The sequence below is a fragment of the Meriones unguiculatus genome, chromosome 4 (genome assembly GCF_030254825.1).
Source record: "Meriones unguiculatus strain TT.TT164.6M chromosome 4, Bangor_MerUng_6.1, whole genome shotgun sequence".
NCBI classification, from domain to species: Eukaryota; Metazoa; Chordata; class Mammalia; order Rodentia; family Muridae; genus Meriones; species Meriones unguiculatus.
The window spans coordinates 89,382,401-89,444,084 of record NC_083352.1 but is presented as its reverse complement, the minus strand read 5'-3'; the positions used below and the strand labels follow the sequence as shown (position 1 = coordinate 89,444,084).

At 53.3% G+C, this 61,684-nt stretch overlaps 2 protein-coding genes and 2 long non-coding RNA genes across 4 annotated transcripts; 1 reads left to right on the top strand and 3 right to left on the bottom strand.

Moving 5' to 3' along the window:
• The first annotated feature begins 19,218 nt into the window (after positions 1–19,218).
• Myl2 (myosin light chain 2) lies at positions 19,219–25,715 on the top strand. Its single transcript, XM_021631385.2, has 7 exons — positions 19,219–19,448; positions 20,178–20,267; positions 21,499–21,574; positions 23,172–23,276; positions 24,126–24,204; positions 24,287–24,335; positions 25,518–25,715. Exons 1-7 carry the CDS (start codon positions 19,446–19,448, stop codon positions 25,614–25,616), a joined length of 501 nt encoding a protein of 166 aa, XP_021487060.1. The 5' UTR covers positions 19,219–19,445; the 3' UTR covers positions 25,617–25,715.
• A 1,328-nt stretch (positions 25,716–27,043) lies between these two features.
• Ccdc63 (coiled-coil domain containing 63) lies at positions 27,044–47,184 on the bottom strand. The gene is made up of 10 exons (XM_021631389.2): positions 47,111–47,184; positions 42,445–42,634; positions 40,489–40,608; positions 38,691–38,872; positions 37,330–37,511; positions 35,427–35,647; positions 31,542–31,616; positions 29,340–29,532; positions 27,927–28,133; positions 27,044–27,183 (listed from the first exon to the last, which is right to left on the bottom strand). Exons 1-10 carry the CDS (start codon positions 47,167–47,169, stop codon positions 27,044–27,046), a joined length of 1,569 nt encoding a protein of 522 aa, XP_021487064.1. The 5' UTR covers positions 47,170–47,184.
• Positions 47,185–50,799: 3,615 nt separating this feature from the next.
• On the bottom strand, positions 50,800–52,576 carry LOC132653503 (uncharacterized). The gene is made up of 3 exons (XR_009591233.1): positions 52,438–52,576; positions 51,869–52,032; positions 50,800–51,283 (listed from the first exon to the last, which is right to left on the bottom strand). It is a non-coding gene; the product is annotated as an uncharacterized LOC132653503 (long non-coding RNA).
• A 6,274-nt stretch (positions 52,577–58,850) lies between these two features.
• Positions 58,851–60,774, bottom strand: LOC132653502 (uncharacterized). Its single transcript, XR_009591232.1, has 2 exons — positions 60,203–60,774; positions 58,851–59,136 (listed from the first exon to the last, which is right to left on the bottom strand). It is a non-coding gene; the product is annotated as an uncharacterized LOC132653502 (long non-coding RNA).
• Between the last annotated feature and the right edge of the window lie 910 nt (positions 60,775–61,684).

Sequence of the window (61,684 nt, the reverse complement as noted above, 5' to 3'; positions counted from 1 at the left end):
GAGGTGGGGGTGAGAGGACTAGGGTGAGAGGCAGCCACCGCAGCAGTTTAGATGCCTGACACACGCGGCCCTCCCAGGAAGGCAGACTGACAAAGGCTCCCACCCTCCTGACACGAAATCTTGTCTCCAGCCTGAACTGGAGGCAAAAGGGTCTGGCTGAGCAGGGATTGAAGGGCTACAGAGGGCCTGTCATAGTCGTCGGTTAATAAGTGTGGTGGCCTGGTGTCTGCTGGCCGTCTCTGCTGACGTGTGTGCTTGTGGTGGCCCGCGCTCAAACTTGGGCGGTGTTCCTCAAAAGCCATCTATAGTGTGTTTTGTTTTGTTTTTCTCTCAAAACAGGTTTCTCTGTGTAGCCTTGGCTGTCCTGGACTCACGTTGTAGACCAGGCTGGCCTTGAACTCACAGAAGTGCGCCGTCGGGCTTCTGGCGAGTTCCCTGGGTTCCCACAGCTCGCTGCAGAGATCCCGGGGCTGGACCCAGGGCTGCCTCTGGCTCTTCCGCGGGCTCCGGGGCTGGCCTCGGGTCGTCATTGTTTAGGGGACGCTGCGTTGGGGCACGAGAAGGGAGCCGTGTGAGGAGAAGTCTGGGTGCTGGTGCGACTTCAGCGCCCCGGAAACAGTGCGCGAGTGTGTTTCCGTGCTCCTCCCAGGCGCAGCGGGCAGCAGTGAGTTTCCTTCCGAGCACTTACTCGTTCCTGCCGTTCCTGGCCGATGCTCAATCAAATGTTTCAACTCCCCTTTACATGCCTCTGGGGAAAACCGTGCTTTTGCCACGTGTGGTTTGTCCTTGTGGCGGTCTGCAGCCTGGACTCGTGAGAACAGTACTCGGGTGACCTTCTTAAGCCCCGGGAAGACACTGTCTGAGGCTCCTTAGGAAGCTGGCCGTCACTTGGGACGCTAGTCCGCATCCTGTCAGCTCCACCTCCCAGGTCCCACCTAGAGCTGTGACATCGCCGAAACAGCGACGAGAAGCTCCCAGCGCCCTGCACTGACCCTTCAACCATGGGACCAAAGCCCCCAGCACAGACAGATCAGAGCCCAGCCCCTGAGAGCTGGGGACGCGGCCTAGGGCAGAGTCCTCACTGAGCATGCGCTAAGCTCTGGGTTCGGTGGCCAGCAGCATTGAAGCTGGACGCGATGGGGCACGCCAGTAATCCCAGCCCTCGGGGGGGTGGGGAAGAGGCGGGCGGGAGGATCAGAAGTTCAAGGACACCCTTGACTAGGTAGCAGTGACAGCAAGAACAGAAAATTTGCAAGAAGGGAGGGCCTTGGTGCCCTAGATTATTTGGCATAATTGTTTACACAGTGGCTTCATTTTTTAATGCTTTTTTTTTTAATGTGTGTGTTTGCCTGCATGTACATCTGTGTACCGTGTTCGTTCAGTGCCCACCTTGGCCAGAAGAGGGCATTGGATCCCCTGGAACTGGAATTCCAGATGGTTGTGAGCTGCCCTGTGGGTGCTGAGAACCAAACCCAGGTGCCGGAAGAGCTAGGAGTACCCTTACCACTCGGCCCTCTCTGGGGCCAGCTGGCTTTCTCTCGCTTTGCGGAGAGTAGGGCTCCAGGTCTTCCTGCACGCTGGGCACGCGCTCCGCCCCTGAGCTCCACCCCCAGCCCACCGGCCACTCTTCGGCTTTCTTTCGGCTAGGAGCTAAGCCGCTGAGGTTGACTGGCCACTGCTGCCGGGGCCTGTCTTACACCTGGGTGGCCACGCCTCACAGCAGGGCTATGCCCACACACAGGCCCCGGCCTGGCAGACAACGCCATCCCAGCCGTGGCCAGCCGTGCCATCGCTCCCTCACCAAGTACGCAGGGGCGACAGAAAACTCCAGAAGGAAGGGCTGAAAATTTCCACCTCTTTGCGCGTTCCCGCAGGTGCGCGTGGGAGAGGGGGGCTGCGCATGTGCGGAGGGCGGGGATCCAACCTCAGCCATCCGCCCGGATTTTGAGACAGGGCCTCTCACGGCAACCTGAGACTCCCTGATTAGATGAGGCTGGCTCAGCAGAGAGCCAAAGGCACCCGTCCTCCGGTCTCTACCTCCCCAGCTCGTGTCACCACGCCCAGCTTTGGTTTTCTTTTTTGTAAAATTCTTCAGCTTTCTAAAATTTAGCCCCTGTCTCTCTGTGGGGGAGGGGAGGGGGATGCAAGTGACTACACGGGCTGGGGAGGCCAGACGAGAGCATTTAGACCTGCTGGGGCTGGAGTCACAGGTGGTTGCGCATGGTCCAAAGTGGGACTCAAACTCAGGTCCTCTGCAAGAGCCGCGAGCCCCCTTCACCACTGAGGCTTCTCGCCAGGCTGTGCCCGTCGTCGTCGTCATGTTGGTGTTGTGGGAGGACTCAGGTCTCCATACCTGTGGACCAACACTTTTCCAGCTAAGCCGTTTCCTAGCCCCGGTTCTTACCTCCTCCTCCACCATGCGGGCAAGCGTGGCCATCTCCAAGGAGGGTGACCCGTGGTGTGAATGACAGCGACCTGGAGGCTCAGCGCAGGCTCATCTGGGTGCCGCCAGATGCCCAAGAAAGCCTGAGAGTGGAGCTCCAAACACGGACCTTCCCGAGGCTTCCGGAGGAGCCGGTTGGGCCTGGACTTTCCTGCCGCGCCCCCCTGGTTCTCCAGGACCCTGTGTGGCCTCGCAGGCAGCACCGTAAGCTCGGGGGGCTGGGACTGTCAGTCTGCGAGCTGAAGGCTGAGCATCGGAGCAGACACGGCATCACAGACGCGTGAATTATACATGGCCATCTGGGGAGGGTGGCCGGGAGCCAGCCCAGCCCGGGGACATATGGAGTCATATGTAGCAGAGCCCAATGCTGGCACCTGGCCACCTCTCCACCACCGTGCCAGGCAACTCCCGTCCCTGTGACGGTGGCCAGGGCTCGGAGCTGGGCCACCTGGCCCTGAGGGATGGGATTCTTGGGGTCAGTGGCTGGGTTGTTTCTCCAAGTTTTTATGTCCATCAAGAACCCTGTTCCTTTACAGGTGTGGTGGTTCCACGCGTGTAATCTTGCTGAAGCTGAGGCAGGAGGATGGCCATGAGTTTCTAGATCAGCCTAGGTTATATAGCTGCTATGCAGCTATCCTGGGCTGCATAGCAAAACTGGCCTTTTAAAAAAACGTTATGTTTCCCCACAGGCAGGGTGTGGGGATCTGAGGGGGAGAAGGCAGCCTGGGTCCAGCCATTTGCAGCCTCATGGTGCTGGGTGACCTTCCAGGCAGGCAGAGGGCCACAGCTCTTCTCTTAATCCCTGTACTTTCACCTGGCGGATGACTGTCTGCTCTCGGCCAGCTTCCCACCAACAGCAGTGATCTCCAATTCCTCTCAAAGTCAAGGTGTGGAAACAGAGAAGCCATCTTTTGATTTTGGTTTTTGGTTTTTTGAGACAGGGTCTCTCTGTGTAGCCCTGGCTGTCCTAGACTCGATTTGTAGACCAGGCTGGCCTTGAACTCACAGATATCTTCCTGCCTCTGCCTCCCTGAGTGCTGGGATTACAAGTGTGTGCCACTGTGCCTGGCTTTTCTCAACCTCCTAGGTGCCATCACGCTCAGCAAGATTTTTGGAAAAGGGATTTAAATGCCTGTTTTGAATGTCACAAAGCTCCTGCCACAGAGCTTCTGGTAGGCAACGGGACAGCACCCCCGGCTGCACATCAAACGGAAGAATGAATGTGCTTGGACGTATTAAAACATCACACTCTTTTAAAAAGGCAGTTACTAACTTCGGGTGGCCGGGGGGGGGGGGGGGGGGGCAAAAGGCAGCGGTCACAGCACACACAGTGGCTCCGCCGTCAAGAATCTAAAAACCACAGTGGAAACAGGAATGGTAACTCGGCATTCCAACAGACATTTCTCAGAACAGCCTGAGACTTGCAGAAAAGTCGGCGCAGGCACGTTTTTAGGGTGTTCCGTGGGCTGCATGGCCCTCCCCCGCTTCTAACATCTTACACTAGGGTATCGGGCGCCCTGCAGTCAATGGCCGGATATTGGCGTGTCATTACCAGTGGCAGCCCAGAACTGACCAGATTTCCTTAGTTTTTCCTAATTTCCCCTTTCTGTTTCGGGGCCCAATCCCAGAAGTGTGCCTGACGGTTTATCGTCTCCTCGGCCTCCTCTTTTCTCCAACTTTGTTCTGGGAAACCTTGGGAACAAAGAAGTTCCTGTTTGCTTTGTATTTTGAGACCAAGTCACCCCCGTAGCTCAAGTTGGTCTCAAACTACAATCCTCCTGCCTCTACCTCCTGAGTGCTGGGATAACAGGCATGTGCCACCATGCCCAGCCTTAATTAAAATTTGTAAATGGGCTAATGTTTGGCAGTGGCCCAGGGGCCATCTGGCTTTAGAGGGGTCCCTCAAATGGTGCCTATGGTTGGGGTTCCTTTCAGGCCTCACGGGATTCCAGCCCTTAGTGTTTTGACATCTGTAAGTTCAGATACTTATGCAGTGACTCATCGTGGGGGGAGGGAAGGCGATGCTGGAACTGGAGCTGAGGACCTGTGGCTGCCGGGCCCTTCCTCTGTGATGAGGGCCGCAGAAGCCTCAGGAAGCCTTGCTGGCATTCCCTGGTCGCAGTGCATGCACAGCTGCTAGGACTCCTTCTGTTATTGGCGCAGCCTATTTTAGCCCAGACAAGGATGCGGCTGCCATGTGTGAGTCAGGAAGAGAGGGTCTCAGGTGAGCTCTACTGGGCCGTATTCCCACCCAGCTCTCAGTCCCACAAGCCAGTCCTGGGCAAAGGTCATAAGCAAGAAGTGGAGGGTTCCGAAGTCCCTGGGGAGACGGCCCCAAGGGCAAAGCGCCTGCCTGTGGACGTGAGAATCTGAGTCTGGGTCTCCAGTGCGCACGTAGGAAAGCTAGGTGTGGCCCTGGTGTGTAGCCCCAGTGGTGGAAGGGAGCAGTGGAGACAGGAGCACACTCAGGAACCTCCCACGCACCCACGCTCATTCATGTGCGTGCGAACACACACACACACACACACACACACACACACACACTGAGCTTTAGTGGGACATGACGGTGCAATTCTATTGTCCCATTACTCAGGCAGCAGAGGCAGGAGAATCACAAGTTCAAAGCCAGCTTTGGCTACGCAGTAAAAACTTTGTCTAAAAAAGAAAAAGGAAAAAACAAATAGTTTTGCCTTATCTACCACCTGTGTTTAATTTAATCTATTCAAGTTTGAGATTGCATGATTTCAGGGGCTGGGGAGATGGCTCAGTGGTTAGGCATACCGGCTGCTCTTCCAGAGGTCCCAAGTTCAGTCCCCAGCACCTATACAGCAGCTGTCTATAGGATCCGTCTATGGCAGCTGTCCCACAGGGTGATGCCCTTTCTGCTGTGCCGACACACATGCTGAGCGAACACCCATGTCCATAAAATACGAAAAGAAATAAGCCTTTAAGCGAGAGATTGTATGATCTAAAGAAATAGCCCTGCGTGTTGGGTTGAAAGAGGATGGCCCTTATTTCTGAATGCCAGGCCTGCCCCGCCCCTCCCTCCCTGCTATTTGCAGATCTGCCGTGAGCTCTCGGCTACCCACAGCGCCATGCCTGCCTGCCTGCCTGCCTGCCACATCTCTCGCCATGATGCTCGAGGCTTCGCCCCCACGAAGCCGCAAGGGAGCCTCCAATTAAACGCTTTTCTTTCATAAGTTGTGTTGGTCACGGGTGTCTCCTTACGGAGATAGAATAACTAAGTCGCCTTCCTTAGCTGCCAGCTTGCAAAATAATAATAATAATAATTAATAATAGTGAAAAGAAGAAGACCCAGAATTTAATAACCAGCTTTCAGGAGCCTGGGTGAACCACCCTTCATGAATCACCAGTTTCGATCCCTAAAGTTCCCCAGAGAAACTTCTGGAAAGACAAAAGAAGGAAACGCATTCAGTGATGGAACACAAGGGGCTTTCCTAGTCAAGCCAGGAGGGATTTTTTCTTTTCCCATGCAGGAGAAGTTTCTGAGGTGCTTTTCAAAACTCTGCCATGCTCCCGTAGCCCGGGGTTTAGGGCCTCTGGGACACCTAAGAGGACAGATCTCACGTTAGCACGGTTTGAAGGATGGCTCCCGGAGAACAGTGTGCAGTATGATACCGCCACCCAGTGGGCAAGCTCTGACGGCTGCGGAGCCCTCGGTCTCCGCGAGAGACGCCTGCAGCCTGCAGCGCCCCCTGCTGGTCACGCCTGAGACCAGCAGCCCGTGGCACCCTGTGTTGGTCCGGGGTGTGGTAGCCGGCCCCTGCCCCTGAGCTCAGCAGGGCCTGAAGGCCTTGGGGAGGTCATTCGTGGAAGCTTAAGGACCGCTGTCGTAGAAGGGAGCCGGTCCCCTGCAGTAACATGGGCAGCAGTCAATGTCCCCATGAGCTCAACGACAAGGATGTTGGAAAGTGACATCCGCCTTCCCTTTCTTTTTCCCCTCCCCCCCTACTTTTGTAGTATGAGTGTTCTGTCTGCATGTATGCCTGCAGGCCAGAAAAGGGCACCAGATCTCATTATAGATGGTTGTGAGCCACCATGTGGTTGCTGGGAATTGAACTCAGGACCTCTGGGAGAGCAGACCGTGCTCTTAACCACTGAGCCATCTCTCCAGCCCTACGTCAGTAGTTTTCAACCTTCCAAATGCTGTGAGCCTTTAATATAGTTCCTCAAGCGGTGACCTCCAGCTATAAAATTGTCTTTGTTGCTCCTTTATAACTGCAATCTTGCTGCTGTCCTCAACTGTCGTATAAATATCTGCTATTTGGGATATTTGATTTGCGACCCCTGTGAAAGGGTCCTCACCACCCACAGATTGAGACTTACTGGTCTACACAGTGAGTCCCAGGACAACCAGCGCTACATAATGAAGAGAGCGTGCCTCAACAGAAACAAAACATAAATTTAAAAATAAATAAAATACAGGGCTGGGCAGATGGCCCAGCAGGTTCTGAGCCCTGGCCATTCTTACAGAGGACCTGGGTTCAGTTTCCCAGCACCCACACAGCAGCTCACAACCACCTGTAACCCCAGTTCAAGATCCAACACCTCCTCTAGCTTCCGTGGGCACAGATACGCATGCAGGCAAAACGCTCAAACACACGAAAGTCAGAATAAATACATCTTTAAGATAAATTAATAACATTGGACTGGAGAGATGGTTCCGTGGGTAAAGGCACTTCCCAGCAAGCCTGGTGATCTGTGTTCAGCCCCTGGGACCTGCAGGGGTGAGAAACACATGTGTGTGCACATGAGGAAGAGGTGTGTGTGCACATATACACACATGAATAAATGTAATTTATCTTTTTGTTGGTTTTTGTTTTGTTTTTCAAGGCAAGGTTTCTCTATGTGGCCCTGGCCTGTCCTGGAACTCTGTAGATCAGGCTGGCCTCAAACTCAGTTATCTACCTGCCCCTGCCTCCTGAGTGCTGGGATTAAACGTATGTGCCATCACTGCCCAGCATAAATGTAATTTTTAAAGGGTTAAAAATTAGTCTAAATGAAAACTTCATCGTCCTATATAGAGAAGCCAGAACCTGTTGGCCTGGAAAACAAAATTATGTCTTTCCCTTGGCCTCTCTAGATGACAATTTAAAGTTCCTAAGTGGAGGAAAAAAAAAAAAAAAGACTTCTCAGGCTGGAGAGATGGCTCAGAGGTTAAGAGCACCGTCTGCTCTTCCAAAGGACCTGAGTTCAATTCCTAGCAACCACATGGTGGCTCACAACCATCTATAGTGAGATCTGGTGCTCTCTTCTGATACACAGGCACACGTGCAGGCAGAATGCTGTATAAATAGTAAGTAAATATTTTTTCAAAGAGACTTCTCATTTTATTACCTGATTTCTGTTTTCAGTTAATTTCATTTTATGTATGAGTGTTTTGCCTGTGTATAGAAATGTGCCTTACGTGTATGACTGGTGTCCAAGGAAGTCAGAACTGAGCATCAGATCCCCTGGGTCTGGAGTTATGATGGATGATTGTGAGCTGCCATGTAGGTATTAGGAATGATTCTGGGTCCTTCTCAAGAGAAACAAGTGTTCTTTTGGGGACAGGAAGGGGGGTAGATGTTTCAAGACAGGGTTTCTCTGTGTAGCCCCGGCTGTCCTGAAACTCACTCTGTAGACCAGGCTGTCCACGAACTCACAGAGATCCACCTGCCTCTGCCTTCCAGGTGCGGGGATGAAAGGCGTGTGATATCACAGCCTGACACAAGTGTTCTTAACTGCTTAGCCATCTCTCTGGCGCCTTGATTCAAGGCTTACCACAGAGCTGTGTGGTATGGTTAGAAGGAGAGGCAGGTAGAAAAATGAGGACCCCCTCCCCATAGGCAACGGCTTTTCACTTCGTAGAGAAATAGTTGCCTTCAAAACACTGTTGACGGGACCAGCCATAGGTAATTCGGGACACGGGAGAGAGTGGGGATTGAGAAATTACAGGTCAAGAGAAAGAGATAGAAAACTCAGGATAGCTTCGAGAGGGCTCTCAGCCAGTACTGAAAGCACCAAGCTTATTTTCCAATTCCTTTTTTTTTTTAGATTTATTTATTATATATACAATGTTCTGTCTGCATGTACACCTGCACACCAGATCTCATTATAGATGGTTGTGAGCCACCATGTGGTTGCTGGGAATTGAACTCAGGACCTCTAGAAGAGCAGACAGTGCTCTTAACCTCTGAGCCATCTCTCCAGATCCTCCAATTCCTTTTTAAAGACAAAGCAAACACAGCGCACATTGGTGCAAGGACCGGGTCCATGAAACAGTTAAGCTTGTTTTCAAAGATCACATTCCTGTATGGCAGACATGGTCCGAGGTCTCACAGACAAGTTAAAGAAACTTGGCAAAACCTCCTGCTTATCTCTTTCTCAAGGCTACAGCATATTTTTTCACTGAATACCCTATGACAAAGCAGCCTCCCAGGCAAGCTTGAGAAAGAACTTCTGCCTCCCACACACTGCACTCAAAGCATTGGGCTTTCCTATGTAAAAAGTAAACAAGGAAAATGACACTGTTCACTCACACTTAGCTGTCCCTACAAAATTAACTTGAAATGGATGATAGACAAAGGCAGACCCTGAAACGATAAAACACCTCAGAAGCCACAGCAGAGACTAGCTTCACAGCTCAAGTGTGGTAATGATTTGTGGCAGAGAACACAGAATCCCAACTTGAAAAAAAAAAAAGAATCCTGGAGCCAGGGTGTAGCATATACCTTTCATCCCAGCACTCAGGAGGCAGGGGCAGGCCTATCTCTGAGTTTGAGGCCAGCCTGGTCTACAGTGTGTTCCAAGATAGCCAGGGCTACACAAAGAAATCCTGTCTCAAAAAAAAAAAAAAAAAAAAGAAGAAGAAGAAGAAGAAAAAGAAGAAAAGACTGACCTCCCAGGAGGGTTGTGAGTTCAAGGCCAGCATGGGTGACACAGGCAGGTTATATATCAAAAAAATGAAAATAAAAACAAACAAACCACATCCTGGGTTCCCTGAAGCCCCAAAAGCCTACTGTAGTTGTAACACTAGGAGGCGTTGCCAGTGACGGGCCCGGCCTGCTAGAGTTAAGGTCCCGAATCAGGAGAGCACAAGAGCGTGTATAGCGTCTGCTCAGCCCGGGTTCCAGCCCCAGGACCCAAAACAACAACGGAAACAGAAGGGAGCAACAGACAGCGCATGAAGAGGGAAGCAGGACACTCCCTCCCACCGGAACTGTGTGACAGCTGAAGGCCACACAGTGGGCTGTCCTTCACCTCCCCAGGACAGGCAGCTCAGCCTTGAGTGACACGGAATGGCTGACCTGTCAGGTTACTGAGGGAAGAAATGGTCACAGAGTGTCACACTCGGTTTCATAAAAAGGAAGAGAGGAAAGGAAGGAAGGAGGGAGGGAAGGAAGGAGAGAGAGAAGGGAGGGAGGATGGATGAATGGTGGATGGAGGGGAGGATGGATGGGTGGACAGGATGAATGGGTAGGAAAGATGGCTGGGTGGGGGGAGGAAGGAGGAAGCGTGGCTGGAAGGGAGGATCAAGGGAAGGGAAGATGGGAGGATGGATGGATGGAAAAGAGAATGGACATCAACAAGCAGACAGTTTTCCTGGCAGAGACTAAGATCCATTCTCTAATCCCTAGCTACCAGAAGCCTCGGCTCCCAATGAGCCAGCTGCCATGGCCGAGCCTGTGGGGACAGAAGACAGCGCACCCCACTCACCTCACCCCCGACCAGCGCAGAGCCTGGTGCAGTGCCTCCCCCACAGTGGGCTGCCCGCTGCCCCACACCAATCAGCAACCAAGGAAACACCCCACAGATGTGCTCACAGGCCACTCCAGCCCGGGCAGTTCTCCAAGTGACCAAGATTAGCCAGGTGTCCTCCACAAACCTCCCAGTAAAATCAGTTTCAAACCTAGTTTTTACGCCTTTTTCTTTAACGGTGGAAACAAAAGTACAGCTAAAACTGAGGCTTCTGGAAAAACCACTTGCTTCTGACTGTCCTGTATCACACCCCCAACTTGACATTGCCCCCACTCTCCCAACCCCCCAAGTCCCCCAACCCTCATCCCAACACCTTGTGTTCAGAGCTGGGGCTCTAAGGTCATCCCTCTTGACAGCAGTTTTGTGTAAGGGGATGTTTACCGAGTGCCCTGTGGGCACAAGGCGATCGCAGTCATACACATTCACAAAGGACGCGACCTCTGACCTCTTGGCGACTTTCTTCTTGCCCACTGCTGCTGTCACTTTTCGGGGATGGTGACTGATACCAGCTACCAGAGCACGGCTGCGAGGGCAGTCTGAGGTGCTGTCGTCAATGTTCTTCATGTCAGCTTTGCGTCCCAAGTGGACTCCGGCCAGGACCAGCACCACTTGCCCGGGTCTCATGAAGTTGCCCATGTGGATAGCAAGCAGCAGGCACCTCACAGAAGGAAGAAGGAAGGAAGGAGGAAGGGAGGGAGGGAGGGAGGGAAGGAGGAAGGAAGGAGGAAGGGAGGGAGGGAGGGAAGGAGGAAGGGAGGGAGGGAGGGAGGGAGGGAGGGAGGGAAGGAGGAAGGGAGGGAGGGAGGGAAGGAGGAAGGGAGGGAGGGAGGGAGGGAGGGAAGGAGGAAGGGAGGGAGGGAGGGAGGGAGGGAGGGAGAGAGGGAAGGAGGAGGAAAGGAGGAAGGGAGGGAGGGAGGGAGGGAGGGAGGGAGGGAGGGAAGGAGGAAGGAAGGAGGAAGGGAGGGAGGGAGGGAAGGAGGAAGGGAGGGAGGGAGGGAGGGAGGGAAGGAGGAAGGGAGGGAGGGAGGGAAGGAGGAAGGGAGGGAGGGAGGGAGGGAGGGAAGGAGGAAGGGAGGGAGGGAGGGAGGGAGGGAGAGAGGGAGGGAAGGAGGAAGGGAGGGAGGGAGGGAGGGAGGGAAGGAGGAAGGGAGGGAGGGAGGGAGGGAGAGAGGGAAGGAGGAGGAAAGGAGGAAGGGAGGGAGGGAGGGAGGGAGGGAGAGAGGGAAGGAGGAGGGAAGGAGGAAGGGAGGGAGGGAGGGAGGGAGGGAAGGAGGAAGGAAGGAGGAAGGGAGGGAGGGAGGGAGGGAGGGAAGGAGGAAGGAAGGAGGAAGGGAGGGAGGGAGGGAAGAAGGAAGGAAGGAGGAAGGGAGGGAGGGAGGGAAGGAGGAAGGAAGGAGGAAGGGAGGGAGGGAGGGAAGAAGGAAGGAAGGAGGAAGGGAGGGAAGGAGGAAGGAAGGAGGAAGGGAGGGAGGGAGGGAGGGAAGGAGGAAGGAAGGAGGAAGGGAGGGAGGGAGGGAGGGAAGGAGGAAGGGAGGGAGGGAGGGAGGGAAGAAGGAAGGAAGGAAGGAAGGAAGGAAGGAAGGAAGGAAGGAAGGAAGGAAAGAAGGAAGGAAAGAAGGACACTTCCCCTCTTATCCAGACTTAAGCAAGCCTGCCTTCAAAGCTCCCGGTTCTAGTCCTCCCCCCCCCCCCCCCCCCGCCAAGTTCTAGGTGCTGGAGGTGGGGATGGAGCCCACCAGCTAAAGCATACAGAACTCTCAACCCTTGTGAGGTCCTGATGGGAGACAAATGCTCGAAGAAATAAAGTGAAATCCAGAACCGCAGGCATGGCTGGGAGGAAGAACAAGAGTCCTGCAGCAGGCAGAAAGTGGTGGCGGCGGCGCACGCCTGTGATCCCAGCACTCGGGGAGGCAGAGGCAGGCGGATCTCTGAGTTCAAGGCCAGCCTGGTCTACAGAGTGAGTCCAGGACAGCCGGGGCTACACAGAGAAACCCTGGCTCAGGGACTCAGCTGTCACCCAACACCTCGGAGCCACCCCCAGGACTAGGCTTGTGACATCGGCTAGTGACATGACACTCACAGAGCCATGTGCTTGCCACCACCCCAGCCACTCATTCCTTTCTCCCTGAAGATGGCTGGCGGCATCTGGGGACATTTCATTTGTGGCCATTTGTCAAAGGGAAGTGGCTGGGTGGGGATCACAAAGATGGCTCCTCTTCCTGCCGCCCTGGAGTGGCTCCCACCAGAGCCAGGTGGCGCTGTCCCTGGGTGTCCACGGAGCTGAGGCCACCAGCCTGTGTCCCCGAGCTCAGAGGCCCACAGAGTGTTGGCTGAAGACATGCTGAAAGGCCCTTCACCCCGTGACCCCAGGTCGCATGACTGAGGAGCTGAGCGCGGCCTTTATATAGATCAGAGGGCTCAGAAACCCTCCTGGCTGTCCCGGTGCCAAGTTCCTCAGTGAAGGGGCTGCAGGCGCGTCAGGCCACAGCTGTCGCTGGCATCCCGGACTCACACGGAGGACAATGCCCTGGAATGCCAGGCACTTCATGACAGCTGCCCGAGGGCATCTGAAGGGCACTGGTTCAGGAGGACCTCCTGAGAGTCTGTCCCCGGCCAGCCAGCCAGCCAGCCCAGCTGAAAACACAGCAGGAGAAAAGGCCACCGACAGTGCCTGGCTCCCAGTGGGATTTCTCTGCTCCAGAGTAGGGGGACAGTGGGGACAGCTGGATCCCAGGCCAAAAGGGGAGCGCATAGAGAGAAATCTCAGCAACCTGGGCCAAATCCAGTGTTGCACCAACCCTCAGTTTTTTTCATCTGGGAAATGGACCCTCTATGAACATCTGCCTTATGGTGTGGTTTGGAAGGAAGTAGGCAGGGAGGAGTCTGGGTAGTGGCGGGGCGGCAGGGGAGGCAGCCAAGCCGGGCACAAGTGCTTGGTGTCACTGGGGCCTCAGTACAGGAAGAGCACTGTGGCGGCTGGAGACACTGCACTGGACACCCCATCCACTCCGGGACCCGGACGAGCCATACATCTCTTCTAGGCCCTGGGGCACTCCCGTTTAAACTCAGCCGGCTCAGAGCATCTGCCCTTAAGAGTATCTGTGGCCCGGAGTGGGAAGTGGGGCCAGGAAGGCTGAAGACAGTAAGCTCAGCCTCTCTCTACCCCAAAACCCCGAGGTGTGCTTGTGTCTGTCTGTCTGACTGACTGACTGACTGACCATCCTCCCACACCTGGATCTGCACAGGCCACCTGTAGCCACAGCACGAGGTAAGTCCCTGTTAGCTGCTGGCCACCGTGAGTTAATAGCGACAGTGTCCTAAGACTCGAACTATGTACTCGCTCGTGGGGTCCCCCCAGGAAAGCTGACCTGGAACCCCACGTTCAATGACTGTAGCACTCTTAGTAGGTCAAGGTCAACCCTAAGTGATCTTTTAGCTGTCAGGCTAAGGAGGGGAGAGCGGTCATCAGAGGGGCACACAGAAGAAAGAACTAAAGTAGGTGTGTGTGAGGTGTGGGGTAGAGTGGCAAGAGAGGGGAGACCCCAAGGTCCCTGGGAGCTACTGCCTTAAGCAGGACGTGGGGCAGGATTAAAGGGAACTGTAATCGCAAGACATCACAGGGATGAAGAGGAAGACATTTCGCCAAGGGCTGAATCAAGATGGTGGGGGCTTTGGGTCCAGGGATCTTCGGGAGTGGATGCTTACAAGACAAACAGAGTTGGGGGACGAAGAGGCGCAGGAAGGAATTCACCCTACATGCTTCTGTGTCTGCCCAGCGCAGGTGTAGGTGCTGTGTGCAGGAGCTCTCTCCGGTGTTAAGGTCCATCTTCTAGGGGAAACTGAAGTGCAGAACCACAGTGCCAGCCAGAGCAGCTCTCAGCACCCAGAGGCACCCAGCAGGGGCTGTTCAACTCCCCTGATTGCCTCTAGCTAACTGGAGCGGCTGCCACCCCCAGGAGCAGCTGTCACCAACACCTTTGGCATCTTGACGGAAGGAGATAGGTTATCCTTGGTGACAGGAGCCATCAGCCACGCTCTAGGATGGCAGGGCCCTCCTTCTACAGAGACACCCACTCCATCACCCTCCTTAAAGGGCCCAGCAGCCAAGGCAGGTTGGCCGTGGTGAGGCCACCACCAGAGGAGACCAGACAGCCTCTCCTCACCGGACTCGGCCTTCCAGAGGAAACAGATCAGCCCCCACTCTCCTGCCGCTCATTCGTGATTCCTGGGTTCTGCTGAGGAGTTTCAAAATGAGCCATGTAGGCAATCGACAAGTGGCCTCCATTCTGATAGCCAAGCACGCAGTCGTTCTGGCAGGGGCATGGGAAAGTCACCTGCAGAAAAGATGAGTTCAAATCCTCCCCAAGCTGTGCACAGTGGTTCAGGCCTGTGATCCCAGCACTCAACTGGGGAGGCTGAGACAAAGGATCACAAGTTCAGGGCCAGCCTGGACTACATAGCGAGAATCTGTCTCAAACAGATGGATAAAAGGCTTACAACAAGCCAGGCAGTAGTAGCACACACCCTTAATCCCACACTTGGGAGACAGAGGCAGGTGGATCTCTGAGTTTGAGGCTAGCCTGGTCTACAGAATGAGTTCTAGGACAGCCAGGGCTACACGGGGGGGGGGGGGGGGGGGGCATAAAACATCTCTGTGCCCCTAGGTCTCCAAGTTGCTCACAATTTATTCCAAATTCTGCTTTAACAGAAATCTTGGTTTAGCCTTTGTTTTCTTTTTTAAGATTTATTTTAGTCTTTTTAATTATGTGAGTGTATGTCTGTGTGGGAATATGCCCATGAGGGTGTATGTACCCTGGGAGGCCAGAAGAGGGCGACAAATACCCATAGCTACAATTACAGATAGTTTTGAGCCTCCTTGCCTGGGTGCTGGGTATTAACCTTGGTTCCTCTGGAAGAGCAGTGAGTCTTCTGAACATCCAAGCCCTTCTCTCTAGCCATCATCATCATAGTCATCATCATCACCATCGACAAAGCTAGGATTTCCAGCTCCAATCTTTCCTTACTGGTCCTACCTGCTGTCCTGGCTTCTGACATCACTGACTCCAGTGCTCACTCACTCTTATCTTCAGAAATGCAACTGTTATTTTAACAGGACCCTAGCAGTGGCGAGCTGCCATCCAGGCCTGAGGCCTGTGGAACACGTCCTCCTGCCATGGCCATTTTCAGAAAGTACTGTGAGCCCACTTGAAGGTACGAGGTCCAAGTTCAGATAGAGGCCTTGATCTTGGGTCTCCACAGTGCACACAGCCTGTGCAAAAACAACCTTCCACTTCCAAGTTAGTCCCACCTGATCAGACCAGGCTCTGGGCCTGGAGTAAAAGTTAGCAGGCTCTTCACCCCAACAGGAGTCCCCAGGTCAACACCCACACAATTACCACAAATGTTGCCAGTGCCAGAGCACACATGATACACCCTCTGATTCTGTCCTCATGACAGACCTAAGAAGGAAACGTTATTATCATGCCCATTCTACAGATTAGAACACTGAGGCTGAGAGAGGGGAAAAAACAAAAACAAAACACGAAAACCCTATCTGATGTCACATGGATGCCTAATGCCCAAGCAAGGAGAACCAAAAGAGAATATTCCCTCCAGCTCCAGTCTAGCAGATGACAAACAGTCATCCTTGGGACTGTGGGCCAAAGTCCTCTGTCTTAATCTCCCTAGAAGCTCAGATATTCCCAAGTGGGCTGAGTCACTTAACCTGGCAAGCGCTTTCTGCCAGCGACTAGGTCAGACATGTTGGTGATTCCTCAAACTGCAGAAGCTGCTGTGTTTTCCCTGAGTGTGAGAATCTCTCCAGGGCCAGCAGCTGTCTCCTCTGTGTGGACAGTCCCCGTGTGGCACACGCTCACTTCCCCGTGACCAGAGCCATCGTGAGTCACAGCTGTCGGGTTTTTGTTTTGTTCCGTTTGCTTTGCTTTGAGCCCAGTCCTGGGACGGAAGCTGGAACCGACGGGTCCTGTAATCTACTTCACCTTTAGTGCAGAGCGGGGGCCTTGCTGCGTCATCTGCTCAGTGCTGGATTCCACTCGAGTTTCCCTGAGGTCTGGCATTTGAGGTTTTTGTTTGGTTTCTTTGCTTGCTTGAAGGAAAAAAAAAAAAATCAATACTTGCTTTTAAAAGCAAAGGCATTTCATGGGTCAACCCAGCACTCAGGAGGCCGAGACAGGAAGATCAGAAGTTCAAGGTCATCCTCTGCTACACAATCAGGACCAGCCTGGGCTACATGAGATTCAATACAATACAAAACAAAACAAAACAAAACAAACAAACAAACAAAAAAAAACAGGACAAAACCCCAGAAAATAAGTGATATTCCTTCTCTGTCTATTGCACTGTAGACAGACACACCCCCGAGGCTCTCAGAGTGCATCTCCCCCGAGTTAATCATCAGGGTTACCATAACACAGCCCCAGAGGCTGGGACGTTTACAAACACAAGAGAGTTATTTCTCTGTGGCTGGAGGCTACTGGGGGCCACTAATCCCATCTCCAGGACCTCATCCAACCTCATTCACCTTTCACAGACCCCACCCTCAGGCACTACCAAATGTGGGGATTAAATTTGCAACCCAGGAGCTTCGGGGAGACATAGAAGCCCCAAATTCCCTTGACCCCGGGGGGGGGGACACTGGATCCTGCACACAGTAGGGCTCTAATAAATGGTAAGTCCTTAGAACAGGGGCAAAATCATTTTTCTGTTTATAAATCGGACCCACATTTTCTCTCTCCTCATCTCTTAACGTCAAAGAGTAATTTGTGTGTGTGTGCACGTATGTGTGTGTGAGTATGTGCGTGTGTGCCCGTGTGGCGTACACCTGTCATGTGCACCCGTGTGTATGTGTAGAGGCTAGAAGCCAACCTTGGATGTCATTTTTCAGAGGCCGTTCATCGTATTTTTTTTTAGACAGGGTCTCTCCGAGGCCAGGGATTCACTCTTTTTAAGCCCCCCTTGCTGGCCAGCAAGCCGGAGCCCTTCCATCTCCTCCCCGGTGGACTTTCAGGGCCACACCACCCATGCCCACCTTTTATGTGGGTTTGGGTTTGGGGGGGGGATAGAATTCAGGACTTGATGCTGGCCACCTCCCCCACCCCTGATGGAATCTGTATATAGTCTGGCCTTTGTTCGTTCGTTGGGGCAGGGTGTGGTTTTGATTTGCTCTTTGGTGTATATTTTTCTGCGCGTTTGAACACGTTTACGTCTTATTGTTGTGAGGGACACTGAACCGCCAGGAAGGCCAGGCAGAGGCTGCACTGACTGGGGATGCGAGCCCAGGAATGCGGGCAGCTGCCAGGAGCTGGAAGGGGCAAAGGAAAGGACCGCACCCGCATCCACATCCTCAGCGGGACGCGGCCCTCTGCCTGAGTTCTATTTCTGACCGCCAGCCCTGCCAGGTAGCGAGCCCGGCTGCTCTGGGCACCGGCTTCACCGCTGTATTTTTGTAACGGCAACGGGAAAGTGATACGCTTGCTTTGTTCTCGAGTGTTCTGGAAGCTCTGACCGGTCCACTCGGGGCGCCTGATTCTCTGTGCTCAGTGGCACTTGGGGCCGGTTCTCAGAAACTTCCAGGCTGCAGCAAGAGCTTGGAGTCATAGGATGGGCGTTGGCCAAGAGCCTGGTGTCAGAGCACTATCAGGCCCCGTGGCGCCCCCATGAGAAGGGAGCTGAGTCCCTGCCCCCCCCCCCCGGGCCTGCACGGACCCACGCTAGGTCTTCCCAGCATCCTCCCTGCAGAACCCAGCTCCGACTGCGTGTACAGACACCCTGAGTCTCCAGCCCATCTGGCTCTGTGCTCTAGCTGGGCCAACATATTCCCACAACCCTCTGATCTCCTTCACTGAGCTCAACGGCCCAATTCTTACGGGGTGGAGCAGGGTTTCACAGAGGCTGTGGCAGGGTTTCACAGAGGCTGTGAAGGTCTGGGGCAGCTCAGGCCCTCAGGCCTGGGTTCTTTCACCAAATAAACAGAATGTTTCCCCAGCCGCTCAGGGGCCCAGTGGCCCACAGGAACAGGTTACCTCTGTGGTGGCTCAGACTCACAGAAACCTCTAATCCCAGGCTCTACCCTTCTGCATCCATTGTGGGTCTCCTCCTTTCTGAGCCACCACGGCACTTGGCAAGTCACATGTGCCTCAATACAATCTCCGAAAGCCAGGGGAATGGGGTTTTGTTCAACTGGTAGTTTTTGTTTTGTTTGTTTGACAGTCACGTAGCCCAGGCTAGCCCAGGGGTGACCGTACACTCCTGATCCTCCTGCCTCAGCATCCTGGGTGCTGGGGTAACAGGTGTGTCACCTCCCCTCCCCTCACCCCTCTTTCTTTCTACTAGCAATGGGGAGCCACATGTTTGTGCCCCACAGTGTGAGAGCATCTTGACCTGGGGAGGAAATGACTGACCGTGGCCTCCCGGAAGTTGCCTGGATCTCACCTTTGTTATTCCAGCACTCAAGAGGAGGAGGCAGGAGGATCAGAAGTGGGCAACAAAGAGACCCCGCCCTTGGGAGCTGGCTGTCCCTGTGCGGGTGGGTGGAGACACAAAGCAGAGAAGAGAGGCAGAGGACAAGGGCAGGTGGCATCTGAGCAAAGATGGCAGTGTGCCCGCCAGAGTCTGCCCGGGTGCGCGGGCGCTAATGTCCTGAGGTTCAAGGGTACCTGGATCCAGGACCACGTGCTCATACCGCCACCACCTCCTCCTTCTCTTCTGCCTCTTCTTCCTCCTCCTCCTCTTCCTCTTTTTCCTCTTCTTCCTCCCCCTTTTCCTCTTCCTCTTCCTCCCCCTCTTCTTCCTCCCCCTCCTCTTTCTCCTTCCCCTCTTCCTTTTCCTCCTCTTCCTCCCCTTCCTCCTTCTCTCCCCCTTCCCCCTCTTCCTTTTCCTCCCCCCCTTTTCTCCTCCTGGGTTACTCTTCCCCATTAGACAATCACAGGCAGGGCAGAGAGCACACAGCATCGTTCCCAGGCCCAGGCCCCAGCCACCTTCTTTAACCTTGAAAGCATTTTTGGGTCTCACATGTCCACCCAGGCAGCGCCGCCAGCGAGGGCTCTTACTTCAGAAGAACGGCATGGGGTGGGGGGGCTTAGGTGGCCTTCACCTCACCTACGACTGCCAAAAGTGGTCATGGGGTTATTTTTAACCCAGGGGAGAGGTATTTATTGTTCCGCTGCAGAGGCGCCGGCAGGCTCATTGAATTCTCCAGAGGCAGCAGCCAGCTCCAGACACCATGGTGAGTGGCCAGTGGACCCTTGAGGGGAGACCAGGGTAGGCAGCAAATTGACACCCCCAAGCCAAGGACTCCATTGCAGGAGCGGGGGAGGCTCTTGAAAGACCCCGTAACCCTGGATGGACAAGCATGCGGAGGGACCCCAATCAGTGTCCCCAAGGAGTTGCAAACAGCAGCTCCCCAGGGAACCTGCAAAAATCAAAGAAAAGAGAGGTGGTTTGTTGTTTGTTTGTTTGTTTTTTTTCCCGAGGGGGGGCTGCCTGCTTCCTGACCTCTCCGGAAATCAATAACTCCTGGAGCTTGCCAAATGAGACTGAAGGCTTTTAAGGATCAAATTGTAATTCTTTTCTTTTCCCTATCCAGGCAGTCAGGAAGATTTTTTTTTTCTGGTTCTATCTTTTGAACCAGAAAATGTAAAAGGTTCTGTCTTGTATTATCTGAGTCTGCCTCCCAGACCAGGCAGTCCCTGACTGCTAGTCAGAGTGAGACCGTGGCTAGGGGCACAGACTGCATGAATTTCCGGGCTGTGTGGCCTAGGGTAAGTGACTCTCCCTCTCTGAGACTCCAGGACCTCTGTCTCCTCGGTGAAGTGGAGGAGAGAGTCAGACAATGTTTGAATGCTTTGGGGCGTCATTTATCTCTCACGTTGTCTGGGCAACAGAGACTCACTCACCAGGTAACAGGGCCTGATCCCAATGGCCTGGTGGTGTCTAATCAATTCTTCCTCTCCAGCCACCTAAGAAAGCCAAGAAGAGACTGGAGGGCGGAAGCTCCAACGTGTTCTCCATGTTCGAGCAGACCCAGATCCAGGAGTTCAAGGAGGTGGGTGTGGCAGAGTCGCCCTTGCCCAGATATAAGGACACCCAACTAGGGAAACGACCAGCCTGCCACCCTGCCCAGGCTCATCCCGACTGTGTGTGAACCCCCAAAGAGTCACCTGGTCTTAGTAACTTGTGTGGATTGTCCAAAAAAAGTACATACACGTTCCCCCCCCCCCCCCCGCTGAAATGCAAGGATTTTCCAGAAAAGCACAGGACGGAGGAGGTGGCAATCTCTGCTCAGGGTGGTCCACCAGCACTGTGTCCCGAGAGCCTCAGTGGCTCCCGTGCTAGGGGTGGTAAGCAGGCAAAAAGACGGGAGAGAGAGAGAGAGATGGGGAAGGACGGCGGGAGGCCAGAGTCCAGCCCCTGGTTCCTTTCCGGCTCTTCTTTCCTGCTTGGGTTCCTGGGAGCTGGGCTACCCACCGCTGTCCATCGCTGTGTGTCCCTGCTATGGAGAATCTCCATTCCACCCACCAAAGCAGGAAAGGCAGGGAAGCCTTGGGCTGTGAGCGACCTGCTGCCCTCAGCAGTGGGGCTGTGCCTCACAGCAGGCACCAAAGTCGTGGGGTGAAGCCTCTGTCCATGACCAAGAAGGACAGGCTCAGAGCCGTGTCCCAGCAGCGCCGGGTGGTCCTCATTCTCACCTGGCCCTTGGTGGTGATGGGGGCTGGCTGTGGTCACAGAAGCACTTCTAGACAGGTTCTAAGATGGTACCCCTGTCCCTGCTAACTCAGGAGGCGCAGTGCCACCGTCTGCAGAGCACCGGGTCTTACCGGCCGTCAAAGTCCAGTCCCAGGACACCTGTCACCCCAAAAAGGAAACTGCATGCCTTACATGGCCAGTTCCCTCCCCAGAGACCCTGCAGCCGGTGGCCCACTCTCCGGCTTGGTGGACGCCCTCCCTCTGTGAACTCCTGCCCTCAGGGTTCACCCTGGCTGGGACGGGCCTCAATGCACTGAAACATATTGTCCTGTGGGCCCCTCACTCCTCCCTCAAAGGATGCTGGGTGGTGCTTGGGGCTCTCCTGAGGCAGGATGTTCTGGACATGTCCCTGGGACTGTGGGCCCGGCTGAGAGATCATTGTCTGATCAGTTCAGACTCAATCCTTGAGTCACTCTCTACTGTCAAGCCTGAAGTTCCCAGAAGCCCCTCCTCCGCCCTTCAGCTGGGCCTCTGGTCCCCACCCCACCCCAGCCAGCTCTGGCACCAGCTGACCAGCCACCCTCCCACAGGCCTTCACAATCATGGACCAGAACAGAGATGGCTTCATCGACAAGAACGACCTGAGGGACACATTTGCTGCCCTAGGTATGTGGCGCCCACCCTGTGCAGACGGAGCCCCAGGGTAGGGGCGAGGAGTGGGGCCCAACTCCAGCGGCCTGGCGTGCTTTCTCCTCTCTTTTCGATCCAGGATGGGTGGGAATGGAGAGAGAGGGAGGAGAGGTTTTTTTGTTTTTTTTTTTGTTTTTTGTTTGTTTAATGCATTCCAGGCTCAAACCACTGAGAAAAGAGTAAGGGAGAAAACAGAATTACCCTGATGGGCACGCTGCGGTCACCACTTTGGTCTCAGTCCTTGAAATCCTTCCAGACCCCTGGGGTCTTCTCGTTTGGGACCTAGGCTTATTTAACACCTCAGCAGTGTGAGCCTGCCTCCCAGGACCCCCAGCCACCGTGAGCAGCTCTGAGTGCGGGTGGCACCCCGCACTCGTCACCTTTGGGGCTGACGCAGCTTTTTATCTTAAAAACAGTCTTAAGGGAGGCACACCTGGTTGGAGGGAGGGCTCAGTGGTTAAGAGCATCATCTGTTCTTCCAGAGGTCCTGAGTTCAATGCCCACCACCTGCCTGGTGGCTCATAACCAGCCCTCTGCTGTCACGCAGGCTCATATACATAATAGAATTTTTTTTAAAAAAAAAGAGGTGCACACCTTTAATCCCAGCCCAAAGGCAGGCTGTGAGTGAGGCCAGCCTGGTCTACGAAGCTGAGAATCCCCGTCAAGGAAGGAGGAGGAGGAGGAGCATCTTTGTCCAGCTTGCACACGGACGGTGCGCTGTGGCAGGAGAGACAGCAAGTGCGTGATGCTGCACAGCTGTGGGATGCAGCAGGCCTGACAGAACATGTCCCCTTGGTGACGGGGAGAAGCCCCTCAACACACACGTAGCTCACAGGCCCATCCGCCAAAGACATTGCAACAGAAGCATTGCTTACTTGTGTTAAAGGTTTCAGGCCTGAAGACACCATTTAATGAGCTCAGGTCTTGTGTAGCCCAGGCTAGCCCCAACTTCACTAACCTTAAATTTCTGATCCTCCCCCGTGCTGAGATTACAGGCATTCGCCACCACATCTGGTTTCATACGGGGCTGGGAGTGGGGTCCGGGGACTCGTTCATCCCGAGCCGAGACCCCAGCCTTGCTGATGACACTGTTTCAGCCGTCCCACTCCATCACTCCATGTCAACTGCTGCCTCGCCTCTAGAGCACACTGCTGGGAGCATCTGCTGTGTGGTGTGTGTGTGTGTGTGTGTGTGTGTGTGTGTGTGTGTCTGTGTCTGTGTGTGTGTGTATCTGTGTGTGTGTGTCTGTCTCTCTCTCTCTCTCTCTCTCTCACACACACACACACCACTATCCCTAATGGTTTCTAGACCAGCTTCCTAGAATTGGGATCAAAAAGGACAGCAGGGAGCTGGGGAGATGGCTCAGAGGTGAAGAGCACTGGCTGCTCTTCCAGAGGTCCTGAGTTCAATTCCCAGCAGCCACATGGTGGCTCACAGCCCTCTATAAGGAGGAAGGTGCCCTCTCCTGGCCTGCAGGCAGAATACTGCATACATAATAAATAAAAGAAATCTTAAAAAAAACAAAGACACCAGACGCCGCCTCCCAGCTCTGAGTCTCTGTGTCTTCCACTAGGACGTGTGAACGTGAAAAATGAAGAGATTGACGAAATGATCAAAGAGGCTCCAGGACCAATTAACTTCACCGTGTTCCTCACGATGTTTGGGGAGAAACTTAAAGGTGAGCTCCTGTGTGCGTCTGTGTCCGTGTGTGTGTATATGTGTGTGTGTGTGTGTGTGTGTGTGTGTGTTCATCTATGGTTGAATTAAACATTAGAAGAGACATGGGCGAGTGCTGGGCAGCTCACACGTGAACAAGTGAATAAGGACCCATTGAAAACTAGCATGGGAGGGCTGGAGAGGCAGCTCAGTGGTTCCGAGCACTGGCTACACTTCCAAAGGACCCAGGTTCAATTCCTTGTCCCTACATGGTGGTTCACAACCATCTCTAACTCCAGTTCCAGGAGGGCCAATGCTCTCTCTGGACACACATGTAATTCACAGACATACATGCAGGCAAAAGAGCCACACACATTAAAGAAGAAAATTAGCACAAAACCAACCAGGGCTGCTGCTTCAGCTGGGGGCGGAGCTGTTCCAGAAGGGCACGGCCCCTCCACAGGGGCGCTCCCCAGACCAGGGGGTGGGGGGGAGCTGTTCCAAGGCCTCTACCCAGCCTCAGGCTGATACACTTCAGAGCACCTGAGAGGCTGGCTCTCACCCACCCCCAGGTCACAGTGGGTGGAGAGACAGAAAGTCAACTTGCTTGAAGCTCCCCCGGCCTTCAAAGTCCCAGAGTCACAATGCTCAGGCTTGTCTTTGACGCCTCTCAGGCACTTGACTTCCTGTTGGTTCCTCAGCCTTGCCTTTAAGAGTTTACTTTTATTCACGTGTGTATGCGTGTGCATAGCACATGCGGGCACGGCATGCCCGTGAAGGCTGGAAGGTGACCGGGAGCAGGGTTTTTGGGAAGGCGTGGCTGCCATGTGGCCCCAGTCCTGGCGAATGGTAAGCCTATCTTCTCTTGCAGGGGCTGACCCTGAGGAGACCATTCTAAATGCATTTAAGGTGTTTGACCCTGAAGGCAAAGGATCGCTGAAGGCTGACTAGTGAGTGGGTTCTGAGGGGGACGGGTCCCCACTTTCCATCCCCAATGTATGTCACCATCCTCTGCCCTCTCCTCTCCTACAGTGTCCGGGAGATGCTGACCACCCAAGCGGAGAGGTTCTCCAAAGAGGAGGTACGGGGTCCATAGGGTCCCAGGCGCCCAGCCCCCTTCCCCGGGGGCTCCGTCTCCCATACATCACCAGCTAGCAGCTTGCGGGACTTTAGCCTCCAGCCTGAGTCTCCCCATCTGTCAGGGCGGGGTGAGAACAGAACCCACTGAGCCCCGTCCCCCCTGAGGCTTGAGGATTTCGTGTAGTTCAAGGTGGGCCTGGGCAGCTTGGTGAGACCTGCCACAGAGTCAAAGTTAACAAGGCAGGGGCTGCAGCCCAGAGCCGGGCCACTCTCCTAACGTGCGTGCAACCCTGGGTTCAATCCCCGACGCTCTGAGGTAGAGAGAGATGGGAGAGCAAAGTGTGTGGGGGAGGGACCAAGAGTAGCCACTCAAAACCACTTGGGAGCTACCTTTGAAGACGGGGTCTCACTACACAGCCCTGGCTGGCCTGAAACTTGCTGCTTAAACCAGGTGACTTTGAATTCCAGATCCTCCTGTCTCTGCCTTCCCATGCTGGGATCACACACACCATTGTGCTTGCTTCATCCAAAACTTTTTGTTTGCCTATTTAAAAAAAAAAATTTTTTTTTTTTGAGACAGGGTTCCTCTGTGTAGCCCTGGTTATCCTAGACTAGCTTTGTAGACCAGGCTGGCCTTGAACTCACAGAGATGCATCTGCCTCTGCCTCCTGAGTGCTGGGATTACAGGTGTGTGCCACTGTGCCTGGCATCACCCAAAACTTTTGAAGAGGAAAGTTGCATGTGAAATAACCCACCTCAATTTCTGGTTTCCCGCCAAGAATGTGACCTCTCTGGCCATAGGATCACAGTCACACGAATACATCCTGCCACAGTCCCCACCAGGCCCTCTCGCACCTGAGCATGGCCTGTCCAGCAACCCCCTCTGTAGCTGGATCTCCTTTTTACCATGCAGTGTGTCTGGGGGCTCTAGGGGACTTCAGATCACCCTAGGGAGTAAAGGCAGGGTGTCCACAGGAGCATGTGGACACAGAAGCTGAGCCTGGACAGTAGCCTGGGCTGAGTTCCCAGGGAGCTGGGCCTTCTGATTGCCCTCCCGCCTCGGTCCTGGTGACAGCTGCCACAGGAAGGCCAGGCATGGGGGACGGAGGTCCTTCCGGGATCTCAGGCCCTCTCCGCCCCTGCCTCTCTCAGCGTCTCTGGGCCCCACTGTTCTCGCTTGTAGATTGACCAGATGTTCGCGGCCTTTCCCCCTGATGTCACCGGCAATCTAGATTACAAGAATTTAGTCCACATCATCACCCACGGGGAAGAGAAGGATTGAGCTCTGCCTCGGCCTCAGGTGACCTGCGGCCAGCCCCAGCCGCTCCAGCCTGCAGGTGCGCACCGTCCTAGGGCCATGTATGCAAATAAACAGGAAGTCTTGGACCTAGTTCTGGTGGCCCTTGGCTCATTGGCTTTGAGTAGACAGAGTCACAAGGGTTTGGGTTCTGTGAAGGCTGCAGGAATCTCAGTTTGAAAAATAGACGGTTCTCCCTAGCAGAGGTGCCGCCTCTAACCCCAGCACCTGGGAAGCAGCGGCAGATGGATCTCTGAGTTCGAGGCCAGTCTGGCCTGCAGATTGAGTTCTAGGAAGTCCATGGACTTCAGGACCAGCTGCACCCAGGAATGAATAGTGCTGTCTGTCTGTCCCAAGGCAGCCTTTCTTAGCTCTGCTTTCTAGGGCCCAGGCCTTAAAGGTGGCAAAATCGGGGAAGGGGGCTTGGAATAAATAGCTCAACGTGGGTGTGGTGGCACACAACTTTAATCCCAGCACTCAGGAGGCAGAGGCAGGTGGATCTCTGTGAGTTCCAGACTTAGCCTGATTTACATAGTGAGTTTCAAGCCAGCTTGGGCTACATAGTGAGATCCTGTCTCAAAGGAAAAAACAAAAAATCAAAACAAAACAAAACAAAAACCCTGGTGGCCGTCCCTGGCTCTCCCAACCTGGTCCTTTGCATAACCCTAGAGCTGAGTCCCCAGAGATAAACTAAAAACAAGAAGCCAGCTTCAAGAGAATCACTAGGACCATGCACGGTGACATCCAAAGCTAGCCTGGGCTACATAGCAAGGCCCTGTCTGAGAAGGGGAAGGAACCCATAGCCTCATACCCAGGGTCAGATCCAGCCCTGCAGCCAATGAGATCCCTGCGGCCCTCTTGCAGGAAGCTGGGGCTCGAGGGGTGGGTCCTGAAGGATCAGAGCCCTCCCAAACTCTGGACTACCAATTCCCCAGCTGTGGTCCGGGGAGTGTACCCCGGAGACACTGAGGCTGGGGTCCCAGAGACCTGGGCTCTGGAGAGACAGTGAGGCCTGTGGGCCCCAGCTCAGTTCTGTGGGGACACCCAGCCCCAAGGCACACACAGCCAAAATGTACTTGACTCCCCAGACACTGGTCCCCACTGTAAGTGTCCACCTTGCCCACGAAGTCTTAACGTCAGCATTTCAGCACAAGCCACTCACACTGTCGGGCTCCAAACCTTGTCGGTTGCTGGGGGCGGGGGAGGGACAGGGGATACTGACCACACTCTCAGCATCATCAGGGGCCACACAGACCTCAGGCTACTTCTGAGCCGCCTCCTTCTCGCCCCTCAGCACACTGCAAAGCTGGTCTCCAACCCCCCAAGCCCCTCGGCATGGCACATGCAAAGGCCCTGGGGCTCAGCAAGAAAATGTTTATTCTCTCTGGGTGTGGAGCACAGCCACCCAAGGCTCAGCCTATCATCTTCTTCTTCAGCCTCAGCTCGTCCCCCTTCTCCAATATGCTGTCTTGAGGGTCCTTGGCACGTTCCTTCTGGAGGTAGTTCTCTAAGACCAGCTGCCGGAGAGTACTGTGGTCCAAAGGATGGTCCACTGCAGCAGGACAGAGCTCTGTGAGGGACTGGGAGTTCGGTGCCCAGCTCACAGCCTTCCCAGGGAAAGGTCACTCCGCCATGCTGGGCTGGGCATGGGTGAAAAGCCCTTCAGAGCTCCCCTAGGGAACCCCCGGTCAAGGGTGGGAGACACTGCCGGTTTCATAACCACAGACGAAACTGTCTGATTGCCAAGCCATTGCTACCCAGGCAGACATTCATTTCAGTGGCTGTATAGCACTCCTGGATGTAGAGGGGTGTGTGTGTGTGTGTGTGTGTGTGTGTGTGTGTGTGTGTGTGTGTATGTGAAAGAGAGAGAGAGAGAGAGAGAGAATGTATGCTTATGAATGTGTACAAGTGCGTATGAGTATGTGTGAGAGTGTGCGTGTTTTTGAGTAAATTGTGAGTGCATGTTTATGTGTGTGTGAGGGTGTAGGTGTGTGAGTACATATGAGTGAGTTTGTGTGTTTGAGTATGTGTGTGTGCCGTGTGCACATGTGTGTTGAGCCCTTTGCTTGTTTCTGATTTGGGGCCACAGTGGATGGGAGCCCACTTCGCCCCTGGCCCCTCAGGTTTTCCACAACCATCTCTTTCCCGCCTGTGTTTTCTGACAAGTAGCTGAAGTTTGGTGATTACTCATGGGAGTTACGAGGGTGGTGGCGGCTTGGCCACCCTGCAGGGACCCGGGCTCCCTGAAATACTCCACCCAGTGGCCTGCCTGGGTGTCAGGGAGCAAGAACTCACCCTCTTCAAATTTCTCACTGAAGGAGTCCGCCGTCCCGAACACAGGCGGCACGACCCTTGCGGGCTCCGGGGGCTTGAGGAGGGCAGAGCCGCCCCAGAAGGGGTTGACAAAGGGCTGTGGGAGGTCCACATCAGGGCTCTCGGCATCCTGCATGCGCCGGAAGGACTCCAGGATCAGCAGGTCGTTGGTCTTCTTTTCTATGATAGCTGGAAGACAACAGGTTCAGGAGGCAGGTGGCAGCGGCAGGCCTGGGGGCGGCGGCTGCTGTGGCGGGAGGGATGGGAGGAGCTGGTGTTCCCAGGCTTTCTCCTGGCCGCCGGCTGGGAGAATCCGACCTCGCAACCCTTCAAGGCACATAAGCAGAGCTGCTCAGGGGACCACACAGTAGGTCTAAGGCGTTCAGAGTACCACCACGCGTGACAGTTTCTTAAAGCAGAGTCCAAAAAAAGGTTCTCTTGGTGCTAACAGTGAGAAGCCCCACACTAGTGTTCGCTATAACTTAAAAGCCAGGGGTAGCCTGACCTTTAGGCCTTCGTTTAGGCCATTCCTTCTGCCCAGGGTGCCTGGTATGGGTGCTGGGATTCAAACTTGGCTCCTCTGCAAGAGCAGTGTACACCCTTAACCACTGGGCATCTCTCCAGCCCCTGCGGGTTAAATTCTAAGAATGGTGGGCGCCATTCATGCCAAGCTGCCAGGATCTGGGGGGCCACGTCCACTCTATACCCGGAAGCGGAAGCCCAACCCAGAAATGCAAAAGACAGTTTAATAAGCATGCACGACCCGCCAGGCCCCACGGCAAGGATCCTTTTCTTGCCTTATTGCCTTGGCAAGGCTTACTAGAAACACAGGTCTAGATGAGCTCGGTGGGAGCCCTCCTCGCCTGCTTCCTAATCTTAGAGAAAACATGAGGCTCAAATACGGAGCGTGTGTGTGTGTGTGTGTGTGTGTGTGTGTGTGTGTGTGAATGTGTACAGGGTTTCTGTGGGTGCCTTGTGTGCATGTGTGTCTACATGCATCCATGTAAGTGTGTGTGAGAAAGAGTGCATGTAGATGTATAGTGTCTGTGTATATGTGTAAGAGAGCTCTCTTCTAGTTGGTTTTTATTAAGGGAATTGAATTTCCCCAAATCCCTCTCCCGCATTATCACCAACTACCCCATATTTGATCCCCCCACAAGCCAACGAGGTAGCTCCTGAGTTCACCCTCACCTCAGAGGTGGAAGAACCCAAGCACAGAGAGGGCCGGGAATGTGGCCAGCGTCACACAGCTAGTAAGCGAACAATCGGGATGTGAACCCGGGCAGGCCGCACCACGGCTGCGCTCACTGGCAGCCAAAGCAAGAGCCCCTGTACCGGGCCACACAACGCGCTGGGAAAAGCTCTGGAGAGCTGGCGGGCCCCAGCTCAGCTCACCAAAGTACTGCTGGAGGTTGATGTCTGTGATCTTCCCGGTCTCACCCAGCTTCACCAGGATCTCCGTGGCGTCACAGTTGGTCTTCTTAAACAGCTTCTCCACCGAGCTCTTGAGATGGTCCAGGATCTTGCTAATCTCCTTGTATTTGTTCTCAAAAATATCTGCCTCCTCAGTGGTCTTCTTCAGTTTCTCCTGGGGGGCAGACAGACACCAGGTCCGGCCTGAGGCTGAGGACTCTCTGTTCAGGTGACTGGGGGACCCCAGACAGGTTTGCAAACCCCAGAAGGTATGCCAGCAAAGGAATGCGCTTCCTGTCGTCATCAAACAAAATTGAGAAAAAAAAACAGAGAGCTAAGGATGTGGCTCCATGAGCAGAGAGTTTGCACAAACCCAGTATGGCCTGCACGCCTCTAATCCTGGCTCTCTGCGGGTGGGGGCAGGAGGGGCAGGAGGACAGCCTCGGGTACACGAGACCCGCTCTTAAAAACGAGTGCTTGCTCTGAGTGCTAACCAGGGCTCCTGGGGAGGGAGGAGAAGAGTCAGGGGTGGGAGGGTTCTGAGGGGACAGGTGGAGACAGCCTTCAGCAGGGTGGATACATCTGAGAGCCCACGGCTCCTGGATGGGTTCTCCAGCTTGGGGTATCTGCATTGGGAGAGGACACCCCCTCCTCTGGCTCCCCTGCACCCTCCACAGGGCCCTGGCTGCCACCATCACTCCATGAAGACAGGAAACATCGGAAACACAGAGCCAGACAGGAGACCTGATGAAGGGCCTGCTAGTCAAAACCCCAGGGAAGAGTCTGGGGTTCTAGGTGGCCCCAAGAGGAGGGTGTGGGACTTAGGCTGGGGACCACCTTGAATCGCATGGGCACCCCAACCCTTCCACGGCTCTGAGCGCCGTCAGCTCTTTGTTAGCCTGAGCTTTGCTGCCCCCTGGTGGTCAAGATGAGAATGGCACCACTAGCCTAGGTCAAGATGCAGGGTAGAAATGAGTCCCAAGGAACAAATAAAAGACCTGGCTCAGGGACAGGGACCACCAGTTTGAACAGGAGTAGCCCAGGCTAGCCTTGAGGCCTGGATCCTCCTGCTTCAGCCTCCTGAGTATGGAGATCACAGGCATGCACTCCAAGCCCAGCCAGCAAAGCTGCATTCATCTTTGCCCAGCGTTTGCTGTTCATTCTCCTGACACTGTCATGACAGAACCTGTTGGCTCTGGGGTGGCAGTGTGACCAGACAAGTCACTTTCCAAGTGTCCCAAGAAGCAGATGGGGCTTCCTGACTCAGCCAGTGTGGCTGTGTCGACCCTCCCTCACCTTCTTCCTAGTGTCTGGGTCCAGGGCTGCTATATTGCTGCCACTAGGCCTCATTGGCATGGAAGCCACACACCAAGGTCATGTACCATAGGTGGCATATGACATCACAATGATTCCCACCCTCCCACCCTGGATGTGCCCATATTCTGCTTATTTAACAGAACAAAACAAAATGAGCTCCCAGGGTACCAGTGGGGGAGGGGCTGGAACAAGCCTTCAATCCCAGCACTGGGGAGGCAAAGGCAGGAGGATCTCTGTGCATTTAAGGCCAGCCGTGTCTACACCGTGAATTCCAGACCACTTGGGCTGCCCAGTGAGAACCTGTTCAGGGAGTGGGGGGAGAATGGGGAGGACAGTGGCACACACCTTTAATCCCAGTGCTTGGGCAGCAGAGGCAGGCAGATTTCCGGGAGTCTGAGGCCAGCCTGCTCTACAGAGAGAGTTCCAGGACAGCCGGGGCTACACAGAGAGACCCTGGGGTCTGCTGCCTAGCGCCTAGCCCGGGTAGCATTGCCATGTGGGGTGTGGGCTGTGGCTCAGTGGTGGGGTACACACCTAGCACCCTGGAGGCTCCTAGGCTTGATTCTGAGCACAGAGGGAAAGGGAGCGGGAGAAAAGGAAGGAGAGCGTGTAGGAGGTTGGTCTACAGTCGTCTTGTGGGAAGCAGTGGAGCTGGGCCAAGGCAGACACAAAAGGAGAAACCAAGGCAGAGAAGTGTCAGGATGGAACTGCAGCCCCAGGGCTTGGGTTCGCCCTCCTGGAAAGGGCCTCGTCTTTATAATAAGCAGGCCTCAGGGACAAGGTTGCACAGTGGTGTCTGGGCAGGCCACCCGACAGGTGAGGGGCAGCTGCAGGCGGCCCCCGTCCCTCCCTCTGCGCCCAGCTCACCTCCATCTGTCTCAGGAAGCTCCGGGTACCTTCGTGGGAGGACTGCTGCTGGGACCTCAGGTTGATGATGTCATCCTGCTCAGGACAGAAGGGGAGCTGTGAGGGAAAAAACGGAAGATGCCCCACCCCACTGAAGCTAGCCCAACTCCAGGGAGCCGCCTCCTACCCGTCCTGTTCCCTGGGAGTTTCTTTCCTCATCCCCCCCCCCCCGAGAATCACCTAGAACTACCTAGAGCAGCGGTTCTCAACCTTCCTAACACTACGACCCTTTAATACAGTTCCTCATGTGGCGGTGGCCCCACTAACCATAACATTATTTTTGTTGCCATTTCATAACTGTAATTTTGCTCCTGTTGTGAGTGGTAACAGAAATCTGTTTCCGATGGTGTTAGGCGACCCCGTGAGAGGGTCACGGCCCACAGGTTTAGAACCATCTAGAACAGGGCAACCATCACCATCCTTCAATTCTCCTCACACTAATTCCATAGCCAGCAGCAACACGTGGGTGCTGAGGACCTGAAAGACGGCCCCAGCCACTGGGAAGCTGGGGTTTCTGTGGAATTACAACGTAAGGAATGTAAACAGCCACGTGTGACTGGTGGCTGCCGTGCTGGCCCTGGGTCCCCGAGACTCATCCAGGAGTCTTGGTCGCTAGCTCAGAAGGCTGGGCTCATCCCATGGGCCAGGTCTGGAGTGGGCCCAGAGACCCAGCCTTTGTGGCCAGTGCCGTGAGTCCAAGCCCAGGGCAGCACTCCCCATCCTCACGTGTCATCTCACAGGGAGATAATGGATGAGTCCGGCACAAGGAGCCAGTGAGGACACAGCCTTGCAGAGAGGTGACAGCTTGCCCCCTGAGGGTGAATTCAAAGGGCGGGGGAGGGCCACCCAAATGGCTAAATGCTGATTACCAGGCCATCTTCAGAGGCAGGGGTGCGGGGCAGGCCTGGACATCTGCAGTCCGGGGTACAGAAATTCCCCAACAGACACTTGGGCTCCAAACTCTAAATTACAGTGCTGCAGATGTAAACATGGTTTTGTTCTGGCCCCAGGTGTAGGGTATGGGGCTGACTCAGCATGGCCACAGCAGCAGACTATTTGCCTGGTGCAGGATCTGAGAGGGGCTGCAGACAGTCTACATCTGAACAGTCTGGAGAGGGAATCCATGCCAGGGCCCACAGAGAGTGTTGGGGGGCTCTGAGAAAGGAGGCAGCGGCTGCTCCCCCACCCGCTGCTCCTGGTTGCTGTTGATGCGCTTTGATGAGAAGAAGCTGGAGATATCCTGAAAGGAAGATTGGACTTCCACAAGGAATCCAATGACCCTAACCAGCAGGTAGTAGCTAAGAAACCTTCACCCCCTCTCCCCATTAACTTCTTTTCTCTCCTACCCAGTGCAGGAGAAGGGACTATTGGAAGGGACTGGGGTGGAGAAGGGAGAAAGAGGTATATGAAACCTAAATAAAATAGAGTTCAAAGTACACCAAGATTACAAACAAAACAGAATTACAGTACAGCTGTGGAAACTGAGGCCAACAGAGGGCAGGTCTATCTTACCCCAAGCCCTCAAAGGACAAGTGCGTTGTGGACATTTCCTATTCAGCCACGGGCAGCACTAGCTCCTCACGTTCATCTGAATCTGCATCCGCAGGGACTAGGGATGTACTCCCTGCCAGAACAGCCTGGACCACAAAGACTTTCCTGTAATGCTGCAGGTGACCAGCAGGGGGCACTGGCTGTGTACTCCGGGTCCACAGTGGCTTACACAAATGTGGAACGCTCTGCTTTTTAGATGCCTACAGTTACTGAACAAGTCTTAAGGAGAGAGTATGGGCCTGTGACCCTGTCCTCAGGTAGGGGTGAACTGGGTGTGCAATGAGAAAAAAAAACTCTTTTAAAAATCTGAATCCTGCCCACGTGGCATGCTGGGGTTGGCTACCCAGAGGCTATTTAAGCTGTGGGCTGGCTTTCCCCAGGGTCAGATGATTGTTCAAGGTTCCTGAATAAACTTCATTGAAAAAAAAAAAAATCTGAATCCTAGTTTGAGCAGAGACGCTTCCTGGTGACTCATGCCTGAAATCTCAGCAATCACCAAGCTGAGGCAGGAGGATTGCTGTAAGTTCCATCCTGGGCTATGGAGTGAGGCATTGTCTCAAAAAACACACAGCAGCCATCCAGGCCTGGTGGTGTGTGCCTGTAATCCCAACACTCGGGGAGGCAGAGACAGACGGATCTCTGAGTTTGAGGCCAGCCTGTTTTATAGAATGAGTCCAGGACAGCCAGGGATACACAGAGAAACCCTGTCTCGAAAACAAAAAATCCCACAGCAAAGCAAGAAGGCAGGCCAGGCTTCAGGGTAGCCGTCCTGGCAGGAGGAGGACAGTCCCAAGAGTCACTAAGCTCCTCCCTGCTATGGAACTGTGAGGACCTGAGTTTGAATCCCAACAACCCATGCAAAGTTGGCTGTGGTGGCCCACATCAGTGACCTCAGCGCTCCTGCAGCGAGACGGGGTTGGAGTCGGGAGAACTGGGAAGTAACAGGCCAGTTAACCTTAAACAAGAAGAGGGGTCCTGATAGGCTCCGAACTCCTCATACCCTACAAGTGGGAAGCTGCCCCCCAAACACGACTCCTGGACAGTGTTCCAGAGGGTGTTAGCATGGGGGGGACAGAGGAGGCCCAGGAGCCAGGTGAGGGCTGGGAGTAACAGATTCTGTAAAGGTGGCCAGATTTCTCTTCTTCAGGGCTTGTCAGACCCATGCTGATGGGCACCAGGCCTATCCAGGATGAGCATTAACCATTTCCCTTCCACTCTGAAGCCTTTGGTCATCCAAGGTGGCAGGGTCTGAGTTCGATTCCCAGAACCCATGTAAAAAAATCTGGCCGTGATAGCATATACTTGTAACCCCCAGTATGTCTCCCTAAGGGGAGACAGGATGGTCCCTGGGGCTTGCTGTCTATCTAGATGGCATAACTCAACAGTTCCATGTTGGAAGGACCCTGCTGTTTGAGGTTGCAGCCCTCCCAGTCTGGATAGCTATTCTGAGCCCAGCTTAAGGTGCAGGACTCCCTCTCCCCACAGGGCCTCCTGCTCTCTGCCTGACTTCATCGGGAGAGTGTCTTTAGACACAGATGCCCCTAACCACATTTGATGTATGGCCTTTGACACACATCGCCCAGCTAGCTCTCCCCTCCCTGTGCCTATAGGACAATGAGGTACTGTGTTCCCCGTTCATATGATAGGATCGTGCTGTTTAGTGCAAATCAAGCATCCTTGAAATGCCTAGTTCCAGCCAATTATGTACACCATCCTGGGGGTCCCACCCACTCCCCGAGGGGTATAGAGCCTCTGTCCTCCCGAATTAAACTTGAACTATCTAAGCCCTATATCTCTCCTTCTGCTCCTCCTGCCTTCGTGGGCTGGTGGCCAACAGCCCCCAAGGAGGAGGAGAACCGCTCCATACCCCATTGACAGATTTTGTCTCAGACGACAAGGTGGAGGAACTGGGGAGATGGCCCAGAGGTTAAGAACACTGGCTGCTGTTGCAGAGAACCAGATTTGATTCCCACAGGGCAGCTCACAACCACCTGGAATTCCAGCTCCGAGGGATCTGATGCCCTCTTCTGGCCTCTGTGGGCACTACACACACAGGCACATGACACATAGAAATACAATGCAGGCAAAACATCCATACACATAAAACAAAACCACTTCCAAAAGTGCCTTCCGAAGCTGGGATCCCAGCACTTGGGAGGCAGAGGCAGGTGGATCTCTGTGAGTTCGAAGCCATCCTGGTCTACAGAGTGAGTCCAGGACAGCCAAGGCTACGCAGGCAGACGTATCAGGGACCACCCGGGGAAGGCCGTCTGGGGCGGGCAGCAGGCCATGCACCTGGATCCGCTGGGTCTTCTTGTGCATGGTCTCCATGTCATTGTTGAGCTCGGTGACGTAGGTGAAGCGGGCGAAGTTCTTCTCCTCCTTGGCCAGGAAGTCCTTGGTGAGCTGGTTCAGGTCCCCTTTCTCCGCCAGCTTCAGCAGCCTCAGGTGCGCCACCTCGTAGCTCTCGAAGCTCTCGCCCTTGCTCTTCTTCCCGAGCTTCTTGGACTTGACAACTGGAGTCGGGTGGGAGGAAGGAAGAGCAGGGCGGTGTGGAGAGGGACTCTGCTCCTTTTCACACGGCGGGGGAGGGAAAGCCTGCCGGGAGGCGAGGCCATTTTGCCTGGGACCCACGTCAGAAAGAGCTGATGGGGGGCTGCGAAAGTGGGTGAGTTGCCTGCTATACAAACGCGAGACCCTCTCCCAGCATGGTGGTACACGTCTTTAATCCCAGCACTCAGGAGGCCGAGGCAGGTGGATCTCTGTGAATTCAAGGCTACAGAGTGAGTTCCAGGATAGCCAGGGCTACACAGAGAAACCTGGTCTCAAAAACAAAACAAGACTGAGAAGTGGGCCCCAGGACTGAGGAGGCATAAACATGGTCGCCCTGGGGTTTGTACAAAGTTCCAGGGCAACAAGAGGCACACCCTGGAAGAAGAGGAGGGGGAGGAAGGTGATGACGATAACTGAGAAATGACTCCACGATTATCCTCTAGTCTCTACATGCTTACAGGTACCTGTGCACATATTCACACATGAACATGCACATGTATGCGTCCCAAGACAAGGAGGGGGTAGCCTAGGAGATCAATGGATATAACTTGGAATTGAACCTTTCATTTAGTTGCTGTGGACCTTGGCTTGGCCATCTGTCCACTCTGGAAGGCAGGACCCTCTTCGAGAGCTGGGGTACGGTAAGAAAGCTGCTTCTTGGTGCTCTCCTGAGGGCACCTATTCCTGCACTAGCTGGACAGTAAATGGACAGGAGGTTGATGGGTGGAAGGATGGATGACTGAATGGTTGATTGGGCAAGAGGGGTGCATGGATGGATGAAAAAAGGCCCAAAAGGTTGAAAAAAAAAGGAAGGAAGAAAAAAAGGAAAGAAAATCTCTGTGGCTTTTGATTTATTTTATAGGGTGAGACATACACGAGATTTCTCAGAAACACTTCTAGCATCAATCGAGAGGGTAGGAAAAGACAGTGGGGGAGGGGCAGAATGCATATGAGGGAATGGGCGTGGTTCAGGACGTGCATACTCAGCGTGAACACTGCACAGCCGCTAACAGCTAGAAACATGATGATTGAACACACCTGCGCAGCGTCCCCTTGTCACCCTTGTGTTTTCTTCCCTTTGATCATTTTGCTCTTTTACCGTTTCACATAGTACATCCCAGCTAGGAGGGTCACTGCGTGCTGAGTCCTGACAAGACCCCCAAGCCATCAAATTGACCCCTGAGCCCTCCAGTCTCCCCTAAACTGCAGACAGAGGGTCAGGGTGAAAAGACATTTGCGGGTTGCAGCTGGCAAACAAACGCACAAGCAGTTACTTGCAAATCACAACCGCACTTCCAAACTATGTCCTCACTGAAGCTAAGAAAGGACCCTCAGCAGAGAGGTATCCCAAACACAGCATAGCACATACTTCACCTAAAAGTGTGTTCATCACGGGGTGGGGGTGCCTTTAATTCCAGCACTCAGGAGGCAGAGGCAGGCAGACCTTTGTCTGGTCTACAAAGACAGTTCCAGGACAGCCAGATCTGTTGCACAGAGAAATCCTATCTCAAAAAAACAAAGGCATTTTCATGGTTAACCTGAAGTTTAAGTTGAACCAGATGTGCTGTGTTTTTATTGGCTCTGCTTGTCATCACTCCTGAGAGAGAGAGACTGAGGTGGGGCAGGGGGAGGCTGTGGTTTGTACCTTCTGCTTTCTTGGACTGCTCCTCAAATTCGCTACGGTCGTTGAGCTTGACAAGCAGGAAGGACTTGAGCTTAGTCTCATGCGCGTACAAACGTTCCAGCTCCCGGATCTCCAGGTTGTACTGAGAGATATCTTTCTGCTGCCGATCTTTCATGGCCGCCATCCGGGCCATGGCTTCCACCCTGTGGGCAGACGGAGGGGGGCTTAACGGCCAGGGCTCTTCACTCCTCTTCCTCTCCTTCTTCTCCTGCCACTCCAGAGGACTGCATGCCTGCCCAGTGCCCACCAGGGTCTCTTTGTAGTTTTTTGCATTTTTTTTTCTGATGGTGGGAACCAAATTCAGGACTCTACCAGAGCTGAGAGTCTAGACCATCTGAGGAAGTGGTTTTCCTGTCACCCTTTTTACTCTTAGCAGCAGCAGCTGTCCCATCATCAGCACTAACATAATCGCCACCAGCATCATCACCACCATTTCCACCATCATCACCACCACCACCATCATCACCACCATCATTACCATCACCACCATTTCCACCACCATCACCACCACCACCATCATCACCACCATCATTACCATCACCACCATTTCCACCACCATCACCACCACCACCATCATCACCACCATCATTACCATCACCACCATTTCCACCACCATCACCACCACCACCATCATCACCACCATCATTACCATCACCACCATTTCCACCATTATCACCACCATCATCACCACTATTTCCACCATCATCACCACCACCACCACCACTAACACAATCAACACCACCATCATCACCACTACCCCCATCATCATCATTATCACCATTTCTACCATTATCATCAACATCATCATCACTACCACTACCACCACCATCATCATCATTATCACCATTTCTACCATTATCACCACCATCATCATCACCACCATTGTTGCCATCATCATCCCCATCAGCCTCATCACCACCTGTCCCTTGCATGCATGGATTACTTTCTGCTCTCTCCCACCCACATGGATCCTACAACAATGCAGAAGTGATGAAAGGAGGAGTCGGCCCCAGATACATCTGACTCTAAGGCCTGTTCTCTTCACAACCTCATTTTGTGCCAGAAAAGATTTGATGGAGAAAGACAACCCAGACCAGGACCAGGGACCATGCATGGGACAGAAAACTAAAGTCCCAGTGGCTCCATCTGCACTGTGCTGCATGGGCTCCCTATTTGGCCTCAAGCTGTAAGGAGAATGATGGGTGTCTAAGCCCTGCTAGGTACATGGTTACTGCCCAGGGTTGCTACTACTGTGAGTTATGGCCCTGGCATTCCAGAGAAGCAAATGGGTGCTGAGCTGGGAGCTGGACCTCCCCACACACCTCTGCTCGTAGGCCTGGGTAGACTCCTCGATGGCTACAGTCATGGTCTTCTTCTGTATCTGCAGACGCCGCTGAAGTTGCTGGTAAACGTGGTCGTAGGCGGCCTTCTCAAAGAGAAGATCCTCAATATCCTTCCGGAGTTGGGCGTTAGAGGTCAGCATCGTGTCAAAGTGGACAGTGACCTGTGGGGAGGCTATGCTTTAAACAGGCTCTCATACCCAGATGCCAGGGAGGACATCAGGGCACTGCTGCTGCCCACTGAGTGCCAGCAGCTCCCAGCCTCCCCCCCCATCATCATAGTAATGGTGGTGCTGTCTCCTTTATCTCTTTGGAGACAAAGTCTTTCCCCATTAAAACCAGCTAAGTCTAAATTGAGGAGATATGAGAATTCCAAAAACTCCAGGAGTCTTGATCATATCAACCTTTAAAAGACATCTAGAGTCTGTTCAGAAAAATACCGACACTGATCAGGTTCTGAGAAACACTAACAAAATGTTCATTTTGTAAGGTATGATTCCGGTGTTATAGTTATGAAAGAAAATGTTTAATTTTAAGAGCTGAAACAGAAGGATTTTGAGGTAAAACATCTGGATGCCTTCCCTTAATTACCTTAATTAAGATACATCATTTAGGGACCTGGAGAGATGGCTTGCAATTAAGAGCACTGGCTGCTCTTCCAGAGGACCTAGGTTCAAATCCCCAGCACCCACATGGCAGCTCACAACTGTCTGAAACTCCTGTTCCAGGGAATCTGATGCCCTCACATGTAATCAAAACACCAATGCACATAGAAATAAGTAAACTATTTTTTTAAGGTGTCATTTATCTTAAAGTACTTCATGGTGGGAACCACGTGCTGGTAATGCGATCAACGTGACAGGGTGTGGACATTTTTTTTTTTTGTCCCCATTTCCCTCTTTCCCGCTACATCTGAAAAAAAATAGATCTTAGCTTTTAAAAACTTTACCTTTTTAAAGTGATATTGGCTACACTATTCATGGGAGTATAGAAAGCTCCTAAAGAAATTTAAAATAAACCAGCTGGGTGGCGGTGGCGCACAGCTCTGAGGCCAGCACTCAGTAGGTGGAGGGAGGAGGATTGGAAGTTCAAGTCCGGCTTCAGTCACAGAATGAATTCCAGGCCAGCCTGCACTATTGTAGACCCAGAAAGAATGAAAGATAGAGGGAGGAAAGGGAGGGAGGGAGGGAGGAGGGGAAAAAGAAGGAAAGGAAAAGGAAAATAAATAAGTAAACGCAGTTGGCATGGTGGCACGCGTAATCCTATCACCCAGGAACCAGAGGCAGGAGGGTAGCCGTGCAGGGTGACATTCTCAACTCCATGTTAAGGCACCCCGAAACTGGGGACGCTTACAGTAACCGGTACTGCAAACTGAGGCTGATGAGAAAACATGGCTTTTCCCATGATGAGGTCATGCGTGCATGTGCCTAAGGGTGCATAAGAGACGATGGTGCCGACGGGCCTGACCGCCACCTTCCAGGGGAGGTGGGGTGTCTAGATCTGCCTGGCGGCCTTGGGGACATGCTGGGGCCCGGGACGGGGTGAGGGGGTGAGGTGTACCCTCTGCCCACTCTCTCCCAAGCACCAAGCAAGTGTGTGTTCTGCTGATAGCTTCACTTCTGGGAGCACAGAGGAGTAGGGGTGGGGCCGAGGGGACAGGGGTTGGGTGAGGCGATGGGGTGGGGGTAAGAAGAGAAGTGGGGATGGGGTGGGGATTGGGGTGGAGGTCATCTGGGGGTGGGGGGAGTGTTGAGGCTTCAGAGAACAGTCCCTCACTTACCATGTTCAGTCTGTTCTCCAGAATGTGAATCTGTTTCTGCAGCTTCCGGGGGTTATTGGCCTCTTGTGTCTTCAAGAAGATCTGTCTCTGGCTCGTGACCTTCTTCTCCATCTGAAGAATCTGAAAGGGAAGTGGGGAATGGGGAGCATCCAGCTGCACCAATATCTGCTGGGCTAAAGCAAAATCCAGATTGAGACTCATCCTGCGAAAGGCTCTGGCTTGGCTCCCGGATTCCTGCCCCATTCAAGTTAACCTCACCCTATCCGAGGTGGGGAAAAAAAATTGGCTCTGAGTGTGAATTTCCCACCAGTGAACAGAAACTTCCCATCTGCAGCCGCTTTGGAGATGCCGCCAGCCCTTCTCAGTGCCTGTCTGGACATTCCCTACACATGCAGCTTCTCTGCTGATGGATGAGACTGGGGCCTCTCACTGAAGTGACCCCGAGTGGTGTCACTGTGCACACCCTGAAAACAATGTCCTTTGCTGCATCTGGAACTTTCTCAGGAGTTGGTCCCCACTTTGGAAATCAGGTCATCGGCACACACAGATCTGGCTCTTTGGGGTTGCACACACGAGAGCCCCACCCTGGTCAGCAGCACCTGGCGAAAGCCGCGACAGCTCTCCACGTGTGTGTGGCCTCAGACCGTACCAGCCGCAGCAATGGCTGACACTACGGCCCTTTGGAGACTGGCCCACGGCTTGTTGCCACAGATAAAGATTTCTTGGAAAAGCCAAGCCAGTCATTTCTGTACCGCCTGTGGCCACTGCCTTCGTGCTGCACAGCTGGAGTTAGTTTCCACAGAGGTGCTGTGTCTTTTGCAACTGTGGGGTCTTTTGCAAAAAGATTTCACAGGGCCGTATTAAACACATTGGAGCAGAGTGTTGAAACATCAAAATGCATTTGACTTTACTGTCATGTGTTACTTGATGGTCTTACTTGGATACCATATTGGTTTAAATTGAATAAATGAGGGACTGGGAGTATAATTTCAGTGATAGAGAGACTGCCTGACATGCACAAGGTCCTAGGTTTGGTCCCCAGCGGATTTGCAAAGTTTGGTTCCCAGCACCCACATCAATCCAGTTCCGGGGGAGCCAATACCCAATTCTGAGACCTGTGGTCACTGCTCTCCCATACACATACTTACACGCAGACACAGGTATATATAATTAATTAAAATGAAATAAAATCTTACCAAAACAAAACAAAACAAAACAAAACAAAAAAACAAGAGTAAAGGTAGTTGGGTATCATGGCACACACCTTTAATCCCAGCCCTTGGAAGGCAGAGACAAGTATATCTCTGTGACGTCAAAGCCAGCCTAGTCTACAGAGTAAATTCCAGGCTAGCCAGGGCTACAAATATTTAAGCCAGGACCTTAAATATAAATAAATACAAATAAACTTAAAGTTGTGTACTTCCAATCCCCAACAGCTCAGGGTGAGCCTTCCCTTCCCCAAGAGAAAGGGCTGGGACCCAGCAAGACCTGGCCATCCCCATCACCCAGAAGGGCTGCTCTAGTTACAGATGGTGTTGAGTGACTAGGTTAAGCCAATGGCTCATGCTCAGAGTGACATGTGCCAACATGAGACCTCCTAGGATGCTTTCCTCCTGCCCTAATACCTGGCAATGTCCCAGAGAGATGCTACCCACCGTCACCATTTCAGAACAAAAGGGGGACGCCTCCTTCACTAACCCGTGATTGGTGTGTAGCACAAAGGAGAGAGAAACTGGCATCCTTCAAAGCCAGGGGTGATCTTTGTTACAGCACCAAGGCTTGCTCGTGTTGGTGGATGCTTAGGGATACTGGGGTTGTTTCTGAGCCTTGAGGTGTCAGGGGACACGCAGGGGGAGTGGAGCTGAGCTCTCATGCGACACTCCGTGAGAGCTACCTAGGGCCTCATGGGTGTGCTGTCCCTGTCCCCCTTTGCTCAGTCTTCCAGTGGAGCCTCACCTTGCCGTCCAGCTCTTCCAGCAGGGCCTTCATGGATCTGATGAGGGCCTCGTATTCCCCCTTGGTCTGCAGCAGGAGGCGCAGCTCCATGAAGTTCTTCTGGTTTAGGTCCATGTTCTTCGGAGACCTTATGAGGCTCAGGAGCAGCGTGATCTCTGCCTGTTCAGCTTTCAGATTCTCGATTTCCTTGCTGAGGAGAGGGAGCTCTGGCTTGGCCCTGTAGCCCCTAAAACAGAACCCACAGGGCACCCTACCTCCCCCCCCAAAAAAAAGGGAGCCTGGGGGATAGCCTGGGCCCCAGTGAGAGAAGGTGAGCATCAGGGCTGGGCGCTCAGGCCCAGATCTGGAACCCCATATCCCTAACCCAGTCATTTCCATCTCTCCTGCTCTACCTTTCCTGAGTGCATGCTTTTCGGGGGAAGGCTGCCCTGGTGCCGGTCAAAACCCTTCACCTAATGGCTTGGGGAGAAGGCTCAGTTGGTCAAGTGTTTCCTGTGTCAGCATGAAGACTTAGGCCCATCCTGGTACCTGTGCAAAAAGTCTGGTATGTAAGCTTGCTGTCCAGCCAGCATCACCTAGACAGGGAGCTCCAGGCGGATAAGAGACGCTGTCTCAAAAAAACAGAACAGGAGGTGGACATGGTAGCACACGCCTGTAATCCCAGCACTCGGGGAGCCAGAGGCAGGCAGAGTGCTATGAGTTCAAGGGCAGCCTGGACTACAAAGTGGATGCAGGACAGCCAAGGCTACATTGTCTCAAAAACACAAACAAACAAACAAAGATAGGGCTTGCAAGATGGCTCCTTGAAGCAAAGGCACTTGAGCCAAGCCTGATAGCCCAAGTTTGATCCATGTGTGGTGTTGGGGTGCACTGTGTGAAAGCATGTCTTTTATTGTTCGATTGTTGAAGGCTAAACCGGCAGGGAGGTAAGTACTAGCTGGATCTTGGTATTGTTATTTCTATGGCCCGACACTGGTCTTATACTTTGCAAACATTTGTTCTTCCTCACTTGCCAATTGGATATGATAAAGTGCTGATGGCTATTAGCTGGGCAGGAAGTAGAAGGTGGAACTTCCAAGCAGAAAGAAAGGGATAATAGGAGAAGATTCAGAGGCTGGAGATTCACCAGCCAGACACCAGCCAGAGGTGAACAAGAGGAGAAAGGCAGAACTCGTCCTAAGCCAGGAAGCAGTGTCAGGTTCACTCAGGTTAAATTGGAAAACTGGCTGAGAACCAGTGCAGTGGCACACAGCTGTAATCCCAGCACTCAGGGAGGCAGAGGCAGGTTGGATCTCCATGAGTTCGAGGCCAGCCTGGTCTACAAAGCAAGTCCAAGGCTACACAGAGAAACCCTGTCTTGAAAAAAACAAAAACAAAATTAGGGGCTGGAGAGATGGCTCAGAGGTTAAGAACACTCACTGTTCTTCCAAAGGTCCTGAGTTCAATTCCCAGCAACTACATGGTAGCTCACAACCATCTATAGTAAGATCTAGTGTGCAGGCAGGGTGTTGTATAAATAATAAATAAATCTTTAAAAAAAAAAACAAAATTAAAAAAAAAAAGCAAAAAACCTCCACAAAACAAACAAACACAAACAAACAAAAAGCTGCCGGGTATCTGCCCAGCTAAAATGACGAAACTTACGAAACTTCATAATATTAAAAAACAAACAACCCCAAAACCTGTGTCATCACTCATACAGCTGATGGGTCCGAAAGTCCCGCTACCCGCTATATAACATAGAAAAAAGAGGACAGACTTCGAGTTTAATTGCATGTGCAAGCAATTAAACAAAAAATAGCGGGTGGCCCCCGAGGAGCGCCGAGGTTGACTTCTGATTTCCACGTGCGCACACAGGTGAGCAAAGCCTGGAGCGAGACTCTCAAGTTTGTATCACACAGCCACGGTGTACAATATCCCTGAGCCCTTGGCCAGGCTCTCTCTGGGGCTAGCAATGTGTCAACCTGGCTGGAGAACAGAAAGTTCCAGTCCCTTCCTCTGTTCACCCCAAAGGAAAGCTGAATGGGAGGGAGGGAAATTTGGGGGAGGCGAGAGAGCAGTGGAGGCCGGGAAAGCTGCAGACGTCGGAATGATGGAAGGTAGCGCTCCGGCAGACCCCTAGCGCTGTCTGGGCGCCTGACATTGGCTGCAGGCCCTTAGCATGTGAGAAGGCTGGAGAATGCTGATCTCAGACTCCAGCTGGTCCCAAGGAGGGCACAGCCTGCTTTCCACCAAGTTCCTCAGGTGAGCTGTGCCCATCCAGCTGTTGGCATCGCTGCCAAATCTAAAGAGTGTTCTAGAATTTGATGAGCAAACCAGTTCCTACAAAAAAAAGGGGGGGGCTTTGAAGGCCCTTGTTGTCGCTCAACTCATCCCAAAGTGGGAGAGTCGCCCAGGCATGGCAGACAGGACACCCATGGCTGTGTCGATAAAACTTTATTTAAAAATGCAGAAGCCAATGTGCCGTCCAATGGGACAATCTATGAAGACAACAACAAGGATGTCCCGTCCCTGCACTGTCTGAGGCACCCTCTTCGTTTCATTTTTTTGAGGCTGGTGACCCCTCGAGCCACTCCTGGTGTCCACCAAGAATCAACTCACTAGCGTTTGGGATGCTCCGTGTAGCTACTGAACCTGGTCTTCTCCAAGGCTGTGGAACTCTTCTCCCTCCCCAGGCCCGGCCTGGAAGGGGACCTTCCAGGGTAGAAGGACAACAGCAGCAGCTCAGCTGAGGAAAGCTGGCTGGTAGCCAGGGCTTGGGTTGAGTAAAGGGAGGCGTTTCCTTTTAAATTTTTATTTACGCAGGCCAGAAGAGGGCAGTAGAGGTATAGATGGCTGTGAGCCACCGTGTGGTTGCTGGGAATTGAACTCAGGGCCTCTGGAAGCGCAGAAGTGCTCTTAACAGATGAGCCATCTCTCCAGCCCTTAAAAGTTATCTTGAGACAGAGGCTCACTATGTCGCCCTGGCTGGCCCTGCTCTCTGTGTAGAGCAGGCTGTCTTCAAATTCAGAGATCCGCCTGCATCTGCAAGTGTTGCTGTTGGGATGATCTTTTTTATGCACCGTGTAAAGATTGGCTTTGTATTATTCAAATGTTGATTTTTTTTTTTTTGACAAGGTTTCTCTGTAGCTTTGGCTGTCCTGGACTCACTTTGTAGACCAGGCTGGCCTTGAACTCAGAGGTATACTTGCCTCTGCCTCCCTGAGTGCTGGGATCACAGGTGTGTGCCACCACACCTGCTTTCAAATGTTGGTTTCTGTACCTATAGGGATTACCGGCTGGGCTTTCGTATTGTTGTTCTTTGGCTGCATCATATTTTGTAAACTCTCCCTTTAACACCTTCTGATTGGTTTAATAAAGAGCTGAACAGACGACAGTAAAGGCAGGAAAGGGAAGCAGGACTTCCAGAGAGATAAGAACTCTGGGAAAGATCTCAGGCAAAGAGTCGCCAGACACAGAGAAAGAAACAAATGTTGGGAGGGACTAAGAGGCTCAGAGGTGACAAGCCACGTGGCAGATTATACACTACCATAAACAGGCTAACAGAAACTGAGAGCAAGGTGGAGGGAAGCAGAAGCTTTGGCCAAGCTGTAGTGATTAATAACGTCTCTGTGGTGGTCCCGAAGAAGGTGCGGCTTTATTAAAGGTGTGCGCCACCGTGCACAGCGATTTATTTATTCTGTTGTTTTATTTACACGGGTGTAGGCATGGAGGGGTCCCCGCAGAGGCCAGAAGAAAGTGAGAGTTGGAGTTACAGGTGACTGTGAGACAGATGTGGGTGCTGGGAACCCAACTCAGGTCCATTGCAAGAGCATCAAGTACTCTTAACTGCTAAGCTGTCTCTCCAGCCTCTATTTTCTTTAATGTGTTTATTTGCACGTGGATGTATGAAATGTGTGAGTATTAACGTGTCACACTGTGCGTATGGAGGTCAGGAAACAACATGGAAGCCAGTTCTTTCCCTCTAACCTTGTGGGTCTCTGGGATCGAACTCAGGCCATCAGACTCAGAGTCAAGCTGAGCTATCTGTCTCACCGTCTCACTTAGTCTCTGTTCTACATAATGAGCGCGTTCCCAGCAGAGGGCGGTAAAGGGCTCTAAAAAAGACACCTTTTACAAATTGACAGGGATGTCCCCTAGCCTCACCTCGAGCAAACGGATCCATAAGAAATTAAAGAGCCCCCCCACACCTCTGTCCCCTGAGGTTCTCTGTGATGGACACTGATTTCTGCCTTTGCAGAAAGGGGCTCACAGATTGGTTCCCCACAATTGCGAAAGGCTAGGCCCCGCAGAGACAGCGTGAGAAACCGCCAAGAAACACCTGCAGGAGGATGGCCACGCCCACGAGGCATCCTCCGGCCCCGCCCCATCACTGCCACAGCTGGTTGGAGAGTAGATACTTGAGCCAATCAGGTTCCACCTGTTCTGAGACGGGGCTTGATAGGTGAGGGTGTGTCAGCGAGGCTCTAGAGGGACAGGGGTACCCGATGGCAAAATGAGCCTGACTGGGGACTCCTGTCCCCAAGACCCCTGGCTCCTGCTCACTGGGTGCCCTCCCCTGAAGCGCTGGAGCGCAGGATAAAAGGTCCCCGGTCCCCAGGTGGGTCCAGGGCGCCCTGGGCCCGCCGAGCTGCGCCCTGGGCCTGCCGGAGTACGCCTCTCTTACTACTGGTTGCTGATAATGCGATGGTTGCGGTAGTTGACGGACTTTCGGCTCTCCACCATCTTGCGGAACTGCTGCCTCAGTTTCCTTAGCTCCGCCTCAGCCAGCTGCTCTTTGGCCTTCTCAGAAAGTTCTGGAAGGGTTAAAGTGCCCTTCCTCCTGTGTTTCTTCACCTGGGCAAGATGGAGGGAGAGGAGGCCAGGTGACCAGAGAAGCTCCCAGGTGGCTCCCAAGACGGGGGGAAGCCCACCCCAGGATGATGTCATCTGCTTGTCTGTCGTAGGGGAGACCCACACCCGGCTGCCGGGTGACCGTAGAACTCGCTGTTGAGATGCCCTGCCGAGTTGAGAAGGTGTACTTTAGGGTCCCGAGTTCAAGCCCTACCGTGCTGTGAGACTGTGAAAGTCACCGCTGCTGAGCCTCTCATCTGTGAAACTGGTGCCCAGAGATGGGGTGTGGGGGTAGGGTGAGGTGGTACACGGAGGGACAGCGAGTGACCAGCTGTCGGCACCTACCAGTGGCATTGCGGCGGACTTGAGCTTCCCTTCTGCTTAGACTCTGGGTCCTGGAGGTCAAAGCAGCAAGAACACCTCTTTCTCTCTCCCTCTCTCTTTCCCTCTCTCTCTCTCTCTTTCTCTGTCTCTCTGCAGTGTCCTGGCCAGAGTGAACAGAGGAATGAAGGAAGTGAGCTACCCCACTGGCAGTGGAGACCCATGGGGCCTCTCCTCCTCCTCACAGTCCCCTCCTCCGCCCATAGCTTGGCATACAGAGAGGACATGGCAGATGGTGCTGGGTGTGACAGGAGCCCCTCCCCCACAGCCAAGCATGCCTGGACAGTCTTCCTCTCCCAGTTTATAATTAGGACTTAGGCAGATGGCTCCAGCCTGTCACGAAGGTCCTCAGATGCTGAGCACCCCGGTGGAGCGGTTTCGGTTTTCAGGGGTCTCCTATGGCACAGGCTGCCCGCAAACTCGGTCTGTAGACAAGGATGACCTTGGACTCTTGATCCTCCTGCCTCCACCTCTCAAGTGCTGGGATTAGGGATGTGTGCCACCATACACGGAGCCTCGTGCATGCTGGGCAAGTACTGCCCACTGTCACACACACACAGTGGAGTTGAAATGAAATAGGCCCAGCCTTGGTAGTGAACACCCTCTTCTCAGGTCAGGATCCCAGAGGGTTGTAGTAAAACCCATTTTGCTACATCAGAACTTGAATGTCACCTGCCAGAGGCACTTAGGTGAGGGGGCATCAGCCCCAAAGGGCTGTGAGGACCCCTGTATCCCAGACACTGGGAAGTCCTATGTGAGACCCCAGGCTCTCCGATCAGATTCCTCTCCCACCTCTGACGGACCTCAGGTGCGTCCTTGCTGTCCTCTGGAACCTCAGTTTCCACTCGGGAGAGTGGGAAGGGGAGAAGGCCATCAGTGCCAGGCCCTCACCTAATCTGCATAATCCCCACCCACAAGCGTGGGCCTGTGATCCCTGCCGTGCACTGGAGAGAGGGTTCAGCAACTCAGGCTGTTTCTGGCTGAATTTAAACCTGGGCATGTGAGGTCAAGCTGGCCAACCTATCGCCACTGGGCCCCGAGAATCAAACTAGCATGAAGAGATAAGCCATAAACACCGAAGCCCCGGGGCTTAGCCAGCCCAGAAGATGCCTCTGGGTTATTTCCAATCATACCAATCAGGACCTTTCATGAAAACAGTCTGAAGGGAATTTTCTGGGTCTTGTAAATGCAAGCGTTCTGGCAATGCAAATGTGCAAATCGATTTGGCATACAAACAGCGCCTACTCTGCGCCTCATGTGGTGGGGGAACTGAATGGAAGTCGCTCTCAAGATGCTATGGATGCTGCACCTGGCTGAGGGTTGAGAAGCGAGGAAAACGTAGCCCCAGACATCCCCTAGCTTGTGGTAAGCCGATGTTTCGAAAATGTCGTGGAGATCGGAGGGATCAGAGGCTTGATAAGTCACACGGAAAGGGAAATGATGCTAGACTCTCACAGTGAGTCGGGAGGTGACCATGGACCATATCTTGACGGTTTCTGGAGCCTTCCAGATGGGGAGAAGCCAGCTCTCCCAAACACAGCTTGAATGAATGACCTTCACAGGCCTCCATGAACGACTCCCCTTTCATCAAGCCCCACTTAACAGCCGGAACAGGGAGCCCGCACTTCCTTGCTGCTTTTAGGTGACAGAGTGAGTTCTGCAGGGATCCTGGGTGGGTGACACCGCTTGTTTTAAAACAAAACAAAACAAAACAAAAAGAAGTCAGGTGCCATCCCCAACGCCTGGGAGGTGGAAGCAGGAAGATCAGGAGGTAGAGATCATCTTTGGCTGCAGCGTGAGTTCAAGACCAGCCTGTGTTATAAGAGACTCTGTCTCCATCAAATAAGTGAATGGATAAATGATGAGTAAATAAAGACGAGGACGCTTGGGAGGAAATACAACTCTGGGTTTGGGGAGCATTTTATAGTGGCAGCGGTTGGCTCCTGGCTTGCGGCAGCCCCCAGCCTTCGCTTCTCTCCGCCAGGGGGCGCTGTGTGCACCCGAACTTACCGAACTTACTGGGCTTTCGTGCCTCCCTAGACTCCCGGTAGACGGCAGCGTTCAGCGTCTGGGATGCAGCCAGCTCCGCAAACCGCGTTCTCCACGGTGGAACACGCACCTTTGTGACAGCGGCGACCCGCGCGCGCGTTCTCTATGGACAGCCGTGGCCGCGGGACCCACGGGGAATTCCCAGAGGGAACAGGGCAACGCACTCCTGGGCTACCCTCAGCTGCCCCGCGTCAAACTACCCATGCCAACGCGTCTCCCTGGCCACCAAACCAGCTCCCATCCCCTCCCTGGGCCACTCTCTCTTGCTCCCTCACTTCTCCATTAAAGGTCTCCTTTCCGTAACACAGTGAGCTAAGCAGACTTGTTTTCAGAGTTTAGGTTGTTTATTTGTCTGGAGATGAAACCTAGGGCTTCATGCATGCTAGGTACCCACCTCTGAGCCCTCACCAGCCCGCCCAGCCTTCCCGTCACCATCCGGAAGCTCCCTCACTGCTGTACTGTCTGCCGCTGGGTGGGCAGTGGTGAGAAACAGGCCTCTCTGGGGAAGGTTTTCCCTTGGGGTCTTCCTGGGTGCAGGGCCCGGCCCTGTTGCCAAGAGTGAGGCTCCCCCAGTGTGGCTTGGAGCAAACAGAGCTGCCACCAGTAGGCAGAGCCAAGACGGAGTGAGCTGGGAAATGTGCTCAGGTGTCAGGTGCAAGCCCGCCCCTCCCCCCAGCGGCTCCCTTACCTCTGGCTAGGAGGATCAGAGGAGATGCACTCACTCAACAAATGCAGAAGAATCCTCTAGCAGCTACCGGCTCCCCCAGCTGACCAGTGCAGTCTATGACCAACTAGGCACAGCTGGCCCTCATCCACACACCAGGACAGGGTCCTTTGTAGTCAGACTGCCAAGTCAGCCCACCCTTGCCAATGCTTGGACCTATAAGAGGCTGACAGGTGCCAGGCAGTGGGTCCATGCCTTTAATCCCGGCACTCAGGAGGCAGAGCAGTCTGAGTTCAAGGCCAGCCTGGTGTACAGGGTGAGTTCCAGGACAGCCAGGGCTACACAGAGAATACCCTATCTCAAAAGACTCCCAACCCCAAGAAAAAGGAGGCTAACTAGTATATTAGCTTTTCTTGGAGTCTGCCATAGTGGTGTGGGCTTATGATTACTGAGAGTGGCCTATCAGAAGCAAAGGGGAAGGCCACAGCCCAAGGTTAGAGAAGAGGAAGAGATCTGCGCTCTCTCTCTCTCTCTCTCTCTCTCTCTCTCTCTCAAAACGAAAAAGGAAGTATCCTGCTTCCATTACGTGAGATCTGCAACAGTGTTGGGCAGCTTCTCAGAAAGCCAACACGGCTTTCTGCAGGGTAAGCAGATGACACCTTCCCTTATAAAACCCGGAGCTGCCACTCCAGGGCTTTTATTAGAGGCCAAAAGAATGGGCTCTGAGTCACAGCTCCAGCCCTGGGTGGAAGACATGTCTCAACTGCCGTAAGAGTCAATAATAGCCGGGCGCAGTGGCACATGCCTGTGATCCCAGCACTCAGGAAGCAGACACAAGCAGGTCTCTGGGAATTCAAGGCCAGCCTGGTCTACAAAGCGAGTCCAGGACAGCCGAGGCTACACAGGAAAACCCTGTTTCAGAGAAGAAAAACAAAAAGAGACATCAATAGGTAACTGTCTAAATCCTGCAACACCCTTATCTAGCAGTAGGCTTAGTGATAAAGATGAGTTAGGACTGTCCCTCCCCGTAACTGATCGGCCAGTCAATCATCCGAGCAGGAAGCCATGGAGGTGAGTCCTGGGGGCTTCAGGAAGTCTGGGGTGTAGATGGGTGCCTTGAGTGCCTGGCCCCCTGTCCACTCCTACACTGGAGAATAATCTCCACTTTGCTCTGAGGTTAACCGGCTTCTCTTCCACAGTACGCTATGAATTCTTTCAACCGAGTTCACGAGAAGTGGAGGTGAAGCCAAGGAGAGCTCAGTCTCGGATCGCAGCGCTGACACTCACTTGGTGAGGGAAGAGAGGTACAAGACAGTGTCTACAGACCCCGATCCCACTGTGCCTGAAACCGACCTTAGCACCGTATTCTCTGCCCTGTGAATCACTGCTGTTCGCCTTTTGAGTAACTCAGCTTAAGGGGCCACGTGGATCCAGCTCCCCGCCCCATCACCTACGGCACGTGATCATCAGGCTGACCTCACACTCATAAAGACCCACCAGCTCTGCCTGCCGAGCTGGGACTAAAGGTGTGTGCCAGCATGCTGTGCCTCTCGCCTTCTTTTTATCGTCCGATTTCTTTAGGTCAGACACCGGCTTGATCATCAATGTGTTGTTGATCCCTCAGGACATTGTCCACCTGGCTGAGCTCAGGGCCTGGAAGTCTGAAGATGCAAAAAACCAGAGTGAGGAAGCATCTGAAGGTCAGCTCCCATAATGCCCTGCTCCAGGCTGCCCCACCCCCATCCCATCCCGAAAAACAGACCCGAAGGTCTCAGGCCATTGTCCAAAACTGCAGAACTCACAGACATGTCAGCCCCTAGCCCAAAGCTTCCTCTAATCCAGCCTAAAGCTTCCATCAGGAGGTAAGTCTGGTGTCAACCAATCCCTTTATCGCTTCTTCGCAGGGTGGCCACTTTGACACAAAGACCCTGTCTATACTTTCGTGTCCGTGCCTCTTTCCAGCTGGCATGTTGAGACGGGTAGTCCGACTGCGGTAGCCCTTATTCACCCCAACTTTATCCAACACCTCGGCCAACAACCTCTCCACCATCACATCCTCTCCATACCTTCCCCTGTGACAAACAGATGACCTCCCGTGTCCTTAGCTGCAGTGACTTTGTCCACAGGGCAGTGATGGAGACCAGCCCGGGAGGGAAGCCAGCATTCAATTCAATTTGGCACCATGCTGCCATCCATGACCCTGCAAGACACGGGGGACACCTGGCCACCGTCTGGAGGTGGCAGGAGGGACAAGATGCCCCAGGCTGCTCCGAGGAAAGGCTGGCCCTTCCTGACCCCTCATCAAGGGGACTGAGACCATTCTCCCCTCCCTTCCTTCTTCCCTGCCTCCCTTCTCACTTCCCTGGGATGGCACCCGGAACTTAAAACTACAACTTTTAAAAACTACAGCTCCAGTCACCTGTGCAGATGACTGGAGGCCTCAAGTCAGGCCTCGAGAAGACCAAGCAGAAGATAAGTCTTGTCAGTTTATCGAACTCAGCTGAGGCCACAAAACCTCAACAGCAGAGACAAGTGCTTCCCAGTCCTCTATCCTTGACTCCTACCAAACCTCTTTGTTGCTAACAGAGGAGTGAGCCCTGAGCCAGTCCCAGAAGGGTTCCAGCTAGCCAGGGTCCGGCAGGCCAGCACACTGAGGCCAGTCTGTGTCTTCAGTGGTGGACAGAGTGAGCTGCTCCACACAGATGGGGAGGCGGTTGAGCCCAAGGCCCCACACGCCCTCCCCTTCTGCCCCCTAAACCCCGAGAGCAGGTTCTGAGACCTTTCCTGGTTTGTGATCCCATCCACCAGTTCCAGCTGAATGATTTTTTTTTTTTCTGGAGCTGCTGCAGCTGAGAACTGAACCCAGGGTTTAGGGCAAGCACCCTACCTCTGAGCTAAAGCCCACACCTTGCTTTTTGTGACAGTTTCTCCCTGAGACTTGGGGCTAGCTGGCCATCGAGCTCAGGGGTCTGCCTGTCAGCACCTCCCCAGGGCCAGGGTTCCAAGAACCAGCTACCACGCCTAGCTCCTCACACAGGTGCCGCCAGACGAACCCAGGTTCCTCATCTCTAGCCCTTGTTTTGCATGGCCGGCGAGCTCCTTCATCCCAGTACAGACACCTGCTGCCAAGCCTGAGCTCAACTGGTGGGCCCTACATGGTGGAAGGAGGGAACTGATTCCGGAATGTTGACCTCTGACCTCCACACATGTGCTGCTGTGACATCCTCTTGCCTCTGCCCAATTAGTAAGGAAATGCGACATAAACTTTTTGGTTTTTTTAGGTGAATGTCAATGTGTTTCTCTCGAGGGAGGAGAAGCAATTTTTCAGCCCTCCAGGAGCGTGTAGGACCCTGAGGAAGCTTCAGCCATGTCCCTTCCCGTGTCTGTGGCTTCTGCAACACACCCTGGTGACCCAGACTGCTCCCACGGAGGCAGGCTGGCACCGTGCTCCCATCCTCAGCCTGGAGATCCGGGTCTCAGAGTCAGGCAAACCTGGGCTGCCATTAGCTGCGAGACCTTAGATGGCGCTCTGACATCTCTTGGCCTCAGTTTCCTCCTCCGGAAACTGGGGGTAAGGAAGGTAACTCTCCCATCATATCACCTTCGAAACATCCTGCTTATCTTCCCCACCAGATCCTGCTGGGATGCCCCGTCCTGAGGGTAGATTACTGCAACCATCTAGCCACAGCCAGCATGTTACCAAGGCTGGGCATGCTTCCCAGCAAAGGAGGCTTAAAGAGAAGCCAGGAGATGGCACAGTGGCAGGAAGAGCACCCCAAGGAGACTAGACTCTCCTGCCATCACTTCTTCTATGGCAGAGCATCTACAAAGATGGCAGCTGAGACCAGCTGTGCCCCGGAAGCCCTCTGCAAGACTGCTTGAACCGTATGGCTTATCATGGTGACAAGACACAGACTAAACTCAACAAGTTTAAAGACAAGGGTCAGAGTCCAGGAGACTCTGGGCCTGGACTCCCAAGGGAGTATTTTAGTGCTGAGTTCACAAGGCTTTGGCATGTGACACAAATGGCTGACAGTAGGAAGATGCTCTCAAGCCTTGGCATCTGTGGTGTTGATTGAGTGTTGGTCACATGGGCACAGACGACTGTGCATGGGCCAAACTTAGTCACTAGGCCTCACCTACTCCAGAGGCCCAGGTCAAATACAAGGCGGAGGTCCCCACAATATTTGCTCTGGGGGCTGGGAAGTTGTCCTCCAGGAGCCTAGGAAGGGACGCACCTTCCTCTGGTGTGCTAAGGGTTTGGACAACACAGACCTACTAGATTAAACCTTCACTGCACTGCCCACACCCCACCCACCAGGAGAGAAAAGGATCCCCTCCCCAGAGGTCAGAGCTGCACATATAACTTCTTGTGATGTGGGAGATACGGGGGCCAGTCTGGCCAGGGCTTAAGGAGGACAGGCCAGCCACCATGAAAGATGGCCATGAGACCACCGCGTATGGAAACTCCAGCTGCATAACTGGAGAAGCCACATGAGGCCTTAGACATGGGAATGAAGCCTTCTTGAACCCTCTAGCCCAACTCAGCTGCTTGCTGTGTGCAGTTTAGCAAATGGCCCCAGCCAAGCCCGCGGAACAGAATAAATTGTCTAGCTAAACTCACGGCAACACGAAGAAAAAAACTCTAATAACTTGGGGCTGGAGAGATGGCTCCGTGGTTAAGAACACTGGCTGCTCTTCCAGAGGACCTGGGTTCAATTCCCAGTACCCAACACAGCAGCTCACAACTGTCTGTAACTCCAATCCCAGGGGATCTGACACCCTCACACAGACATGCATGCAGGCAGAACACCAGTGCGCATAAAATTTTAAAAAATCATTAAAAAATCTAATAACTTGTGGCTGTTAATGGTTGAGTCCATGAAAACCAGTAACTGCAAAGCTTTTCTTCCTTGTTGGGACTCTATGAGGCACTGATGTCTGGAGCTATGGCAGCCTTCTTGGAACTATAGAAAGAAACACCAATACGGGCCAAGCAGAGAAAGCAAAAGACACCAAAGGTCTGGGGATTTGATGGTGCCGATGAGGTGACAAATGGAAGCTGGAAGCTTCTACCTCTAGACTTCTGGCTCCTTAAGCCTCTGTTGATCGTTTCATTCCCGATGGCCAGACTCTCCCTGAGGCGGACAGACTCTCCCTGAGGCGGCCAGACTCTCCCTGAGGCGGCCAGACTGAACACAAATATGGAGGCAATACTTGAAGGCTACTGTGTGACAGTGTTTTTCTCTGATGCTTGGACAGTCTTGGGGGGGTCACTGACAGTGGCAGGGACTGCCCTTTCAGATTAACTAACTCCTTAGAGTAGAAAACATCTCACGGGGAGATGGAACTTTGAAATGTGAACCAGCCAATCGGGATGGATCGTTGACTCCATCTCCTGGCCTGGGCCCTCAAGCCCACAGTGGCCTTGTACCATGACTGACATCGTCACAGGATTGGGCCACAGTTCCTGGTGTCCCTACCTAGTGTTCTACAGCTTGGTGACTTGGAAGTAGAGAACCACTTCCCATTTCTGAGCCTCAGTTTCTCTTCTGAAGAGTAGGGGACACAATGACTCCCCTCAGGAAGTAGCCAAGAACTTGTAAAAGTCAGATTAGGAACAGCAGAGCCAGCTGGACAGGGCAGCTCATGCCTGTAATCCCAGCAGGCAGATCTCTGTGAGTTCGAGACCAGCCTGGTCTACAAAATAAGTCCAGGACAGCCAAGGCTACGTAGAGAAATCCTGTCTCAAAAGAACAAAAAACAAAACAAAAGAACAGCAGAGCCGAGGCCAGAGTACAGGTTGAGAAGGGTGAGTGGTGATGGCCGACTTCGTAGGTGAAGAAACTGAGGCCCAGGGTAGAGTGAGATCATCACACAGACTATCAGGCAAACCCCTGATGCCCAGCCCAGACTGGATCCAGGCCCCAGTCCCTGACAGTCAGCTGTCAGGCGTGGGAAGAAGCCGTGAAGGCCCCAGTGCACCTCACCCACACCCCACTTCCCTGCTTCCTCCCCCAGGCTCCTTGATATCTGAGTTTCCCACCCCACAGCATAGGGGCTCTGCCTCCGTGATAAATTTTCACATGGCGTGGGAGCCGTGAACGTGGGGAGGGGGTTTCCGAGTTCAGCTTTCGCATCCTGGCTCCCAGGCTGCCTTGAGAAGATGAGTTCTTTGACAGATTTAGATTAATCCCCTTATCCAAGAGCTCAGGTCACCTGCCTCCGTCTGGCCAGATCCGCTTACCCGCTGTGACCCCATAATTCAGTCTTGCACACCCGCCAATAATCAGACCCGGCGGGGCTGGTGCAGTGTGGTGTGGGGGAGGGGCGCCTTTGGGAGCATCTTTGCTTCCATGCATAGGTCAGTGAGGCAGAGTTGTCATCTCAGGCCATCACTCCTCCCCCTACCCCAGATCTGGGTCACCTTAAACTGATTTTAATGTCCCAGAAAAAATAAACATTGAGACCAAGTGAGAGGTCACTTCAAGAATCAGCATCACCAGCAGGCTCCGAGACGGCTCTGGGTGCTGGGAATGAAAGCCGGAGCCGCCCACATGCCAGGAACTACAGTACACTCCCAGCCACTGAGCGTTCACTTTTTTTGTTTGTTTTTTTAACTTTTATTTTGCTTGTGCTTTTGTCTAGGTGTGTGTGTGTGTGTGTTGCTCAGGATTTCATCTAGGCTGGCTGGCCAAATTGCTCTCTGGATCCCGGTCTTCACCCATCAACAATGAGGTTAACAGGAATGCATGACCCTGTCTAGTGTCTTCACGTGGGGTCTGGGGATTGGAATGTAGGTCCTTAAGCCTTCAGAGAAGGTAATTTTACCCATTGGGTCATCTCTCCATGTTTCTCACCCCCAAACACATGTTCCTGCCCTCCTGAACCTCTTGGCCCTGGGCCTAAGACCCGTCCACTCCTATGCCACTGTCCCCAGCTCCTGTCTCTCAAGGCTCCTCTTCTCACCCTGAGCTTCTGAGTTGGGGACAGTCTCCCAATAGCTCCCTTCCTCGAGCCGCAGGTTGGCTCTCAGCCCTCACTGCTGAGGCCCTGCTGCACCCTGAGCGTGGGCATGGCAGATGAGCTCATTCTCTCCGGGTCCTTTCAAGGGAAATTCAGCCATGGGCTCTCCATGGTGAGCAGGGGAGCATGTCGGTGACAGGCTTGGCTAGACTGGAAATCAAACCCCACTTCTTCTATGTGCCTGCTGTGTGACTTGGGCAGGCAACTTAACCTCCCTGGGCCTTGGCCTGATGCAAGCCTTTGTGTCACACAACCCCAGGTACAAAGACTGTGGCGGGAAGTTGACAGCCTCTTTTAGCAGCGGTTCTCCAGGGCAGCAGTTCTCAACCTGCGGGTGGAGACCCCTTTGGGGTCACATGTCAGACATCCTGCAGATCAGATATTTATGTCACGATTCTTAACAGAAGCAAAACTGCAGTTTTGAAGTAGCAACAAAAAAAAAATTTTATGGTTGGGGTCACCACAGCATGAAGAACTGTATTAAAGGGTTGCAGCATTAGAAAGGTTGAGAACCGCTGGTCTAGAGGACAGACAGAATGAATATGAATATATATATATATATATAATGATTTATTACAATGGAGCTATAGACTGACTAGTCTATTTTTGACTGAAAGGCCGAAAATGTGGTAGCTGTTCAGTCCAGGAGGCTGGATGGCTCAGGTTGTCGTCAGTCTACTCTAGAAGTTGGTTCTAATATCAGCAGAGGGACGCCTCAGCAACAGGACAGATGAACTTGCCAGCAAGAGTGGAGGCAAGAAGGCAAAAACCAAGTTTCCTCCTTCCGTGTCCTTTTGTGTGGGCTGCCACCAGAAGGTGTGGCCCAGATCTAGTGTGGGTCTCCCCACCTCAAAGATCTAATCAAGAATAATCCTCCCCAGCAGGGCTTTTAATCCCAGCACTCACTTTGTGAGTTTGAGGTCAGCCTGGTCTACAAATTGAGCCAAGAGAAACCCTGTCTTAAAAACAAAAACAACCAAAAAAGAATAATCCTTCCCATGAGTGCCCAGCTGTTTGGATTTTAGTTGATTCCAGAAATGGTCAAGTTGACAAGGAAGAGTAGCTATCACAAGGCCGAAACAGCATGGCTCCATGGAGCATTGCCGTCACAGGCAGGTCTCAGGGGCTACATCACGGGTTTTAAGGTCAGAATGGTGTCTATGGGGTTGGCCTTAGCTTGGCCTGGCTGTTACAGCTTGAATGTTCTCTACTCGAGACACACTTGCCTCCTTCCAACCTCAGTAGCTTTGCACATGCTGTTCCCCCAGCCTGGAGCCCTCTCCTCCAGCCCACCTACTTGTCAATCCGGCTTCTCCTCGCCATTCAGCTGTCTCAACTGTTAGAAACCCTAGCCCCACCTCACACTGGACCTGCCAATGCTTCCACCCACCACAGATTTTCTCCCCAAAGCCCAACATGAGCTCAGTCTCTTAATTTAAAAGGAAAAAGAAAAAAGCGTTTACTTATTTATTTATGTTGTGTGTGTGCATGCCCAAGCCACAGTGCACATGAAGAAGTCAAAGGACAAGTTGCAGAAGTTGGTTCTCTCCGTCTACCACAGGGGGTTCCCGGTATCGAACTCTGATCAGCAGGTTTGGCCACGAGCACCTTTCCCTGCTGATGAGTCTTGCTCGTCCATTCTCTTCTTTTTCTCTCCATGGCTTTTTCCTCTGTGGAGAATGCTGTCCCTTTCGGAACTTTAGCTTCAACCCCGCTCCACTCTGTGGGGAGCCCCAGACCTGGGTGCAACCAGCAGGACTCAGCGGAAGGAATCTCCCTCGTTCAGTTACACATCTACTCACTCATACACTCAGTATTTACTTAGGAAACGCTCTGGCTCAGGGCTCAGGGACCCCCAAGGTGGAGGAGCATCACCAAGACATGCAGCCTCCCCAGTTCGCCACCCAGCTTCGCCCTCCTCTCTCTGAGCCCATCTTAGCTTTCAAGAGGAGGCAATGACACTCACGTGGCAGACACTTTACGAGACTTAACTAGGCCACCACACAGCCCGGTCTGTAGCCACCCAAGCACCCCATGGCGAAGGGTAACCACGCAGCAGTCTCTGGGCAGTGTGGGCACAGGCCTGGGTGGGGGGCGGGGCACACACAGCTTCAGAACAGCTGGACATCTGTGTGAGTGGAGGGTGGAGGGAGGGGACCCCGAGGCCAGCTGGTGACCCATTTGGATACAAGGACAGGAGAATAAAGTATGAACAAGCCAGGGAAGCTTCTGGAAGTAGCCTGGGGTCACACGGAGCATCCGGAATGAGGAAGCAGGAAGGCAGGTATCGCCACCTCCCAGGCCAGTCAAAGCCTGCCTCCTTCCTGTCTCCTCGGTACCAGGCCAGTCAGGGCTACAGAGAGGTCTGTACAAAAGGCCCTTCCACTGGGTGGATACTGTCTGGAGACAAGAAGAAAGAGAAGGCTTCTCTGTGTGACCTTGTGGGGTGTGCTGTTATTTGGAAAATAAGAGTTCTTTTCAGACAGGGACTCCCTGTGTAGCCAGGTCAACCTGGGCTAAGGAAGCCCTGTCACAAAAAAGAAAAAAAAAGGTACTGGGGGGGAGGGAGAGGGGTCTAGAGAGATGACTTGGCAGCTAAGAGCATTAGCTCCTCTTGCACAGGACCCAGGTTTGGTTCAGTGAGTTACACAGAAGATTGTAACTGCCTGCAACTTGAGCAGCTGATAACCTTTTCTGGCCCCTGGGGGTACTACACACATACACATACACACACACACACACACACACACACACAACCTTTAAACAAAATGAAACAGTCCCCAGTCCCTCAGTGGTGGTGCTCACCTCTAATCTCAGTGCTCGGGAGGCAAAGGCAGGCAGATCTTGGCCTACAGAGTGAGTTCCAGGCCTGCCAAACTATACAGAGAAACCCTGTCTCACAAAAACCAAAATAATAAATAATATCAAACAGTTTTCAAAGTCCTTTGAGTCCCAAAGTCCTTTAAAAAAATTCCCCTCATGGTGGCCTTAACCAAAAGACACGTCCAACTGCCCCATCCATAAAGCGTTGCCTGCCCAGCACATTGGCACCTACATGGAAAGATCCGCTGGGAGAAAACATTACGGACAGGGACACGTGCCTGCTGGGCACTGCACAGATGCTCACACGTCAGAACCAGATCACATGCCACCTCATTTCCTGTTCTGCACTGGGCTTGGCGTGGTAATTAGTGTCTATTCCTGGATATGATGTCAGGGAGGAGAAATCACGCTCTAACGCTGAGGCTGAACATACTGAGCCGACAGTTGGAAAAAGACGCCAACCGCCAATTCGTCTCTTCACAGATGCTGGGGCCCAGTGCTGTCTGCAGCCCGGTAATTTGGAAGAGCTTGGAAATCCTGAGCTGAGGCGCCCGGATGAGTTCCACCTTAAGCTCATCAAGGCCAGGTCTGAAGAGCTAGTGCCCACCAGCCATGCACCGCCTTGCCCTCCTGGCAGCATATACAGTGGCCGCCGTTATGCCCTGTGGCCAGACTGCCCAGCAACGGCTCAGCCCCTTGAGCCTGTGGGCCAAGAGCCTGTGTCACACTTAATTTCTTTTCTTTCCTTTTTTCTTTCTTTCTTTCTTTCTTTGTTTTGCTTTTGTTTTGAGTCAGGGTCTCAATATGCAGCCCTGGCTGTCCACACACTCACTTTGTAGACCAGGCAGTCCCTGAACTCGCAGAGATCCACTGGCTTCTGCCTCCGGAGCGCTGGGATTAAAGGTGTTTGCCAGCACACCTGATTCCCACTTAATTTTCTACCGTGTCCAACTTTTGTGCATTTCAACCCCAGGCATGCCTACTTCATTAGCTAGTGCTGTGGTGCCTGCCTGTGTCTGGTCCAGGCAGACGGGCAGGAGTTCCTGAGACGGAAGAGCTAACAGATCTGGGCCTGTTTATTCCCCACCCCACCCCACCCCACCCCAGACAATGCTCTCTGAAGCAGCAGCCAGGTATAATGTATAGTTATGGGGAGCATGCATGCCTGGAATCCCAGCACTCGGGAGGCTGAGACAGGAGGATCATACACTAGAGGGAGCCTCAGCCATATGAGACCCTGTCTAAAAACAGGTGAGGAGGACAAAGTGGGGGCTGTGGCTCAGTGAGAGTGTGCCTGTCTAGCATCCGTGAGGTGCTGAGTTCCAACCCTCAATGCCACATAAACCTGGTATGGTGGTGCACGCCGATAATGACATCGCTTAGGAGCTATAGGCAGGGGGCTGATGGGATGGCTCAGTGGTTAAGAGCAAAGGCTGCTCTTCCAGAGGTCCTGAGTTCAATTCC

Excerpts from the sequence above, each read along its gene's own strand:
- Myl2 (XM_021631385.2), top strand. Across the intron at positions 21,575-23,171 it reads GGACACATTTGCTGCCCTAG|GACGTGTGAACGTGAAAAAT; the intron begins GTATGTGGCGCC and ends GTCTTCCACTAG. Across the intron at positions 24,336-25,517 it reads AGAGGTTCTCCAAAGAGGAG|ATTGACCAGATGTTCGCGGC; the intron begins GTACGGGGTCCA and ends TCTCGCTTGTAG.
- Ccdc63 (XM_021631389.2), bottom strand. The coding sequence starts at position 47,169 with ATGGTGGAGAGCCGAAAGTCCGTCAACTACCGCAACCATCGCATTATC. Across the intron at positions 38,873-40,488 it reads TGGAGAACAGACTGAACATG|GTCACTGTCCACTTTGACAC; the intron begins GTAAGTGAGGGA and ends GCCTCCCCACAG. Across the intron at positions 29,533-31,541 it reads GCTTCCTGAGACAGATGGAG|GAGAAACTGAAGAAGACCAC; the intron begins GTGAGCTGGGCG and ends TCTGCCCCCCAG.